The sequence below is a fragment of the Papio anubis genome, chromosome 16 (genome assembly GCF_008728515.1).
Source record: "Papio anubis isolate 15944 chromosome 16, Panubis1.0, whole genome shotgun sequence".
NCBI lineage: Eukaryota > Metazoa > Chordata > Mammalia > Primates > Cercopithecidae > Papio > Papio anubis.
In genome coordinates, this window is record NC_044991.1 from 91,050,361 (window position 1) to 91,119,706 (window position 69,346).

At 55.2% G+C, this 69,346-nt stretch overlaps 2 protein-coding genes, 1 long non-coding RNA gene, 1 other non-coding gene and 1 pseudogene across 19 annotated transcripts; 2 read left to right on the forward strand and 3 right to left on the reverse strand.

The window, feature by feature from the left end:
* Positions 1-2,469: 2,469 nt before the first annotated feature.
* LOC116270916 lies at positions 2,470-2,634 on the reverse strand. Its single transcript, XR_004179219.1, has one exon. It is a non-coding gene; the product is annotated as a U1 spliceosomal RNA (small nuclear RNA).
* A 17,760-nt stretch (positions 2,635-20,394) lies between these two features.
* On the reverse strand, positions 20,395-43,281 carry TPD52L2 (TPD52 like 2). 16 transcript variants are annotated; one of them, XM_003904473.5, is made up of 9 exons: positions 43,130-43,281; positions 40,215-40,360; positions 36,071-36,219; positions 34,050-34,109; positions 27,947-28,048; positions 24,695-24,721; positions 23,643-23,684; positions 22,615-22,663; positions 20,395-22,080 (listed from the first exon to the last, which is right to left on the reverse strand). In XM_003904473.5, exons 1-9 carry the CDS (start codon positions 43,146-43,148, stop codon positions 21,985-21,987), a joined length of 690 nt encoding a protein of 229 aa, XP_003904522.4. In that variant the 5' UTR covers positions 43,149-43,281; the 3' UTR covers positions 20,395-21,984. The 16 variants fall into 16 exon arrangements, with proteins under 16 accessions (XP_003904522.4, XP_009213987.1, XP_031512797.1 ...); XM_009215723.4 differs by having other exon boundaries at positions 42,879-43,178; XM_031656937.1 differs by having other exon boundaries at positions 20,395-22,524; positions 42,879-43,178.
* Positions 43,282-43,286: 5 nt separating this feature from the next.
* LOC116270840 lies at positions 43,287-44,205 on the forward strand. Its single transcript, XR_004179150.1, has 2 exons — positions 43,287-43,473; positions 44,091-44,205. It is a non-coding gene; the product is annotated as an uncharacterized LOC116270840 (long non-coding RNA).
* Positions 44,206-45,476: 1,271 nt separating this feature from the next.
* ABHD16B (abhydrolase domain containing 16B) lies at positions 45,477-47,241 on the reverse strand. Its single transcript, XM_003904478.5, has one exon. It carries the CDS (start codon positions 46,922-46,924, stop codon positions 45,515-45,517), a length of 1,410 nt encoding a protein of 469 aa, XP_003904527.1. The 5' UTR covers positions 46,925-47,241; the 3' UTR covers positions 45,477-45,514.
* Positions 47,242-59,807: 12,566 nt separating this feature from the next.
* On the forward strand, positions 59,808-65,467 carry LOC108580797 (annotated as a pseudogene).
* The last annotated feature ends 3,879 nt before the right edge of the window (positions 65,468-69,346 follow it).

The window sequence follows — 69,346 nt, forward strand, 5'->3', positions numbered from 1 at the left end:
CCTGAATGACAGAGCAAGACCCTGTCTCGAAAAAAAAAAAAAAAAAGAATTCCTAAAGTCACTGGAAACGCAGAAATCCCCAAAAGATTTCACCTTTTTCCTCCTTAATTCTAAAACTAAAAAGCAACAGTGATGCTTACAGTAACGCGAGAACAGCAAGAGTAAATAAAACTGCTTCCACCATCGTCATCATCCTCCTTCATTCTAAAACTAAAAAGCAACAGTGATGCTTAAAGTAACGTGAGAACAGCAAGAGTAAATAAAACTGCTTCCACCATCGTCATCAAACATCCAAGTACGAGAGGAAGCAAATCTGAGCTGGAGCCACGGGAGCGGCCCGGCCGAGCCAGGGAAGAACGACAGGCAGGGCAGCCAGCCCTCCTCACACAGTAACAAGCCCCGTGCTTGCTCACACAAAAAACGAACACCTGCCCTCGTGAGTCACAAAGTTAATGTCAGGAAGCAACAGGACCGGCGGCCACACCTGAGGAAGGCTGGAACTGCCTCAACCCAGAGCTGCCACCCTGCCCAGAACCACGGTTTCCCGAAACTATAAAACCATTCCAAGGGTATGATTAGCTACAGAGAAACAAAACCAAACCCCACATGCTGAAGCCCTTTGAATTCATAAACTGAGCTACTGCCCCAGGTCTAACAAAGCATTCAGTAAATGTTTGCTGCATTAATTTTATCTGTATTGACTTGGGTCTGGAAACCTAACAAAGATTTTTTCTTTTTTTTGGTAACCTGGTACTTAGAACACAGTAATTCCAAAGGAAAAGCAGATCGGAAGTGGAACGAAGTAACTCCAGACACACATTTAAACAGTGCTGGGCACAGGGCTCAGGCCTGGAATCCCAGCACTTTGGGAGGCCGAGGCAGGCGGATCACTTGAGATCAGGAGTTCAAGACCAGCCTGGCCAACATGGTGAACCCCTGTCTCTACTAAAAACATAAAAATTAGCCGGGCATGGTGGTACATGTCTGTAATCCCAGCTACTCGGGAGGCTGAGGCAGGAGAATCGCTTGAACCCAGGAGGCAGAGGTTGCACTGAGCTGAGATCACACCACTGCACTCCAGCCTGGGAAACAGAGTGAGACTGTGTCTCAAAAAAAAAAAAAGAATCAAACATTCTCAAATCCCTATTACTCGGAGAGCAGGTTATCCAACATGACACTGCTGCCCTCCTGGGCGCCGGGCACCAAGCACCCCGGGCCTCACCCTCCCAGTCCTAAGCGCACGTCACTTTCTTTTTCCTTTTTGAGACGGAGTCTCGCTCTGTCGCCCAGGCTGGAGTGCAATGGGGCAATCTCGGCTCACTGCAATCTCCGCCCCCCAGGTTCCCGCCATTCTCTTGCCTCAGCCTCCCGAGTAGCTGAGACTACAGGCACCACCACCACGCCCAGCTAATTTTTTGTATTTTTAGTAGAGACGGGGTTTCACTCTGTTAGCCGGGATGGTCTCGATCTCCTGACCTCGTGATCCACCCGCCTCAGCCTCCCAAAGTGCTGGGATTCCAGGTGTGAGCCACCGTGCCCGGCCAGAGCACATCACTTTTGATGGCGCAAACAGCGGAGAAAAAGTCCAGGTGACACCAATGAGGCCACAGGTTACGACACCTGGGCAGTGACTATTCAATCAAGGTTTGAACCTCCCCATATAAAGGGTAGGGGCCTAGACCAAGCATCCCCAGGAACAGAACGAGTCTGAAGACACAAGTCAGTCTTCCATTATCACAGCTGCTGTTCAAATCGATCATCTCTGTACAATGCTAGAGAATAAAGGTCCTAGAGCAAAATCGCCACCATGCCCAAAAATATTCCAGAAAACCTTCACACAGTCCCAAACATGAAAGACAAAGTATTCTTCATAAAATTAGTAACCATGAGGGCGCTCTGGTTGCTGGAGTTCTACGCTCTCAGCACCTAAAGCCGCAGGATTCTGGGCTGGTTCGCCCTGGCCCAGGCGGGCCTCTGCTGCCCCCCGCAGGCTCTCCTGAGGATCCCCAGCCAGATGGGTCCCGACGGACTTCGTATCACGGAAGAAAGGGCATAAAACCAGCTATCGATTCCGTAGAAATCTACTCTCATGGGGAAGAATGTATTTTTTTCCCTTTTCTTTTTTTTTTTTTTTTTTGAGACGCAGTCTTGCTCTGTCGCCAGGCTGGAGTGCAGTGGCGCAATCTCGGCTCGCTGCAGCCTCCACCTCCCAGGCGCGAACCATTCTCCTGCCTCAGCCTCCACAGTAGTTGGGACTACAGGCACACTTCACCGCTCCCGACTAATTTTTGTATTTTTAGTAAAGATGGGGCTTCACCATGTTGGCCAGGCTGGTCTCAAACTCCTGACCTCAGGTGATCCACCCACCCCGGCTTCCCAAAGTGCTGGAATGACAGGCGAGAGCCACTGCATCCGAATGATTTTTGTATTTTTATTTATTTATTTATTTATTTATTTATTTATTTATTTGGGGGGACAGTGCGAACACAGTCCCCTCACTACCACAAATTATGCAGTCGAGTTTCCCACATTTGGGGAAATCGCAGGGGTCAGCACACCCGGAGTGCAATGGCTAAGCCTCGCCCTGGGAAAACCACCTTTGTGATCATGGTGTCTCCCCTGCCACGTAAGTATGATTTTTGTATTTTTAATAGAGATGGGGTTTCACCATGTTGGCCAGGCTGGTCTTGGACTTCTGACTTCAAGTGATCCGCCTGCCTCAGCCTCCCAAAGTGTTTGGATTACAGGCGTGAGCCACAGCTCCCAGCCTCTTCTCTTTTCTTTTTGAGATGGGGTCTCACTCTGTCGCCCAGGCTGCGGTGCAGTGGTGGGATCACGGCTCCCTATAGCCTGGAAATCCTGAGCTCAAGCTCTCCTCCCACTTCAAGTGGCTGGGACCACAGGCCTGCACCGCGCCAGGCTCAAACTGTATCTGGACATAACCATCACAACATTCAAATCTTCAACTTCACATAACATGTGCATTCATAAAAACACCTATACCCACAATCCCACCTGCAGTATCACATTGACTCAGGGACCTCTGCCCTGTTCATTCTGTGACCGATCACCGGCACACCCACCCCGGCAGCGGCTCCACCCACCGTACAGTGGACTGACAGGTGCTTCCACTCAGCAGACTGCAGAGCAGAAGCTCAAGACACAGACAGCGGATCCGCCACAGTTCATAAAACGCTACAGACGGCATCCAGGTATGGCCAGCACTTCCAGGGAGAACCCGCTTTGAAACGGAACTGATGGAAATGGTCCTGACTTTCCTGCACTCGACCCCTGGCCTAGGGCTGCTCTTAGAGAAATTCACCCAGGAGAGATGGCGGGCCACCACCTCCCACGCGTGGGGCTGTCCCTGGTGGAGCACACACACACAGCTTCAGAATGCCTTGGCAACTGTGACGAAAGCAAAATGATTCCAGTGAGTCTACTATGCAACCAAGTATCAGGTGCACCTTCAACCCTGACGAGCCAACCATAAAACATGCTAAATTTCAGAGCTGAGTGCGGTGGCTCACGCCTGTAATCACAGCACTTTGGGAGGCCGAGGTGGGGTGGGGGCTGATATCACGAGGTCAGGAGTTTGAGACCAGCCTTGCCAACATGGTGAAACCCCATCTCCACTAAAAATACAAAAATTAGCCAGGCGTGATGGTACACGTGCCTGTAGTCCCAGCTACTGGGGACGCTGAGGCAGGAGAATCACTTGAAGCCGGGAGACGTAGGTTGCAGTGAGCTGAGATCGCGCCACTGCACTCCAGCCTGTCGACAGAGCAAGACTCTGTCTCAAAACAACAACAACAAAAAACTAAACTTCAGAGGTAGTTAAGTGGTAAAACACATGCATGCACCTCAAAATTGAGACAGTGGCCGGGCGCGGTGGCTCAAGCCTGTAATCCCAGCACTTCAGGAGGCCAAGACGGGCGGATCACGAGGTCAGGAGATCGAGACCATCCTGGCTAACACCGTGAAACCCCGTCTCTACTAAAAAATACAAAAAACTAGCCGGGCGAGGTGGCGGGCGCCTGTAGTCCCAGCTACTCGGGAGGCTGAGGCAGGAGAATGGCGTGAACCCGGGAGGCGGAGCTTGCAGTGAGCTGAGATCCGGCCACTGCACGACAGCCTGGGCGACAGAGCAAGACTCCGTCTCAAAAAAAGAAAAAAAAAAAAACTGAGACAGTAGTATGATTGAGACAGTATGATCTGACAGAACCTGTGATATCTGCTGTGAGTTATATCTACACGGCAGCTGCAGCTTAGGAAACACTCAGCCCGAGCCTGCCGTCTGCGAAAAGAGTCCTTCCTAAGAGGCCTATGAGACAGGCCTGTCAGAGGGTGGGAGGGCAGCTCTGGGGCCACCTGTCTGGGCTGCCATTTAGAGGCACTCAGTGACCAGGCAAGTTACTCAGCACCTCCCCATCTCAATCTCCTCTTTGTCAAATGGGGATTAAACAGTCCAGCAAGGTATGTCGGGGAGCTGGCTTGAATGAAGCGGTCGGATCCTGCGCCAGGCACACAGTTAATGTTAGCTACTGCGATGATGACCTGTGCTTTTCGGCTAAGAAGACTGAGACTCAGGAGGGTGGAGTCGCCTATTTTCAGTCACCTGCTAAGGATCAGCAGGGCTGTAATTCGAACGCACGTCAGCCTCACCAGCACTGTACGTCGTGACTGATTCCCAGCATCCATTTCACAGAAGACAGTAATTCTTCTCTGTCCTGATCACAAGTAACTTATTTTCTTCTACATCAAGCCTTTTCTGAATAAGGTACTGTATGGACCACTGTCATTTATTTTATTTTAGAGACAGAGTCTCCCGGGATCATCCAGGCAGGAGTGCAGTGGCTCAATCACAACTCACTGCAGCCGTGACCTCCTGGACTCCTGCGATCCTCCCATCAGCCACCAAAGTAGTTGGGGCTACAGGTGTGCAACCACCCCACCTGGATAATTGTTTACTTTTTGGAGAGGCAGGCTCTCCCTAAGGTTCCCAGGCTAGGCAAACTCCTGGGCTCAAGTGACCCTCCAACCTTAGTCTCCCAATGTGCTGGGATTACAGGTGTGAGCGACGGCACCCAGGCCACCGTCATATTTTTATTGATTAATTAATTATTTTTTGAGATGGAGTCTTGCTCAGTCACCCAGGCTGGAGTGTAGTGGAGCAATCTCAGCTCACTGCAAGCTCCGCCTCCCGGGTTCACACCATTCTCCTGCCTCAGCCTCCTGAGTAGCTGGGACTACAGGCGCCCACCACTACGCCTGGCTAATTTTTTTGTATTTTTAGTCTTTCTCAGCTTGAAGACACATTAATTATTTTCTCAGCTAGAAGACATACTAATTATCGTTGCATAGAATTTTAGATGTAAAAAGTAGTTTCCTTAACTAAAAAAATATCCTGGGCCGGGCACAGTGGCTCATGCCTGTAATCCCAGCACTTTGGGAGGCCAAGCCGGGCAGATCACTTGAGGTCAGGAGATTAAGATCAGCTTGGCCAACAAAACACGCTGAAACCCCATCTTTATCAAAACTACAAAAACTAGCCGGGAGTGGTGGTGCGCACCTGTAGTTTTTTCCAGCTAGTCCGGAGGCTGAGGCAGGAGAATCACCTGAACCCGGGAAGCAGAGGCTGCAGAGAGTCGAGATCGTGCCATGGCACTCCAGCCTGGGGGACAAGAGCAAGACTTTGTCTCAAGAAAAAAAAAAAACCCACAGTTTATTAATCTGCCTTATTGTCCTCTGCCTCTTAAAAATGTAAGAGAAGTCTGTCTGAGGCTTTAGGGGGAGGTAGCTGTCAGTCAGCTGGACACCTAGCTGTTCTGGAGTGAGTCCAGGGCAAAGGCCACCAGCCCATGCGAGGAACAGCATTAGTAAAATTTTGCCTATTTATCCTAAACCAGAGCAGGTTTCCAAGGATGTCTAGACCGTGAACACCTGTGCGCATCTCCATCCGCCCACCTGGAGGCCAGACACACTAAGAGGCAGCTGGACCCGTTGCCTATTCAAAGCCACTTCAGATTCTGTACAAGTTACAGGGCCCTTGTCTTAAAGTATTTTCACACACGTTGAATTAAGCAGTGCTCACACCAGGGAGAAGGATGCTGTGAGACCGTCTGTTGGTGACAATCAGTTAGGGTTACTCAACCCGGCAGGATGATGCAAGAGAAAACAGTACCAACAGAAATCGCATCGTAAGAGGTAATTTTGGGGGGAAAAGGCAATTTTGTAAATTCTGTGTTGTCATTTTAACATGTACAACAGCATTATTTGTGCTTATTCCTCAATATTATACCTTTATACTCAAGAATCTAAAAAACTGTTTAAGACCCTCCTGCATGGCTGTCCTGGGGATTATGGCTAATGCATATTGGGTAACCTTGTCCCAGAATGCCTGTTCAACAAACCAGTTTGTCTCATTTCAGAGTGTTTTGCTATTTGGACATGGGGTATTCTTTTTCATCCCCCACTGCAAGCTCCACTTCCCAGGCACAAAGGATCCTCCCACCTCAGCCCCTCAGCCTCTCGAGTAGCTGGGACTACGGGCATGTAACACCATGCCCAGCTAACTTTTGTATTTTCTGCAGAGATAGGTTTTCCTCATGTTACCCAGGCTGGTCTCAAATTCCTGAACTCAAGAGATCCATCCACCTCAGCCTCCCAAAGTGTTGGGATTACAGGCATCAGCCACCGCACCTGCCCAAATTTTTGTATTTTTAGTAGAGACAGGGTTTCACCATGTTGGCCAGGCTAGTCTCGAACTCCTGGCCTCATGTAATCTGCTTGCCTTGGCCTCCCAAAGGGCTGGGATTACAGGCTTAAGCCACTAAGCCTGGCCAAAAATTTTTTAATTTTTTAAATATTTCTATGCAAAGAGCTTTATTAAAAGTCTTGCGATGGGCCGGGTGCAGTGGCTCACGCCCTGTAATCCCAGCACTTTGGGAGGCCGAGGCGGGCGGATCACGAGGTCAGGAGATCAAGACCATCCTGGCTAACACTGTGAAACCCCGTCTCTACTAAAACTACAAAAAAAATTAGCCGGGCGTGGTGGCGGGTGCCTATAGTCCCAGCTGCTCGGGAGGCTGAGGCAGGAGAATGGCGTAAACCCAGAAGGTAGAGCTTGTAGTGAGCCGAGATCGAGCCACGGCACTCCAACATGGGCGACAGAGCGAGACTCCGTCTCAAACAAAAAAACACACACAAAAAAAGTTTGAGATGGGCCAAGCACAGTGGCTCACACCTGTAATCCCAGCACTTTGGGAGGCCAAGGTGGGTAGACCACGAGGTCAAGAGATCGAGACCATCCTGGCCAACATGGGGAAGCCCCATCTCTACCAAAAATACAAAAATTAGCTGGGCGTGATGGCGCATGCCTGTAGTCCCAGCTACTAGGGAGGCTGAGGCAGGAGAATCGCTTGAACCCGGGAGGCAGAGAACCTGGGAGGCGGAGATTGCAGTGAGCCAAGATCGCGCCACTGCACTCCAGCCTGGGCGATAGAGCGAGACTCCATCTCAAAAAAAAAAAAAGAAAAAAAAAAGATGAATACAGCCCAGGTAAAAGCTTTACAGGAATATAGCTTCCTTCTCAGTTAATTTAAAAAACATATGTTGACTGGTTTTGTGCATTTTTAAAAGTCCATTTATAATAAGACATTTATTATTTTTTAAGAGAGAAGGCCTTGCTATGTTGCCCAGCATGGACTCAAACAATCCTCCAGCCTTTGCCTCCCAAGCAGCTGAGACTACTGATGCATGCCACCACACTGGACTCACAATCTTATTTAAAGATCAAGAGAGAACTAACGAAATTTATTGCAATTTGCAAAAATTTAAAATCTCAGATTTTAATAGCAAGCCCTATTGCAGTAGCTAAAAGAACACCAAAATACTGTGTTAAAATGCCCTGAAAGCAAAGGGGAAAGACAGGCACTGCGTGAGGGCTACAAACTTGGCAACAGACGACAGAAATTACAGTCTGTACTCTTGGACCCAGAATTTCCTTCATTATTTGTCTTAGGGAAACCCTCTTACAAGAAAACACAATCCTGTTTAACAAAGAAACGTCCAATGGAACTGCACAGCAAAAACCCAAACATTTGCTCTGCTGCTAACCCTCCCGATAACAGGAGGAGGAAAATGAAAGCCAGGCAGGGTGCACACCCCCCCTGTTGAGCTGCAGCCACTCTTCCCGCCAGGCACCTGCAGCCTAGTCAGAGGTAGAGGCCTCTGACCTGCGCTCGCCTCCACCCCGAGACTGATGTGGAGCATGTGGACTGGGCCTCAAGCACCTGAATTCAGCTCCTGCTTCTTCAAGAGTTAGAATAAGACGGGATATTTTGGTTCTGCAGTTTCACTAGAACACATTTCCACTCTACCTGGTGAAAAAGAGGAGGCACAGGGCAGGGAGAGCTCTCCCAGAAGTCAGCCACGCTCTAGAGACAGCAAGGAGGGCAGGGCACAGCCGACGGGGCTGGCAAGTCCATCCCATCTTCCGACCTGCCAGCATCATGATTTCATAACAGGCACAGAACTCCTCCGAACACAGGCTGAGCACAGTGGCTCATGTCTATAATCCCAGCACCTTGGGAGGTCAAGGTGGGCTGATCACTTGAGGTCAGGAGTTCGAGACCAGCCCAGGCAACATAGTGAAACCCCATCTCTTCTGAAAATACAAAAATTAGCTGGGAGTGGTGGCACGTGCCTGTAATTCCAGTTATTCAGGAGGCTGAGGCAGAAGAATCACTTGAACCCAGGAGGTGGAGGCTGCAATGAGCCACGATCACGCCACTGCACTCCAGCCTGGATGACAGGGCGAGACTCCATCTCAAACAAAGAATGCCCAGGACACAGCAATGCAGACACTACATGGTTCCGGACACCATCTCGTAATGATCGTTCCTGCTGGTGACACATGTTCAATGCAGAATACTTAAAGGGACAATAAAATTATAAATCCAAGAAAAATAAGGTTCATTCATATCCATATTCAAGGACTATTCACTAAGCACTCACAACACATCACAAAAATTTAAAAATATCACTCAGGTTTAATATGTCAAGAATAAATGACAACGTTCTCTGCCACAGAAATAAGTTTTTTGAAACCATTCATGTAAAATGTAGAATGATGTTGGAACAAAGTTAAATTCTGGCATATGCAGGTCTGTCCTGAAGAGGAAATTACTGATCAAGACAGAACTTCCCTTTTTCGTTGTTGTTTTTGAGACAGCGTATTTCTCTGCCACCCAGGCTGGAGTGCAGTGGCACAGTCCTGGTTTGCTGCAGCCTCAACCTCCCAGGCTCAGGTGATCCCACCTCAGCCTCCGAGTAGCGGGGACTACAGCCGCACGTCACCGCGTCCGGCTAACTGTTTCTATTTTTCGTACAGATGGGGTTGTGCAGTGTTGCCCAGGCTGGTCTTCACTCCCGGACTCTGGCAATCCGCCTGCCTTGCTTCTCAAAGTGCTGGGATTAGAGGCACGAGCAACTGCACCAGCCCAGAATTTTCAGAGACATGTCCCAAACCTGGTCTAAGCACTTGTTTCCTTAGAAAATGAGAAATTGGGGCCAGGCGCAGTGGCTCAAGCCTGTAATCCCAGCACTTTGGGAGGCCGAGACGGGCGGATCACGAGGTCAGGAGATCGAGACCATCCTGGCTAACACGGTGAAACCCCGTCTCTACTAAAAAATACAAAAAACTAGCCAGGAGAGGCGCTGGAGTCCAGGAGCTCAAGACCAACCTGGGGCTGGGTGGGGTGGCTCAAGCCTGTAATCCCACACCTTGGGGGCCAAAGTGGGTGGATCACCTGAGGTCAGGAGTTCAAGACCAGCCTGGCCAACATGGCAAAACCCCATCTCTACTAAAAATACAAAAATTAGCCAGGCGTCATGGCAGGTGCCTGTAATCCCAGCTACTTGGGAGGCTGAGGCATAAGAATCACTTGAACCCGCGAGGCAGAGATTGCAGTGAGCTGAGGTCACGCCACAGGACTCCAGCCTGGGTGACAGAGCGAGACTTCATCCCAAAACAAAGAAAATGAGATGCTGTCCTAATTTCTGCAATTTCAATGTGAAATATCAATGTCTGCAAAACTCATAAAAGTTAAAACAATTTTTATTTCTTTTTTTTGTTGTTGTTGAGACGGAGTCTCGCTCTGTCACCCAGGCTGGAGTGCAGTGACCGGATCTCAGCTCACTGCAAGCTCCGCCTCCCGGGTTCACACCATTCTCCTGGCTCAGCCTCCCGAGTAGCTGGGACTACAGGTGCCCGCCACCTCGCCCGGCTAGTTTTTTGTATTTTTTAGTAGAGACGGGGTTTCACCGTGGTAGCCAGGATGGTCTCAATCTCCTGACCTCGTGATCTGCCCGTCTCGGCCTCCCAAAGTGCTGGGATTACAGGCATGAGCCACCGCGCCCAGCCAACAATTTTTATTTCTAATGACCTATATCTATTGTCTGTCACGTACCAAGAATAAAGCAGAACAAACTTCCTCATTAATACACAATGCACCCAAAATTAACGCAAAGGGTGATGAGAGACAAAATCTACACTCAAGGTTGTTGGGTAATCTAATCCTTAAATCTTCTGGGTTGAACTGCTTGTGACTGATAACAGACTAGCTGCTAATCCTCTTCAGGGATGTCATTATCTGAGGGCTCCTGGCATGGCAGTCCCAGTTCCTAGATTAGGGGTAGCACTTTCATAAAACAAGACTATTACTGTTTTTCAGCATCTCTGTCACTTCTATTCAGGAACGAGGTGATAAGACACCTTTCATTTATTGCCTCCTTTTCTCTCCCAGCAGGCACGCAGGGGAGGCACCACTACCCTCATTTTACAGAATGCAGAGGCTCAGAGACAGAGCAGCTCCAATCCAGCCCCAGTCACGTGAGCCTTGATCTTGTCCTCTTTCATGAAGGTCTAGCACAGATTCTGCTGCCACAGTGGGAAAGCCTACGGCGGGCAGGAGGCGCGTCTGACAGAAGACTGTGCTCCCTGGATCCATCTCAGGACTTTGTGGCATGAGAATGTTCTAATCAGAACATCACAATGAGTCTCATTTTAGAAGCACTACTTTGTGGGTTTTGAGACGGAGCCTCGCTCTGTTGCCAGGCTGGAGTGCAGTGGCACGATCTTGGCTCACTGCAGCCTCTGCCTTCCAGGTTCAAGCAATTCTCCTGCCTCAGCCTCCCGAGTAGCTGGGACTACACGCATGTGCCACCATGCCCAGCTAATTTTTGTATTTTTACTAGAGACAGGGTTTCACCATGTTGACCAGGATGGTCTCAATATCTTGACCTCGAGATCCACCCGCCTCGGCCTCCCAGAGTGCTGGGATTACAGGCATGAGGCGCCAGGCCGGCCTGGCAGCACTCATTTTAACGGCCGCTTGGAGATAATCGGAGAGTTAGGGGTCTCTTCTCCACCTCTCGTGCAGGACTAGTCATCAAGTTTCATTTCTCTACAAATGGCTTCTTCTCACCCAGCCCAGTGACCCAGGGGCTGTCTCCGCGCTGGAGAAAAACTGCTTTCGTTTGCTGATACAGTTTACCTGCGACATTACGTGCTCCTAACTGGGTATAACATTCACCTTCCTGCCTGATTTCAGAAGCAAACTCCACCTTAGATAAAATTCCACCTTATCATGACTCCTCGCCCCACTGCATTTTAGTGATTCATTCAACAAACACCTACGGAACTGCTAACCCCAAGCATACACGTGAGCACCTCGCATCTGGGCTCTAAGGATAACAAAACCAGCACCTTGTACGGGGCTCTTCCTGGTGATGCCAGATACTTAGAAGAAACCTGGTCTAGCAAAGACTTGAGTTCAAGTTCCGGTTCTGACGATGATTAACAGGGAGACCCTGGGCAAAGCTGCTGGTCACAGGGGCAGCTGTACAACCGGGCTCAGCAGCATCCACCCTCCAGGCGAGGGGAACTGAGGAACAAAAATGACTGAGAAACGTGCAGCATCTGTTCAATCTCTGAACCACGTTAATACCACCATCTTTGGGGATGCAGGAAAGCCCTGAAGCCCACTCGCTCTGAGTTAATGTGGGCATGAGGTGGAGGTTGTGGAAAGGACGCCAAAATCCTCAAGTCACCAAGCAGCCTCTGTTGCTGTCACAGCACCACAGCTGAAGGGCCTCGTGCTAAGGAGATCAACCACAGTCACTCTCCTGAATTAAATTCCACCTCACTCTACTTGATGACCAAATGTCACGACAGAGTATAAGAACTAGCACGTAGGGTTTTTCCTGGTAATCAAAGACAAAACTTCTAAAAGCATTATTACCAGTGGCAGATCTGACTTTTTATTTTTTTATTTTTATTTATTTGAGACTGAGTCTTGCTGTATCAGCCAGGCTGGAGTGCAGGGGTGTGACCTTGGCTCACTGCAACCTCCACCTCCCAGGTTCAAGGGATTCTCCTGCCTCAGCCTCCTGAGTAGCTGGGATTATGTATGCCCACAACCATGACCGGCTAATTTTTGTTGTTGTTGTTATTGTTGTTGTTGTTGAGACGGAATTTCGCTCTTTTTGCCCAGGCTGGAGTGCAGAGGCGTGATCTTGGCTCACTGCAACCTCTGCCTCCTGGGTTCAAGTGATTCTCCTGCCTCAGCCTCCCAAGTAGCTGGGATTACAGGCACATGCCACCACACCCAGCTAATTTTGTATTTTTAGTAGTGACGGGGTTCCACCATGTTGGCCAGGCTAGTCTCGAACTCCTGACTTCAAGTGATTAGCCCACCTCGGCCTCCCAAAATGCTGAGATTATGGGTGTGAGCCACCGCGCCCAAACAGATCTGACTTTTTAGAAACGTTTTAACTTTGAAATAATTATAGATTCAAAGTTGCAAAAAGATTTACAAGGGTCCCATGCACCCTTCCGAGCCACCCCCTACCTGGCTCTTTCCCCAGTGGGCAGGTGACAGCTGGTGGCTCTCTGTCCTGAGGGCCAACGTTCCAGGAACCCTTACCTCTACGTGCTTAGACCTCACCCACAAGGACTTCCGGGTGACAAGGCCAGCCCCAGGCACAGCTGCTGCTAACCTCCTCACGTTCATTCACTGAACAAACATTTACTGGGCCCAGATCACGTGCCAGCAACTGGTCTTTTCACAAAAGTCTCTCCAGAACCTTACTAACTCACAGTAAAATATTAAGTACGATAAATGCATTAAGCAGGACACTAGGAGGATTCAGCACTGTGGGAAAATGAAGTGAGGAAGGGAGACAGGGAATTGGGTGGCACGGTAGGCAGGCAGTCGCCAGGCCAGGAGGTTAAGGCACCAGGCATTCCAGGAAGATCCAAGGACAGAGCATGTGGGTCTGTTCAGAACCAGCAAGGAGGCTGATACGGCAGGTGCAGAGTGAGTCAGGGGCCAGTCAGAGGGTGGGTGGACTCAGACGATGCAGGCTCATTAACACCCTCGCCAGGGGCGTCCATCAGAGGCCACACAGCCAGCAACCAGAGCGGGCCCCTACAGCTCTCTGCTGGGCCAGACTCCAGCTGGAGCCAGCCCGAGTCCTACAGCACCGACACAAGTGAAAGGGGAACCATGAACTCAACCGAAACTTCCCCACAGCCCTTAGATCCAGGCTTCTAATTTCATCTCCTGTTTGACAGATCACTCATTCCTGAAACTCAGCTGACATTTTTTAAAAAGAGAAGCAAATAAACGAACACAAAATCTCAGAAGCTTTGGGTAAAGTTTTGCCTTCAAGTAACCATGACAATAGATGGAGCAATATAACTGTTTTTGCCATTAGGTTTTTCTAAACAGATAAATAAGAGCAGAAGTGTCTAACCACCACCAAATTTTCCCAACCAAGCCTAAGCCGGAAAACAAAAATGAAGCTGAAATTTTTGCTTCCTTTTCCTGTATGACACAACTGAATGAATTTGAGAAATCATGGCTTCGGCACACGAAAAAGAGAGTCTTTAATCCAGACACTTAAAACCAACAAGTTAGAACCTGAACGGATGAGTTCCTAATACTCTCTCCTTAAGAGTTCAATATAAAGCATGGCTTCAAATCTTTTTATAAGGCGGCTAAGGCAGGTTTTTTCTTACAAACCAAATGCTTTTTGGAATTTAAAACGTCTGAAAGATTAATTTAAGGTGCGCTAAAGAACAATTTTCAATTCCCCGAGCTATAAACACAACGACCCAGGGACTAAATTATCTGCCACCCTAAAACCAGCGATGCTCCAGCTTCTCCGGTCCTCCCGCAGAAGGGGGAGGACCCCGGGGGGTCGGGGGCGGCCGCGGGGACCTGGGGAAGCGGAGGCGGCGTCCCCGGCCCGGAGAGACCCGCGGAGAGCGCGGCCCCAGTTCCCACCGCGGGACGCGGCACTCAGACCCCCGGCCCGGCCCGACTCCCGCAGGCCCCGGCACCGACCTTCCCGCGCCCCCGGCCCGGCCCAGGCCGCGGCGTCGCAGCAGCTCCGGCCCCGAGCGCCCGCGCGGCCCCGGCCCGGGGGTCGCCGCCATTTCCGGCTTTGGCGCACCGCCCCCGCCCCCACCCGCGCCCGCGCCCCCGCCCCCGCCCGCCCGACCGCCCCGGCCTGACGTGGGCCGACCCGCCCGCCCGGCCCGCAGCGAGCTCACCTGCCCGTCCGCCCGCCCGCCCGCCCTCCCGCCGGCTCCGCGGCTCCGCTCCCCGCTCCGCGGCGCTGCTGGGCAGCGGCCGACGCACTCCTCAGCCTGGAGACCCCGGGCGGCGGCGGCGGCGGCGGCGGCGGCAGAGGGCGCGGGTGCAGCACCGGCAGCGGCAGCGGCAGCGGAGACGCGCACGCTCACGCACGCACCCGCACCGGCGCGCGCGCTCCCGGAAGGACGTGGGCTCCGGCGGGTCGGAGCCGCGGGCGGGACTGGCTGCGCATGCGCTCTGAGCGCCGAGCGGAGGCTCCGCCCACCGGGGGCGGAGTCCCGAGTGACAGCCCGGGGCAGAGGCGCCCGGCGGAGGCTCCGCCCATGAGTGGGCGGGGCCCGTCGTGCCGGTTGGGGCGGGGGCGGAGCCAGCCCTCCCAGTCTTCAGGTGGCCGCAGGTGGATCCCGAGTCCCGAGTGGGCCGGCATGTGCGCGGGGAACCGCGCAGAAAGAGAGGCGCAGGGCTTGCTGGTCTTGCAGGTAAGTTTACTCAGCACTTTAGGTAAGATTGAGAAAACGTAATCGTTCTCATCAAAGAACTGAACAGGGAGCTGGTGGGAGATGGCTGCGGACCGTCGCCCCCGCCCCCCTCCCGAGCCACTGTCCTGGGACTGACATTTGCGCATCCCTGGAGCGCCGAGATGGGACTTCCTTCCTTCCTGTCCAACCACTGAAATGCTGAGGCCAGCACCCTCCCACCCTCCCGGAATCATCTCCAAACAACGGCGTGGAGGGGCAGGACGACGAACGTCCACTCCACTTCCCTCTGCCTTTGTCCGTCCCGTCGGCCCGCTGAGGGCGTGGAGACCCGCCGGCCACCCTTCCCTGTCCCTGTGACTGCAGGCGCTCCGCCACTCACTGACGGCCTGCCCTGCATAGGCGGCCTGTGCCACTTCCCATCCTAGAAGCTCCCAGACCTCTGCGGCCGGTGCTCCTGCCTCCTCGCTTCCACCCTTGCCCGTTTACCTGAGTTCAGTGAGGTCATCTTTTTAAAACAAATCCAGTGGCATCCAAGGCTTCCAGTGACATACTGCGTGAAACCCAAATTCTCTCTCAATACGTTCTGGCCTCCTCCTTCCTCTGCCCTCATAACTCACTGCCATAATGCCGGTCTTGAATTGCCAAGCTTGTTGCAGTCTCGGAGCCTGGAAGTGTCAGAGAGCTTGGGAAGCCTCCTAGCAGTCATTAAACTGTGCAACATCAAGCAAGCAGGAAGACAAGGCTTATGGAACCCAAGAAGCAGAAAGGCCAGGTTCATATCTACAACTATAGATTCAAGAGAATGAATGATTTCAGGCCAGAATTGGAGGGATGAGAGAATGAAATGGGCCTGGTACCGATCTCAGGTTGAAGCTGTATTCCACTTGTGCTGGGAGCTGCAAGAATGAACGAACCAGGCCTTAAGTGAGTCCCTCTGAGACCTAGTAGTTACACTTTACGGACATTCTTTCAAAGAAAATATTCACAAATACAGAAAAAGGTATATGCGCTGAAATGTCCATGAAGGCACTATTTTTAATAGAATGGAAACCTGCCCAACTGCACAAGTGAGCACTCAAATGGAATATTATAGTTACTGAAACGTATACAACGGGACACCATGGCTCACGCCTGGAATCTCAGCACTTTGGTAGACCAAGGCAGGAGGATCACTGGAGCCCAGGAGTTTGAGACCTGCCTGGACGACAGAGTGAGACCCCCATCTCTACGAAAAAAAAAAAAAAAAAACTTTTTTGAGACAGAGTCTCGCTCTGTCACCCAGGCTGGAGTGCAGTGGCGCAATCTCCGCTCACTGCAAGCTCCGCCTCCCGGGTTCACGCCATTCTCCTGCCTCAGCCTCCCAAGTAGCTGGGACTACAGGTGCCTGCCACCACGCCCGGCTAATTTTTTTGTATTTTTAGTAGAGACGGGGTTTCACCGTGTTCGCCAGGATGGTCTCAATCGCCTCACCTCGTGATCCACCCGCTTCGGCCTCCCAAAGTGCTGGGATTCCAGGCGTGAGCCACTGCGCCCGGCCAAAAAAAATTTTTTTTTAATTGGCCGGGCCACAGTGGCATGCATGCCCCTGTAGTCCCAGCTACTCAGGAGGCTGGATCGGGTGGGAGGTCAAGGCTGCAGTGAGCTATGACTGTGTCCCTGCATTCCTGCCTGCGTAACAGAGCAAGACCCCATCTCTTATTTAAAAAGAAGAAAAAAAAAGAAAGATAATGTATAGAAAGGCTACACAGGAGCAAAGAACTCCTGAAACTAAAATGAGCACGATGCACGATACATAAAAAGTATCACACATATATCGATCCATGAACACGCCAGCCTGCTTGGAGAAAATAAGACAGGATGGTAGGGCCAGGTACACTGGCTCACGCCTGGAATCCCAGCACTTTGGGAAGCCGAGGTGGGCAGATCACCTGAGGTCAGGAGTTCAAGACCAGCCTGGCCAACATGGCAAAACCCTGTCTCGACTAAAAATACAAGAATTAGCTGGGCGTGGTGGTGTACGCCCCTGTAAATCCCATCTGCTCACGAGGCTGAGGCAGGAGAATTGCTTGCGCCCGGGAGGTGGAGGTTGCAGTGAGCTAAGATTGCACCACTGCACTCCAGCCTGGGCGACAGAGCAAGACCCTGTCTCAAAAAAAACAAAAAATAAAAAAAGACGACAGGAAGGTCTCAAAAGAAATAAAAAATAAAAAAAGAAGAAGACAAGAAGAGATTGATTGTGGCTACAGTTGGGAAGAGTGTCATGTTTACCTCTGATACATCAGGCCCTGTGCTAAGTGCTGTATAAGCTTAAGCCCTTCAATATGATGAGGCAGATGCCATTATCCGCACTCTGAGAAGAGGGGACTGAGCCTTCAGGCATTGCTGCCCGCTCCTCAGGTCCACTTACTCCACTTGCTCCGTCCTCGAAGCTCTCCAAGCGTCTCACCTCGTCAAACATGAGCCAGGTACACAGGGGAATATGTCTTCCCCAACAGATGGTTTGCAAAGTCCTCGAGCACTGGGTCCACGTCGGACTCACCCTTGGACCACACAAAACCTAGCAGACTCTTACCCGCAGGGCAGTTACAGTATCTGTTCAATAAATGAAGACCACGTAAATTAGGGTAAATCCTGACTGCAGGCGGCAACAGCGCATTTCACCCTTTATTGGTGCCAGCTGCCTGCTGTACTGGGGCTTATGTACCATACAATTCAAGGCCACCTAACTTTCCCTGCTCTTCCATCTGGGGTCAGCCTGGCTGCCTCTGACCTCCGAAGTCTGGTGCTCCCACTAAAGGAGTCTTCCAATAGGAACGCCAAAGACTAAGAACGGACACATGCAAAGTGCCAAACCAGGGCAGAGTGGAGGTGCCCCTCAAGTTTTGTTTTCTTTTTTTAAGACAGAGTCTCGCTTTATCGCCCAGGCTGGAGTGCAATGGCATGATCTCGGCTCACTGCCACCTCTGCCTCCCATGTTCAAGTGATTCTCCTGCCTCAGCCTCTTGAGCAGCTAGGATTACAGGCACGTGCCACCACGCCTGGCTAATTTTTGTATTTTCGTATTTTTAGTATTTTTTCACCATGTTGGCCAGGCTGGTCTCAAACTCCTGACCTCAGGTGATCCGCCTGCCTCGGCCTCTCAAAGTGCTGGGACTGCAGGCGTGCACCACCGCGCCTGGCCGCCCCTCAGGGTCTGTACAGATGACGCAGTGAGCACTCTGGAGCGTGTCAGTGGGAAGGAGGGGCAAAGTGCAGAACAGTGTATGCCATTGTTTGACCGAGGAAAGGAAGGGAATGAGAGCATCTTCATAGGTGCTTACTTTTGCGTGAAACACACTGGGAGGATGAGCAGTAAGTCATGACAGAGGGTGGGTGGGGAGCAGAGCCTGTTTCTGAGCATGGCTTTGTATCCAGTTTTGACTTTAGAATCCTGTAAATTACGTTAAAACCCCTAACAAGGCCAGGCGCAGTGGCTCACGCCCGTAATCCCAGCACTTTGGGAGGCCGAGGCGGGCGGATCACGAGGTCAGGAGATCGAGACCATCCTGGCGAACATGGTGAAACCCCATCTCTACCAAAAATACAAAAAATTAGCCGGGTGTAGTGGTGGGCACCTGTAGTCTCAGCTACTCGGGAGGCTGAGGCAGGAGAATGGCGTGGACCCGGGAGGCGGAGCTTGCAGTGAGCTGAGATCCGTCACTGCACTCCAGCCTGGGTGACAGAGCGAGACTCCGTATAAAAAAAATAAAATAAAAAAACCCCTAACAACAAAGCAGCCCTTGCACCACCATGGGACATCCCGGAGCCACAGGTGCACTCGTCTAACCCGCAGAAGCAAACGTTCTGTGCAGCGGCAGGTGGATCCTTCCCGCAGCAGCTGCTGTGGGAGCCCGCCCCGAGGGAGGACCCTGCGTCATTTTCATTTCATCGGTGCCGTCTTGGCTGTCTTCTGACCTGAGCCAAACAGTCCAAACTTGCCCTGTTCATTCAGCACATGAGAGGCTTCAGGTACTATTACTCCAAGTGGTCCCTCGTCCCCAGAACGAGGCCAAGCCTTTGAAGGCCGTTGAGCATGGAGTAACATGAACCCCTGACAGCCATCACGTGCTCGCCCAGGTAGTGGGGCCCTGCCCACTTCCACCCACCTCCGCCCAGCGGGCTCCTGGCACGTGTGTCTGATGCAGCCTAGCTCTTCACCAGAGGCAAGATGGCCAGCACGTGGCTTTTCGAATGCACAGCACTCTATACTACAACTTTGTTTTTTTTTGAGACGGAGTCTCACTCTCGTCACCCAGGCTGGAGTGCAATGGCTCGATCTCGGCTTGCTGCAACCTCTGCCTCCCGGGTTCCAGCGCTTCTCCTGCCTCAGCCTCCCGAGTAGCTGGGAATACAGGCGCCCACCACCGCTGGCTAATTTTTGTATTTTTAGTAGACAGGGTTTCACCATCTTGGCCAGGCTGGTCTCAAATTCCTGATCTTGTGATCCATCCACCTCAGTCTCTCAAAGTGCTGGGATTACAGGCGTGAGCCACGGCACGTGGCCTACAACTATTACTATTTTTTTGAGACAGGGTCTCAATCTCTCGCCCAGACTGGAGTGTAGTGGCGTGATCATGGCTCACTGCAATCTCAACCTTCTGGACTCAAGGGTCAGCTTCCTGAGCAGCTGGGACTAATTATTTCACTTTTTTTGTAGAGTCAGGGCCTGGCTACGTTGCTCAAGCTGGTATCAAACTCCCAGGCTCAAGTGATCCTCCCATCTTGGCCTCCCAAAGTCCTGAGCTTATAGACGTGAGCCACCACATCCGGCCTACTTAGTTGAGCTGGAATCCCAATATGTTGCCCAGGCTGGTCTTGAACTCCTGGGCTCAGGTGATCTGCCTCACCCTCCAGAATGACTGGGACTACAGGTGTGCCCAGCAGCAGCTCAGTGCTTGCAGGGGCAGCTGGCGAAGCCTCTGGAGCTCCTGGCCCAACCTGGAGCCTGGTGAGCTCCTCCTCGCCCTCCCAGGGCTGTTTCCTCTTCCCAAGACTCTGGGTCTGACTTCACAGGGTGGCCAGATACCATTCTCCCCTCACAGCTGGCTCCGCTTGTAGTCCCAGCATTGAGGACCTGCCCGTCGTCTTTGGTACTGTCCCCTGCCTGCCTCTCCCAAAACTGCGGACTCATTAGGGCAGGTGCCGCGTGTCGGTTCATTTACCACTCCTCACGGTCCTGTCCTGAACGACACATCACACAAGCCACGGGAGACTTTCCCCCAAAGGAATGCTTTATTGACAAATTACCCATTATTATAATAACCTTAAGGAAAAGATACATCAGTTAACACCCGCGCAACCTGCCTTCACACCACACCCCACAGGCCAATTTTAACCCTGGACAAAGGGCACCAAGCACTGGGGTTCCCTGGCCCCTGCATCTTTGTCGTGTGTGGAGTGCCATCCCCAGGGGTGTCTGAACTGTCTGGGGACAGAGTTGTCAGAGGACACTTGCTCTACCGACCAGGACACTTTGAGCTGAGCAGCCCTTCCCCTCCTGGGAGTGGCAGAGCCAGGCACACCACAGGCAGGCCCTCAGTGTCCTGCCAAGAGCCACTAAGGCACAGAGCTACCCCTGCAGACCATGCCATCTGACATGCAGGGCCCTGGTGTGAGAGAGAAGCTGCTGGGGTGTGATCACTTAGTAACAGGAAGAGATCTTTGTAGCTCCTGAGAAAAAGGCAACAGCAATCCTGGCTGATGCCCATGCCCCACCCTCCACCTGACCTGTGGGGTCGTTTCATCCCAAATGCAGCAAGCAGGCGGGTTGGAGTCACTGACGAGTGCCAGCCGGGCCAGGCCCATGCAAAGGCAGCACTGAGAACGGGGGCACAGCTCTTTTAAAGGGTGCTAAAGACAGGCTTTTCCTTCTCTTGGCTCCCCCACTCCCAGAGGCTCAAGAGCCCTTTGGGGCAGAGCAGGGGAGCCAGTGGGAGCTGCCACGGTTGAGAAGAGAAGCAGGTTTTGTACACTGGGATGGAGTGTGCATGAAATCAAACACCCCAACTGGAACAGGCTGCCACGCAGACCAGGTGTAAAATTCCACACAGTGCTCACCACCATTAAGGAACTCTCATCTATATACACATAAAAATTATAAAGAAATAAAGCATAAGGCAATGTAAGGCTTGTATTTCAGCTTGAGTCCAAAGACATACTATTCTCTATGAGGCTAAAGCTGCTTTGCCTAATTTAAACTTTTTGAAAAGTCCACTGCATTTAAAAAAGAATGAATTTGCTTCCGTTAAAGCTAGATTAGCGTGACAATTAGGCAGCTGCTGATGATCGGTTTCCTTTCTGGGGGTCTCAGAAAACTGACAGTTTTCTTGTTCGGCATTTTGAGATAAAAGATTGTGTAACAGGTAGGACTTGCTGGGTGATTGTGTTCCTTCTGTGAGTCAGGGAAGGGGGAGGAGGAAGTCAGAAAATGCCACTTATTTGATGCTTAGAACTCTTCAATCCTTCAACATTCTGATGGGCTAACATGATTCCCAAAGGGAGCCTGGGCTTTGGCTCAATATTCTTTCAAATCCTCCACCCTGTCCACTTCCTGCACCCCTGGGAAGGACAGCACAGTGATCTGTTTCATCTACAAACTTGAGTGTAAAACATCTGTGTACGAGACTGTGTTCTCTAAATTCATGCGAACGCGGCAGCCACATCTCCATGTGGATGGGCAGGACTGTCCTCAAAGCCGGCTCTGCTCATCCGCCTGGTTGGCTGCTCCGCTGAACAGAGCTGCGGCGGGATGCTGAGGGCGCGCTGCGTGTGCTCTGCAGCGGGGCGAAGCGACCACAGGCTTAGAAAGGTGCGGGATCCGACAGGGGCTTGTCACCACTCCCCGCTGAGGAAGGGAGGTTGTCACTGCCATTCTCTCGGTCACCCACAACCTTAGACTACGGGAGAGAAAAGACGACAGAAAAACCTGAGACAGAGCACACAGCACAAGGCAGACCCCAGGCCCGTGCTCAGTGCTCTACAAAAGCTTATGTGACATGAACCCTGCTCAGCAGCAACAGGGAGCAGATCACAGACGGGCACCAGCTGGACAGTCTCCAGAGGATGATGCCAAATGAAGACAGGGAATGCCAAACAGCTGCACACTGTATCGCTCCATTTACGTGACATTCTTGAAATGACACAACGATACAAAGGGAGAGTGGACTAGGGGTTGCCGGGGGTAGGGCAGGAGGAAGGTCGGCGCGGCCAAGAAGGTACCAGGAAGGGCAGTGGGGACCGGGAAGGGCAGTGTGGAGACGTTCTGTGTCCTGAGTCAGTGCCAACGTCCTGGTGGGGAGGCTGCACTACAGGATTTTCCGAGATGTTGTCACGGGAGAGAACTGTGTAAAAGGCACAAGGAACCTCTCTGCATTACTTTCTACAACGGCATGTGAGTCTACGATGACTAGTAACAGTCCAGGTACAATTACCTTTATGGTCCCAACTCGGTCCTCAAATGACTTGAAGGTTGCAGAGTTCCTTTCAAGAGAGAGGGAAGAGTGTTGGTGTCAAGAGAAAAGGGTTGTGCTGCCCTCTAACTCAGAAGGGCCTCAGGGCGAGGGCCAGCCTCCAAAGGACCCTAACAAAATCCCAAGATCTCATGGCAAAAATGTGAGACAGCCAGGTCATTCCAGAGACCCCCCAGGTCAGAAGTGAGGTCGGTCATGCCCAACAGTCCCAGGGACAGGTCCAGACATCACACAAGGCAACTGGAAACTCCCTGACTGTGCAGCCGGGGGGATGTCGGCCCCCCTCTGCTGTACCCTACGGGGACACCCTGGGCTCCTGTACTGAGGTTATGAGAAGTCTGGAGTTCACGCACATCTCTCAGAGAAGCGAAGGGAAGACCAAGGACACTTCTGGGACAGCAGAGTGATAAGGAGACAGAGGAGGAGAAAGCAGGCCAGCTCCATCCCACTCAGTCCCTCCCACAGAACCAGATACCCCTCCCAGGCCCGGGGCCTCTAGAGACCAGCACGTCTGTGACACCCAGCCGGAGTCCCCACAAGGAGAACAGGACTCTCCTGAGAATCAGGGCAGTGCCTGAAGGCACAGGCACGAAATAGGGACCACAGCTCTGGGTGTTCCCACGAAGGCTGAGACCCATAAAGTGTCCTGACTGACAGCCCACCAGGGCGAGTGCCAGGATCTGGGTGCCAGCCTCTCCAACCCCACCCCAGCTTGACGCTGCAGGCAGCCAGGGACAACTGGGAAAGGACACGGCCGAGTTTGACCCAAGGATCTCCTCTGGAGGCTGCAGGTCGAGAGCCTGACCCCTACCAGCTTCCTCGTCAGCCTAGAGGGGGTCTTTACCAGCCCTTAGCCATCAGGAGATTGCCAAGGGAATGGCGTCCTTAATTAATCCAGGGATATGGGAAGGGCAAGGTGTGACCGGCGGGAGCCGCCCCAACCCCCACCAGAGACATCCAGCTCTGGAGCTGCAGCGAGCATACGTTACCTCATGGCCGGCATACTTATTGAGTGGCGGATGGAGTAGCTGCTGCTTGGAAGCATGGCGGAAGCAGAGAAGGAAGCAAGAGTTAACACCGAGATCCACACACAACCCCAACTGGGCGGGGATGGGCAGAGCTGGGATTGCCCCACTCCCAGCAGTCGGATCAAGCTGCTGCCTCCACACCACGCCCCGAAGGAAACTCAACCCAGGGTCCTCCCTCGGCCTCACGGGGGGCACCCCAAGTCTGCCCCTCCACACCACGCCCCTGAAGGAAACTCAACCCAGGGTCCGCCCTCGGTCTCACGGGGGGCGCCCCAAGTTGCCCAGCACATAGCACTGGGGGAGGAGGGCACTGCCATAGGAAGTGTGAGGAGACCAGGCCTGGGCTTTTGAAAAGTATTTGGGACCAGCAGCCTTCAGATGTCCTTACTTGACTTCGGCAAGTTTAAGGACCTTTTGGCAAAAAAGAAACAACCAGGTCAGGTAAAAACACATGAAATCACAGATTGCTCTGGGCCTGGCTCTAGACCTCCCGGTTCCAGCCAGAAGTGCAGGTGCGGGCGGCGCCCCGGGCTGGCCTAGAGGAGCCTGCTCTGGCCCACAGGAGGGCCCTGTGGGAGGCACAGGTAGTAAGACAAAACTCCATCTGAAGGAAAACAAGGAAACAGGACCGATGTCGAACAGGAAGGTGGTGAGAGTCGGCACAGCCCTCCCCCATGAAAAGGCTCCTTCTCAGAAGTAAACTCAGGCGTGGACGCCAGGCCAGTTATTCACTGACCCGGGAGCAGGCAGCCCGTGAGCCTGGGTGGGAATGGGAAGCACGAGGAGGGACACAGAAGGGCCGGGGGATTCCGGGGGGGCCTCTGCGTCGATCCCACGCTGCTGCTTTGTTCCCCGAGATGCAGCAACTGCCTGGCTGGGACTGCTGTCCTGGAAGGGGTGATCCCCCTTTCACCAGCCCTCTACCAGCATAGCTGCCCACGGGCCCTGCCAGAGTCCACCCTGCCCCAATTCAGAGAACAGTCTTCCACAGGTGTGTCCAGGCTCAGCCTTACCTAAAGGAGTGTGAAAATGGATGAGCCCTGGAAGGTGGCAGCAGGAGAGAAGAGGAAACGAAGTGTAAGCAAGGCAGGCCAGCACCCACTCACAGCCCTCCTCAGGGAGCCCCAGGCCCCCTGCTCATGCTCAGCCAGGCCCAGCAGGGGAAGACCCTCCAGGACAGCTCCTCCATCCGCATACCACCGGCGAGAGCAGCCCTGTCTCCAGTCTCCTCAAGTCCTGACTCAACAGGAGGCTCTCGCAAGCTCACGACTAGCAACTGCTTAGGCTCACGGCTGTGCACAGGAGGCCCCTGGGTCCAAGCCCTGTCCACGCCTTATGCCCCAAGGCACACCTATTTGAAGAAGCCACAGCACCTGGAGCGCAACTGGCCCCATCCAGTAGCACAAAGGTATGAAACGTGCCACAGCGTGACAGCTGGGTTTGCCCAGCTCCACAGAACGAGAGCGGCCCCTGTTCCCCAAAGCGCGTCAGCTGAGGAGGCACACACACTGTGGGAGCATGTGGGACACCCTTGGCGCCGAGCACTTCTGCTCTGAGCTCTGTCCATGCACGCAGACACCAACCTGGAAACCTGTGTGTCCAAGGGCAGCTGCCGCCACTCACTGCAGCCAGGCCCACTCCGACACGGAGGCAGCCACTGAAGAACTGATAAACGCTCAGCTCGCCCGCGGTCCTGAGACCACGGAGTCGGATGGTGACCTGACCCTGGTGTAAACGCCCCCCTCTGACCTAAATCCAGTTCCCTTTCCCCCATCCCCATCACCTATGCCCCAGGGCACACCAAAGGCCTCACAGTCCGGGGCTGCCCTGAGACGGGCCCATCATAGACGTGGGTGTTGGGCAGCTGTCCCGAGGGGCTTCCACGCAAGAGTAAGCTGGGTCCATGGGGTTCATCGGCCCTAAACTCGATATAAACCTCCTGGAACCCAATTTTCACTTTCAGGAAGCAGTGAGCTCCCAACCTCGGTCTCTAGGTCAAGAGGTGGATGGGCCCAGACCTCAGAAACCACCTGTGACTGCCTGGGGAGATGATGGGGATACACCAGGGGCTCCAGACGTCAGAGGTCACACCACCACTACAAACATAAATGGAGGAGCAAGCAGGGCAAGACACACCAGCAAACAGGGCCTCTCCACGGGCACCGTGAACACGGCCGGCCAACTGCAGCGAGCTGGCTCGTCCCAGGTCAGCCTGAGGCCCCGCTCACCCAGCTGGCCCCACATACCAGGGCACACGTGCAAACACGTGGCACAGTGTGGCCAGGCACACTGACAGCTGTGCCAGAGTCACTGCAACAGGAGATCTGCTCACTGCCAGCCATGCCCTGAGGCTACACGGCACAGGGGTCAGCTGCCAACCCCAGGACTGAGCAAAGCGCGAGAGCCCTCCTCCCCATCAGAGGAGCAGCAGACAGAGAACTGGGACCGTGTCCCTGTGCTTCCAGAGAAAAACAGGCCACACAAACAAACGCCCAGATCAAAACCCCAGGACTGGCCTGTGCACGGCTATGTCAATCAGTGCCGAGGGCTCCGCCTGACCCTTGGATTTCCACCACGATGCTCTGAACAAACTCAAAAGGGAGTATGGACACTATGAGTGGGCAAACGCCCCCGATGGCTGGCATAAATTTAGGCACAACAGACACCCGTTGCTTCCTGAAGATGCTCTGTGGTGAGACCGGCATTTTCGGGAAGAAAACAGCCCTGCAAGGCTGAGTGCAGCTGGAGCTCAGGGTGTCCCTCCTGGGTCCAAAGCACAGCAGCAGTGGGGAAGACCTGCATTTGGAGGGTGCCCCACAAGGACCCCCCAAGTCCCAGCTGCTGGGGAGTGTGGAGCCCTGGGCGTGCGAGGGTGCACAGAGGAAACACACATGTTGTGTACTGATGACTGCAGCTTCTCCAGAGGTTTAAAACTCTCAAAATAGAAGTCGCCGCGATCGGAGAGTAGATTACCTCAAACAAACAAAAATACAAGTGGGCACAGCTCCTGGGCAGTGGCCATCCCCTCTGCTTGGCAGGGTGGGTCCCTGGGTGTGTGGCCGTCTGTGTCCTGGCCTGTGGCTCAGTGGTCAGGGGAGAGCGCTGGCAACCACAGGCTGGGAGGCAGGACATACCTAACCTAAGCCAGGCAGGCAGGCAGGCAGGCAGGCAGGCAGGGAGCCGGCCCAGCAGGAGATGTACGTATCTCTGAATCCTGCAGGGGCCATGAGAGGGGAAGAGGGGAGGGCTAGGTGGGGTCAGCACGGTGCCCCACTCACCGGTCCTCTAGGAACCCTGCACCCATCTTTGCCAGAATTGGGTCAGAACTGCAGGGAGGCACTCCCTGAGATCCCAAAGCCAGAAGACCAGTTCTGAGAATGGAAAGGAGTCAGGCAGGGTGGGCAGCAGCACCCAGAAGTTGGGCCAGGATGCTGGTGATGGTGACAACCTCCATCATCCGCTCCTACAGCCCGTGTGAAAGAGGCCCACCCGAGGCCCAGCCGGGGCCCAGCCGGGAGGTAGTCCGGCCAAGCATCATATCCAGGCTTCTGGCTCAATCCCCTCATCACCGTGCTGTGGTCAGGGAGCCTAGAGCAGGGAAGGGAGAGGAAACGTGCCAGCCACAAAGTGCCGGCCCTGCTCACTGACCTTGGTCCCTGGAGGCTGGAGGAGCGACTGATGGTCCCGCCGGCTGTCACCTGTCTCTGGAGGTGGAGGAGGACTGCCGTCCCGCCCTGACCTGTCCTGGAGATGGTGGACTGCCGTCCCGCCCTGACCTGTCCTGGAAGTGGAGGAGGACTGTGGTCCCGCCCTGACCTGTCCTGGAGGTGGAGGAGGACTGCGGTCCCGCCCTGACCTGTCCTGGAGGTGGAGGAGGACTGTGGTCCCGCCCTGACCTGTCCTGGAGGTGGTGGTGGACTGCCGTCCCGCCCTGAACTGACTCTGACCCCCAGGCTGGAGTCGCTGCCTCTCAGTGAAGCTTCGAGGTGCAGACTCGTCCCTCACCAACCCTGAGCACCACAAGTTACCCAAAGCACTGGCGGCCAACCCTCCTTGAAGAACACAAAAATGACAGAAAAGCAGCCGACAGGGATGGACGAACCTCCCAGGCGAGGGTCCCACACAGACTGGTCAGGGCCATGATGGCCACATCCTCGAGCCAGGGTCTGAGGCCTGATCTCCAGGCAGGCTTCCTGTAGTGCCTCCAACACCTCACCTCACTCCTGGCCAGGTCTCAGGGCAGCAGGGTCAGGGCTGGGTCTCACCTCATGTCTCCAAGCTTCCTGCTGATGGCAGAGCCCACTGTGGACAGGGCAGCGGAGGTCTTCTGTCCGGCCTGTGAGAGAGTTTCCTGAGTCTTCTTGTAGCTGGAAGAAGACATACCAGTTAAATCAACCAGACAGCATGGACGGGTCACCACCCTCAGCCAAGCAAACAAAGCACTGGGAGCACGCCCGAGGAAAACTGAGGAAAGGAGCCGGGGCAAGGGGTGGACACTTGCCAGGTGTCTATGGAGCGGGTGCAGGCGCAGAGCCCCTCGGCCCCCAGAGGCCCCTGCAGCGAGGAGCAGCCTGTGTGTTGCTCACTGAGCTCTCAGCGACCCTGCTGACTTTCAGCCCCCCAGCCCCGTGATGATGCTGCTTTCTCATCTCACAATCCAACTCCACCCCCTCACCTGACACCTCCTAAGCCCGCTTTCCTGTCTTCTCACAGCCCCTCTGACTACAGAGAAGATGCCCCATTTGCCTGCTAAAGAGCGGACGGGCCCCCTGAGGTGCACGCCTGGCAGGCAATGCCAGAGCAGAAAGGCCTCTCAGTGCCCTGACCGGCCCATGCGTGCAAGGTTCCCTTTCCTCTTCCCAATGAGACTGTGCTGAGGGGAGAAAATGCTCAACCACGGCTGTGGGAATGAGCTTCAGAGTGGCCATGCAGCCCGCAAGGTGCCCCTCCTCCAGACAGGGGAGCCCGTGTGCCTTCAGAGCATCGGACAGTTCCATTCCCAGGCCTCTTTTCACAGTGCAAGGGTCTGTCCCGGCTCCTAGTGAAGGCCCCGCTTCTATCCTCTCCAGCTCCCTCCAGTGTCCACCCACATGGGTACATCCCACCAAAGCAAAGCTCTGGGGCCTCGGCGTCCACAGGACGGGCAAAGGGCAGCAGGCAGGATGCTGTGGCTGCAGGGATACTGTTGGGCCCACCATGACAGTCAACACCTAAAGTCGCAGGCCCTCATCCAGCTGCCACCGTAAACACAAAACCCGGCAGCCTCCAACATAACCAAGTCCAAAATGCGAACCCATGACCACCTTCCCCACAGCTCCTCCCTCAGCGAAGCCAGGAACTCAAGGCTGAATGGAGACAGGCTCCCAGGGCCATCTTGGCATTACCAGTGCCAACCTGGAGAGCTGGCAAACCCAGCCAAGCCCTGACTGAGTGGCATCTGGGATGACTGGTGCCAGAGAAGGTGCAGGCTCTGCCCGCTCCCACTGGCGACACCAGGTCCCAATGATGGGCCTTCCGGAGCACTTACTCACAGGCCCTCCACACCACCCCCTGCAGGAGGCCTGTGTGAGCTGAGCGCCACCACTCTCCAGCCCCTAGTTGACAAGTGTGTGTGACCCACCAAGTGTGCCCCGGCAGCACATCCCAGCACAGCTCTCTCGTGCCCACCCCCAGCCAAGGCCCAGAGGACGCACTTTCTTTTCTTTTTATTTTTTGAGACAAAGTCTTGCTGTCGCCCAGGCTGGAGTGCAGTGGTGCAATCTCAACTCACTACAACCTTCGCCTCCAGGTTCAAGAGATTCTTTTGCCTCAGCATCCCAAGTAGTTGGGATTACAGACACCCACCACCACGCCCTGCTAATTTTGTTTTTAGTACAGATAGGGTTTCACCATGTTGGCCAGGCTGGTCTCCATCTCCTGATCTCAGGTGATCCACCCGCCTCGGCCTCCGAAAGTGCTGGGATTACAGGTGCGAGCCACCGTGCCCGGCCTATTATTTTATTTTATTTTAGAGACAAGGTTTCACCATGTTGAGGCTGGTCTCCTGACCTCAGGTGATCCGCCCGCCTCGGATGTCATCCAAAGCACTGGATGACAGAGTACAGGTGTGAGCCACCGCACCCAGCCCAGAGGATACACTTCCCATCCAGACTCCGTGCAGCTGGAACCACAGCTGTTTTTATCTTTTTTCTTTTTTTATTAATAAAACATCAGGTATAAGTAACTAATGACCTGCTACATTTAGTTTTAAAAATACAAATTCTTTTTTGTTGAGATGGAGTCTTGCTCTGTAGCCCAGGCTGGAGTGCAGCGGCGCCATCTTGGCTCACTGCAAGCTCCGCCTCCCGGGTTCACACCATTCTCCTGCCTCAGCCTCCTGAGTAGCTGGGACTACAGGCGCCGCCACCACCACGCCTGGCTAATTGTTTTGTATATTTAGTAGAGACGGAGTTTCACCATGTTAGCCAGGATGGTCTCCATCTCCTGACCTCGTGATCAGCCCACCTCGGCCTCCCAAAGTGTTGGGATTACAGGCGTGAGCCACCATGCCTGGCCCCAAAATGCAAATTCTGAAGACATCTTTAACTTTGATTTTCCCTGAAATAACAAATGCATAAAACCATGTGAACGTCCTATGGTTCGCTGAAGCAAAGTCACCTGCAGCAGAGGATTCTAAAGTCCTCACAGCACCTGCATTTGTGCCTAAAGAGTGGGGATGGGGAAGCTGCACCTGCATTTGTGCCCTAAGAGTGGAGATGGTGAAACAGAAGTTGGAGAGAAAACCGCCGCCTGTGCCCAGCCTTTGGAATGAGATGCGGGTCTTGAGTGTGACCTGTGGGTGGGTAAGTACCACCCACACGAGAAGGAGGGTCCTGAGGGTCCCTCAGGACCCAATGACCACTGAACACTGACACGATGTGCCACTGTGGTCAGTCCCTGCCGTGCCATAAACCACACTCAAGCCCCTGGGGGTCCCTCAGCCCTCAGCATTGCTTGGGTGTGGAAACGAGGGGTCACAAGGGAACCTCCTCTGGAAACGGGAACCTCCAAACTGGGATGGCCCTGGAAACAATGGGCATCACCTGCACCGCCTGAGGCCACCACCAGAGGCCACCACCAGCTCCTCTCCCGCCTTCTCTTCCTACAGCAGGTCCCTGCCCAACAGCTGTGGCTCTGACCTCTCCCTTCCCCTTCTCAGTCCCATCCTGGGCCTCCAAGGTAGCAGCAACAGCTGCGAGGTCCCCTTCCAAGGCTCACAGTGCTGCAGGCCTGTTCTGAGAGCCTCAAACACGCAGGCACACACATTCCTCAGAGGACCAGAAGGCTGGGGAAGCTAAGCCAGGAGGAAGGGGCAGGGGTCAGAGCCAGCATCTGCACCCAGTAACTAGTTTCAGCTCTACTTGAGGGCACCAGGCCGGGCAACCGCAGCCAGCACCCATTTGGGAGTTCCTAAGACCTTCCAGGAAGAGAGCCCTGGACAGACAGCAGTTTTGTCCCATGCCAGGAGCTGCCCCCTGGGCAGCACAGGGCATCTGGTGGACATCCTTGCACTCCCCCTCTCCGGAGTCTTCCTCTGGGGGCTACCCCCACTCCCACTCAGGGTGGACAAGTGATCCAGGCCTGGCCAGAGCACACCACCTCCCCGGCCACAGCCATTAGTCCAGGGAGACCCACACGGGACCAGACTGTCGGGCTGCAGCAGTGGGGGCAGGGACTTCTCTGCCAGGTGAGTGCTCCCACCTCCCTGTTTGGTTGATGCTACCTTGAGTCGTGCTTTCTGTCACCTGCAACCAAAACAACTCCAAGTGAACCAGCTTGTAACTGCAGGATCGATACAATGCCCCTCTCAGCACTGAGGTTTTTAGTTAGCTCTGCCTATAAATAGAATGCAACAGGCAATCATTTTACCACTCACAGAACACAGCTGCTCTTGCCTTCAGACACGACCCACTGAGGAGAATGTGGCCACATTGCAGCCTCATGGGGCCAAGCATCAGCGCTATCCTCCACCCGCCGGCCACATTCTTCCCGTCCCTCCTCCGGGTACCACTGGCTGAAAGGATCTACAGACATGTGGGTCAGGAAGCAGGAAGCTCTTACTGCCTTCCTCTGCAAGAGCTCTGGGCAGTGGAGGCACACCCACGGCCCACCTCCTGAAGCTGACTAGGAGGGGCACCAGCCAGGAGGAGCACGCGCAGTGGCCACATCCTCAGGCCCCACCTCCTGAGCCATATCCCTTCCGCCTGGGCCGTCTGGGCAGAAACCACCACCCTCGGCCTGGGCCGTCTGGGCAGAACCACCTTCTACTCTGGAACTGTCCGTCTGACAGCTCTCCCCACAGAACTCAGGGGAATGGCCTCTGCCAGGTGACGCACTGGCCGTATGCTTCCATGCTGAGCCACATGCTTCCCCAGAGGGGTCAGGATGCTAAGTGTTGCACTAAGCTCTCTGAAACACTATTTATTTGAAATAGGATCCCGGCAGCTTTATGTCAGTTGGTTTTACAAAACAGCACTGAAGTCTCCTGAGACTTATTTTCAGATTGAGTCTGCACCGTGCGTCTGCCTGATGCCCAAACTGCAAGGATGACCAGATGACCAGATGACCGTCACTGACCGTCACTGACCCAACCTAGGGAACACCCACTACCCAGCAAGGTCACTGTCCGTCACTGTCCCAACCTAGGGAACACCCGCTGCCCAGCAAAGTTACTGTCCATCACTGTCCATCACTGACTGTCACTGTCCCAACCTAGGGAACACCCGCTGCCCAGCAAGATCACTGTTCAACGCAGCCCGAAAGACACAGTCCACCAGGGTCCCTAGAACACCCAGGTCAACGTGCCATGAACCGCCTGAGTTTCTGACACCAGCTTCCCACTGTGACACCAGACGCAAAGGCCCACGTGCAGAGTGCCGGCCTGGTACCCCAGGACCTTCAAGACAAGCTCGGCAGCAACCACTTCCTTCCAGCCCAACACGGGAGGACGTTCTGCCCATGTTCTGCGGCAACCATTACAGTGCTACCTTCTAAATAACAGACGGAAAAATCCCACAGAGACTATTTTAGAATATTCCCCTTCTCAGCTTAAAGACATTATACTCAGATCAGAACACAAGTAAATGAGGATCCATATCCAGCTGAAGGATCTCCAAATATTAGGAGTCACTCTGAACCACGCCGCTGACACACACATATCAAACTACCCACAGTGAATCCACACTGGCCAACGCTCTGACAATGTGGTGCCTCCCAGACCACGAGGACTTCACATTTCCACCCGCACGTCCTCCACCACGCCCTCCCCCAAAGGAGGAAAGGAATTCTGAGAACCCAACAGCTGGAGCCAAGCAGGGAAAAGGGTTAGGGTTGGAACACACAAAAATTCGCCACCAACAGAATCAGGCCAAGTGGTGTCGTCCAGCTTGTGCACTGCTGGAAGCCAAGGAGCTCTATTAGTCAGAAATGCAGCCAGGACCAGCGCAGGCCTCTTATATAAGGGATGCATATATCAGGCAGAGGGGAGTTTTAAGTGTGGTCAGGTGGCTGAGTGAGTTTCTTTCAGCTACTATTCCCTGTTCCTCAATAGTCTAAAGGATAGTTTTACCTGGGAGAAAAGTTATGATAGAGAAAAATATGGCAGTACAAAAGAGAGCTTTGTGCCAAGTGTGCACAGCTAATTCCTGGCCAGGTGTCAGGGAGGCAGAGAAAGGAGGAAGGAGGAGGTGCTGATGGTACAGGCACTCAGGAGGGAGGAGGAGGAAGGAGGAGGTGCTGATGGTACAGGCACTCAGGGCGGAGAGGAGGAGGAAGGAGGAGGTGCTGATGGTACAGGCACTCAGGGAAGTGAAGGAAGGAAGGCGGAAGGTCATCCGGAAAATAGGCTCTGAAGGAACATGTCATTAAACAAAGTCGGAAAAGTCACCAATCATTAAACAAACTCAGGCGGAAGTCTGTTAAACAAAAAGTCACCAGAAACCGACAAATAGGCAATTTTCCGAAGCGTTAAACAAAATAAAAAAAGGCGGAAAATCCTGTCATCGCGCTCCGGAAAATGAGCTATCGGAAAAAAGTTTCAATCTGTCGATATTCCGGAAGAATCTAATCATTAAGCTCGAAGTCGGCGTCTAATCAAATAAACAAAATAAGGAAAAAATCATTATCAAAATAAGGAACAATCGTCTTCAAAACAAAAAGATGCTGTGAGCCTCCCAGGAGGCCGGGAGGAGAAGGGAGGAGGAAAGGAGGAGTGCTGATGGTACAGGCACTCGGGAGGCGGAGAGCAGGAGGAGGACGTGCTGATGGTACAGGCACTCAGGAGGTGGAGAGGAGGAGGAAGGAGGAGGTGCTGATGACACAGGCACTCACAGGTCTGACTGGGTCACTTTCTCATTCCACTCTCCAAGTTTCTCAGAAGTTTTCACATAGCTAAAAACAGAAAGTCTACAGTGAATTATTTAGAAGAACAATTTTAAGTCAGGCATCAAACTGCAGGTGAGGTTCCAGGGAAGACAGAGGAGGACCAGCTGGCAGGGACATCAACTCTACAGACGGCCCAAAAACAGGGTCCACTGCCTCAACCAGGCCCTGTGCAGGCTCCAGGCCGCCAGGCGAGCTGTGGGTATGGCGGAACTGATCGTCCCCTTTTCCGTCACCCGGCAGTAGCCCCTGGTCTCTCACTAGGAGATTCTTGGGGAACAGCACTGCTGTGGGGGACTGGAAGGGCACAGCCCACAGCTCCAAAACACCACTGGGATTCAAAACTTACGATGTCCTAGGATAAAAAAATGAGTTTCTCGTATGTGAGATTTATGAAATGGGACTTGATCTGTCATTCTGTAGGGACGTGGCTCCTGGGAAACATTCCACGCCCACACACACACAAATGCGGGTATGTTTCAAGAGAAGCCACGTGGACAGGGCCAAGTGAGAAAGCAGCATTCCCCAAATTCAGAGAGCTGAGTGACATCTGGGTTGGCGTCAGGGATTCTGTTTCCATACAGTCATGGAGGGTCAGAGGCCCTAGGGTTGTGGGACCATACGGTCATATACGGTTTTTTTTTTTGGTTTTTTTTGAGACAGAGTCTCGCTGTGTCGCCCAGGCTAGAGGGCAGTGGCATAATTTTGGCTCACCGCAACCTCTGCCTCCTGTGTTCAAGAGATTCTCCTGCCTCAGCCTCCCCAGTAGCTGGGATCACAGGTGCACACCACCACACCCAGCTAAACTTTTGTATTTTTCAGTAGAGACAGGGTTTCTCCATGTTGACCAGGTTGGTCTTGAATTCCTAACCTCAGGTGATCCACCCGCCTCAGCCTCCGAAGTGCTGGGATTACAGGCGTGAGCTACTGCGCCAGGCCCATGTGGCCGTATCTGGGTCAGAGGCTGTGACCATGCCACACCCACAATAAGGACCACAGAAAAACCATTCTTGCTCAAGTCCTGATCAGTGCTCCCTTGAGTCTGGACACTGAAACACAAGTCTTCCTATCAATTTCCACCCGGACAACTAGCCAGTGTGTCTGCCTTTTTAAAACACATAGAAGCCGGGTGTGGTGGCTCACACATGTAATCCCAAGCATTTTAGGAGGTCAAAACAAGAGGATTGCTTGAGCCCAGAAATTTGAGACCAGCCTAGGCAACAAAGCAAGATCCTGTCTCTATAAAATGTGAAAAAATTAGCCAGGCACAGTGGCGCACGCCTGTAGTCCCAGCTACGAGGGGGCTGAGTTGGGGGATCGCTTGAACCCAGGAGGTCGAGGTTGCAGTGAACGACTGCGCCGCTGCACTCCAGCCTGGGTGACAGAGCAAGAACATCTCAAAAAAGAATTTAAAAAAAAAAGGCCAGTGTGGCAGCTCATGCCTGTAATCCCAGCACTTTGGGAGGTCAAGGTGGGTGGATCACAAGGTCAGGAGTCCAAGACCAGCCTGGCCAAGACGGTGAAACCCCATCTCTACGAAAAATACAAAAAATAAAATAAAAAATTAGCCGGGTGTGGTGGCAGACGCCTGTAATCCCAGCTACCTGGGAGGCTGAGGAAGGAGAATCACTTGAACTCGGTGGGCAGAGGTTGCAGTGAGCCAAGATTGCGCCAGTGCACTCCAGCCTGGGTGACAGAGTGAGACTCTGTCTCAAAAATAATAATAATAACCGAAGTACACAAAAATTTAAAAATAAACAAGACACACGCAGACACCAAGCTCTTTGAAAAAACAAGGCACAGTCCCTGGGCCTAGGGCTCAGAGCCTCTCACTGGCTCCTTCCAAACAGGCCACTCAACTCCATGGCTGCAACTTGTCCCTGGGTATGACGATGCCCCTCACATGCCAGGGGCGTGTGTGGTGCACGTTCTTTTCAGCCCCCGGGGGTGCGCCTGGGGCAGGTACCTACGCGTTAGAGACCTGTACATCGTGCCAGCTCCTGGACAGGTTCTGTTTCAGCCCCCCCAGGGTGGAGAGGCCCAGCCTCCTCTTGAGCTCTCCACAGTGCCTCTCCTTGGCTGCCAGGACCTGGCGCAGAGTGACAATTTCCTCTTCCACCTGCAAAGCATGCAGTCGACATGATGAGCCATCACTACTGCAGGAAGTGACTAACATCCTCATGCACAGTGCCATGAGTTACACAAGAACATTCCGCTTACTGAAGCATTAACTCGTCCTAGGAATAATAGCGTCTACAGCAGACATCTGATTTTTGGGTTTTGTTTTTTTTTTTTGAGACGGGATTTCACTCTTGTTGCCCAGGCTGGAGTGCAACGGCGCGATCTCGGCTCACCGCAACCTCTGCCTTCCAGGTTCAAGCGATTCTCCTGCCTCAGCCTCCTCAGTGGCTGGGATCACAGGCGTGCGCCACCACGCCCAGCTAATTTTGTATTTTCAGTAGAGAAAGGTTTCTCCATGTTGGTCAGGCTGGTCTCAAACTCCCAACCTCAGGCAATCCACCCACCTCAACCTCCCAAAGTGCTGGGAGTACAGGCGTGAGCCACCGCGCCCAGTCAGCAGCCATCTGTTTTTATCTGGTACTAGGAACTTGACTCCAGAGAACTGTCCCATGCGCCGGAGCTAAATGGTTCTGGGAGAGCTACCAATCACTATGTCCATTTGTGGTCATGAGGAATGGCCCAGGATGACCATGCCAGGCTTGTTTCATGCCAGGCTCTTTCCTGGGACTGGGCATGGTATTAAAAAGGTGAAGACCCTGGCCGGGCACGGTGGCTCATGCCTGTAATCCCAGCACTCTGGGAGGCCAAGGCAGGTGGATCACGAGGTCAGAAGATCAAGACCATCCTGGTTAACACAGTGAAACCCTGTCTCTACTAAAAAATACAAAAAAATTAGCCGGGCATGGTGGCAGGCACCTGTAGTCCCAGCTACTCGGGAGGCTGAGGCAGGAGAATGGCGTGCAGCTGGGAGGCGGAGCTTGCAGTGAGCCGAGATCGCACAACTGCACTCCAGCCTGGGCGACAAAGCGAGACTTGGTCTCAAAAAAAAAAAAAAAAAAAAAAAAGTGAAGTCCCTGGCCGGGTACAGAGGCTCACACCTGTAATCCTAGCACTGTGTGAGGCCAAGGCAGGCAGATTACCTGAGGTCAGGAGTTTGAGACCAGCCTGGCCAACACATGATGAAACCCCGTCTCTACTAAAAATACAAAAATTAGCCAGGCATGGTGGTGCGCTCCTGTAATCCCAGCTACTCGGGAGGCTGAGGTAAGAAAATTGCTTGAACCTAGGAGACAGAGGTTGCAGTGAGCCGAGACCGTGCCACTGCACTCCAGCCTAGGTGACGGACCGAGACTCCGTCTCAAAAACAAACAAACAAAAACAGTGAGGATCCCTTTCCCTCAGGGCTCTCAGTCTGGGCTTGGACGATAGAAGCTGAAACTGTTGGCAGCCAGGCACCGTCTGCACTCATCGAATTCCATATGCAGGGAGGAGGAGGCAAATGGCCAGAGACCCGGGTGACAGAGAAAAAGCCCTTAGGAAAACACTTGTGTACCTGAGATCAGTTCCAAACCTTGGCAAGAGTCAGTTACACGAACCTAAAGGTAAATTATCTTCTGTGCTTCAGGTAGTTAGAACTGAGTAACAGCAAGATGCCTGAAAATGAAAACTTGACCTTTCTCAGGTCTTTTAAAAAAAAAAAAAAAAAAAAGACCTCTGAAAGGGGCATCATTCGGCGTTTTGCCACTTTAGAATGAGTTCTTAGTATCTTCAGCTCATATATGACTAGCTTCTCTTTAAAAATTCTCTTTCTTGGCTGGGCACGATGGCTCACACCTGTAATCCCAGCACTTTGGGAGGCCGAGGGGGGCAGATCACCTGAGGTCAGGAGTTCAAGACCAGCCTGACCAAAATGATGAAACACCGCCTCTACCAAAAATACAAAAATTAGCCAGGCGTGGTGGTGGGCTCCCATAACCCCAGGTACTTGGGAGGCTGAGACAGGAGAATCGCTTGAACCTGGGAAGCGGAGGATGCAGTGAGCCAAGATCGTGCCATTCCACTCCAACCTGGGCAACAAGAGCGAAACGACTAAAAAAAAAATCTTTCTTCCGTATAATCCCAGCACTATGGGAGGCTGAGGCAGGCGGATTACCTGAGGTCTGGAGTTCAAGACCAACCTGGCCAACATGGTGAAACTCTGTCTACTACAAATACAAAAATTAGCCAGCCGTGGTGTTGTGCGCCTGTAATCCCAGCTACTCGGGAGGTTGAGGCAAGAGAATCACTTCAACTCAGGAGGTGGAGGCCGCAGGGAGCCGAGATCACACCACTGCACTCCAGCCTGGGTGACAGAGTGAGACTCCATCTTTAAAAAAAAAAAAAAAAAAAATCTTTCTTTGGCTGGGCACAGTGGCTCGCACTTGTAATCCTAGCACTTTGGGAGGCTGAGCCAGGCAGAACTCTTGAGGCTGGGAGTTCAGGACCAGCCTGGCCAACATGGTGAAACACTTGTCTCTACTAAAAATATAAAACTTAGCCAGGTGTGGTGGTGGGCATCTGTAATCCCACCTACATGGGAGGCTGAGGCATGAGAAGCACTTGATCCAGGGAGGCAGAGGCTCCAGTGAGCTGAGATCATGCCACTGCACTCCAGCCTGGGCGACAAAGAAGAGACTCTGACTCAAGAAAACGACTTTAAAAAAAAAAAAAAAAACTTCATCTTGTAATTCAACTCTGAAAAAAACCTTGTGGGTTTAGTTTCTAAAGTCGCATACTCTGAAATAAAATGGAAAGCAAAGTCTCCTTGGACTTCCTGCTACTCTCCTTTAATCTTCTAGGCTAGAAATAACTGCGTGATGTCCTCAGGATCTGAAACCTGGTCCTCAGGCCCAGCAGCACAACCATCCTTACTCAGACCTAGGCCTGGACCCAGATTCTGGAATTAAACCGTATCACAGGGTGATTCACAGGGTGAAAAGAAAACTCTTGGCAGTTGCTTTGACTAAAAATTATGGTTGGAGGCTTTTGTTCTTTTTTTTTTTTTTTGAGACGGAGTCTCGCTCTGTCGCCCAGGCTGGAATGTGGTGGCCCGATCTCGGCTCACTGCAAGCTCCGCCTCCCGGGTTTACGCCATTCTCCTGCCTCAGCCTCCCAAGTAGCTGGGACTACAGGCGCCCGCCACCTCACCCGGCTAGTTTTTTGTATTTTTTAGTAGAGACGGGGTTTCACCGTGTTAACCAGGATGGTCTCGATCTCCTGACCTCGTGATCCACCCGTCTCGGCCTCCCAAAGTGCTGGGATTACAGGCGTGAGCCACCGCATCCAGCTAAGGCTTTTGTTCTTAATTCCTATATTACTCTTAAGGGACTCTCACTTAAAGAATATCACATAAATACTTTTTACAAAAGAAGTTTCTGTTTTGTTTTTGAGACAGGGTCTCGCTCTGTCGCCAGGCTGGAATGCAGGGCACAATCACAGCTCACTGAAGTCTTGACCTCCTGGCTTCAAGCATCCTCCCGCCTCAGCCTCCTGAGTAGCTGGGACTACAAGCAACTGCCACCACACCCGGCTAGTTTTTGGGGGTGGAGACAAGGTCTCACTGTGTTGCCCAGGCTGCTCTCAAACTCCTGGGCTCAAGCGATCTTCCCATTTTACCACCTTGTCCTACCAAAGCACTGGAATTACAGGCATGAGCCACTGCATCCAGTCAAAATAAATATTTTTAAAAGAAAACTTAAGATCCAGGGCAGAGAGATTCACGGGGTTTTACAAATGATTCTCAAGTGTTAATTCCAACAGAGACACTCTCAGTAGATGACCACTCAGAGGCGGTTCGTGTCTGAACGCTACCAATGGAGTACTTCGGAAGGGCCAGGCACAGAGGTGTGGGAAGGAAGTCACGCCCATCTCCACGGCCACGTGGCTCTGAGTCCAGTGCACGGAGCTGGGCACATACAAAGAGAACCCCTTTATCAGCGGGAACACAGAGCAGGGTAGGTGATCACCCAAGCGTGGCCAGTACCCTGGCCTCTCACTAATCCAAGAGGGTCTTAACTCCAATTCACCCCAGGACACACAGCCAAGCCACAGCACCTTGGTAAGCTCGGCCCTGAGCTCCTCCTCCTCAGCCTCTGTCAGACCCTCAATAGCAGGAGTCCGGGCAGCCACACCTGTGTCGACAGGGACATCCGTCATGGAGTCAGACAGCAGACCTTTGTTAGGAGAATTCAGGTTGATATCTGCCAGAGACAAAATGAGGCCACAAAGTGTCAAGTAAGTTATTTACTTCCAAGTAAATATGGTAGAGGTCTCTAGCAGGACAAAAGCAAAGGTGGGAGTGGGTGAGACCCTGGAGACGAACACCTCTTCTCTGAAAGGTCTGTGAGGACAGCGTGGGCAGTAGACGAGGGCGGCCACACCTCAGGCCACCTGAGATGAAAAGCCAATGCCACCTGTGCTGCTTCAGGGCACGAGAAATGCCAGCCCAAGACAGCCAGACCCTAACCAGTGAGAATACTATCTTCAGAGGCAGGAAACCCTTGCTACAAAGAAAGCAGATCAATCTAACAGAGCTTTCACTTTTTTTTTTTTTTTTTTGTGATGGAGTCTCACTCTGTTGCCCAGGCTGGAGTGCAATGGTCTGATCTCAGCTCACTGCAACCTCCGTCTCCCAGGTTCAAATGATTCTCCTGCCTCAGCCTCTGAGTAGCTGGGATCACAGGTGCGCGTCACCACGTCGGCTAATTTTTGTATTTTCAGTAGAGATGGGGTTTCACCATGTTGGCCAGGCTGGTCTCCAACTCCCGAACTTGGGTGATCCGCCCGCTTTGGCCTCCCAAAGTGCTGGGATTACAGGTGTGAGCCACCGCACCCAGCCACATCTTCCACTTTTTTTAAAAAAGGAACTTAATATGGTTAATACACACAATAAGCATCACTTTCCACTCAACACATCTGACAGGGCACATGCTAAAACTACATATTAGGAGCACATGCTGGTCATTCAGCTCCTTCTGGGAGTCGGCAAAACAAAATTCCCTTTCCTTACCTCCCGCTTCTCATCCCACAGTCAGGAAGCCACCACAGGCGGAGAGCTGCAGAGCGGTGTGCTGCCGCCACACACCTCAGCTACACCCAGATCACATTCAAATTCCTGTAGCCACTGTTTTTTCTTCACATCAAACGCATCTTCCTGACTGCACTAAAAGTCTACAAGATTTCACATAAGGAAAAATAGTCTATTTTGATTCTCTCTAAATCCAAGCACATGATTATTGTAACATTTTCCCTGTTGAACACAACATTCTGAAAAGAAACAGGCTTACTGTCAGGCGTGGTGGCTCACCTGAGGTCAGGAGTTCGAGACCAGCTTGACCAACATGGTGAAACTCCGCCTCTACTAAAAATACAGAATTAGCTGGCGTGGTGGCACGTGCCTGTAGTCCCAGCTACTTGGGAGGCTGAGGCGGGAGAATCACTTGAACCCAGGAGATTACAGGCGTGAGCCACCATACCCGGCCAAAAAATATTTTTTTTTTTTTTAAACTAAAAGAAAAACTGGCCGGGCGTGGTGGTTCAAGCCTGTAATCCCAGGCCTTTGGGAGGCTGAGGCAGGCGGATCACCTGAGGTCAGGAATTCAAGACCAGCCTGGCTAATACGGTGAAACCCCGTTTCTACTAAAAATACAAAAAATTAGCCCGGAGTGGTGGCGGGCGCCTGTAGTCCCAGCTACTCCGGAGGCTGAGGCAGGAGAATGGCGTCAACCTGGGAGGCGGAGCTTGCAGTGAGCCCAGATGGCGCCACAGCACTCCAGCCTGGGCAACAGTGCGAGACTCCAACTCAAAAAAACAAAAACAAACAAAAACAAACAAAAAACACCCTCCAGAATAATGCAGCACCCAGGAATTATAAAGTTTAATATGTGGCCGGGCGCGGTGGCTCACACCTGTAATCGCAGCACTTTGGGACGCCGAGGCGGGTGGATCACAAGGTCAAGATATCGAGACCACCCTGGGCAACATGGTGAAACCTCGTCTCTAGTAAAAATACAAAAATTAGCTGAGCGTGGTGGCGGGCGCCTGTAGTCCCAGCTACTCATGAGGCTGAGGCAGAAGAATGGCTTGAACCCGGGAGGTGGAGGTTGCCATGAGCTGAGATCGCGCCACTGCACTCCAGCCTGGCGTCAGGACAAGACTCCGTAGGAAAGGAAAGGAAAAAGGGGAAAGGGGAAAGGGGACGAGATGGAAGGGGGGGGGGGGGGGGGGGGGGGGGCAGGGGGAGGGGGAAAGAAATTTAACATCCCTCTCTTCAGCCCCAAAATGGAAGACAAACTTGTATCATATTCTCAAGATTTTAATCTCCTGGGCTGGCTCCATGCCCCTCAGGGGCCATCTCCTACTGCTCCGGGGTGACTGTTCTGGAAACAGGCCTGGTAAGCTGGGTGTGCCCCTGACTCACTCCGCCCCTCTCCATGAGGCAACCCCTAAGTAGGCTGAGCTCCGAGCAGAGCTGCTTACCCAAGGGGAGCTCTGCTGAACGCGAAGACTGTTTCACCATCCCTTCTCTGCTCGGGAGCCGCCCTCCACACCTCGGACTGGGTCCAGGGCCAGAGAGCGTGAACCCGAGGGCCCCGCGCAGGGACCGGGGGGTGGCAGAGCAAGCAAGAGCCGGGCGCGGGGTGGGCGGCATAAACGAGAGCTGCTTGGAGCGAGGGAACCCCAACTACGGGAGCCACGGCGGACGCCAGGGAACCACACCTCGGAGCCGTCCCAGGGGAGACCGGGAGGGCGGCTGGAGAGAGCCCAGGAAGCGGTCTGGGCCGCGGGCAAAAGACACACACACCGCAACCATCATAAGCTTCGAGGTCAGGGGCCCGGGAGCTGAAGAGGGGCCGCGGGGTGGGTGAGCAGAGACTGAGAGGACCGAGAGTCGCAAACGACCCCGGGAGACGGGGAACACCGGACGGCCTGGGCCCATCTGCTGCGGAGGCGCCGGGCCCGGCAGGTACCTTGGCCGGCGGAGTCCATCTTCAGACGGCGTCCTGGCCGCTGTCGCGGGCGCTGTGGGAGCCGAGCGGGCGGCGCCGGGAGTACCTGGCCGCGTACACACTGGCCAGCGGAACTGCCTCGGCCCCGCGGTGTTACGTAATCAGCGACGCGACGGCTACTTCCGCCCGGGCACATGCTCCGCCTTCGTCCCGCCTCCACCAGTGATGTCCAATGAGAACGTCGTTTGGCCAGTCCCGGTTTATCCGACTCAATCTGATAGGCCGAAACTGTGGGCGAAGCAGGACAGGGAGGCGTGGTTCGAAGGGAATCCATTCCAGGTTGGCTCCACCAGCGAGAGTCACAGGTAGAACGGTCGGAGTAGCGGGAGGACGAGGAAGGTGGGAAGTGGGAGGACTGTCCAACATGGCGCTGTGGAAAGCCAGCGCAGGGCCCCGGGGGATCTTCCGGGTCGGAGGCAGCTGCCCCCGAGTGCTGGGGCTCGCGCTTTTCGGCGGCTCAAACTCTGACCCCGTGAGATCCTTTCCAGCCCGACCCCTTACTTTAGGGGTCAGCCTCCCCCCGTAAGTCCTGTATTTATATTATTTTTTTTAGTTGGTCTTTTTTTTTTTTTTTTGAGACGGAGTTTCCCTCTTGTTGCCGAGGCTGGAGTGCAAAAGCGCGATATCGGCTCACTCTGGGTTCAAGCGATTCTCCTGCCTCAGCCTCCCGAGTAGCTGGGATTACAGGCGCGCGCCAACACGTCCGGCTAGTTTTCGTATTTTTAGTAGAGACAGGAGTTTTGCCACGTTGGCCAGGCTGGTCTCGAACTCCTGACCTTAGGTGATCCACCCGCCTCAGCCTCCTAAAGTGCTAGGATTACAGCTACCCCTCACGCCTGGCTAGTTTGTCCTTTTGGTGGGGACTTTTTATTGTATGCGGGTTGCGCTGAAAAAGACCGCGATTCGTCCCCTCGCCCTGCAGGCGCCGCTGCCGCCTCGCCTCGGGTGTGGACCCTGCGGCCTGAGCGCGTGCACCCCGAGGTTGTCTCACTTCCTGTTCAGGTCGACCAAGCCGGCACTGCGCCCTCCCCACTCCACAGACGAGGAAGCTGAGGTTAAAGTCACTTGCCCTAGGTCACTCCGCAAGTTGAAGCGCTACCAGGATACTCTGGAACAGGATGCCTGACCTCAGAGGAGAGGCGTGTAACCACCAGGCAACTGGCCCCACGAAACAAGTCCCACAACTTCCTTTCTTTGACTCCTACTTGCTCCTGGAAGAAAAGCCTTAAATGGTATTCAAGCCCTTTAGGATCAGATGTCCTAGGACTGCACTCCGGGCTTCCAGCCTGGGGTGGTACTGGTCCCTAGGCATGGAAGCTCCTCCCACTGCCCCTTCATTCACCCGGCCACCTCCTCCCACAGGTGTCTTCCGGGTACTCTTGCACAGGCCTGAGTCCCTTACCACCACTGCCTATCCTGCTCTGGTGCTCTCAGTAATGTTTTCTCCATTTGCTGCCTTTCATTCTTTCCAGAGATCCTTGCTCAACCCAACCAGGCCAGCCCAGGGACTAGGGACGTATACAGACACCTGCTTCAGGCAGTTCAGGGCAGACCACAGAGATGTGACATTACAGACTGTGTTGAGCAGAGGCCTGGTCTCATTCTGTGTTGCATCCCTAAGCCAGGAACAAAGTCCAGCCCAGGCCTGGCTCTGGGGGACACCCAGTAGTGTCCTCTGGCCCGTGCAGGTGTATCCGTAGCCTCACATGCCACCATGTGAGTCTGAAGTCTGTCTGTGAATGCCCTGGTGTAGAAGCCAGGAGTTTGGAGGTGAGAGGGAGCCCTACAGAATAATAGCCAGTGTGAACTCCTGGGAATGCCCAGCCGCTAAGATCTGCCCACAGCCCTGCGATGCCAATGTCCTCCTTTCACAGGAGGAGTTTGCACAGACTTTAAGCGCACAGCTGGCGTCATTTTCCCAGGAGCCATCCTGTAACCCAGGCCAGGTGAAGGGCTTCTTCCTGGGACCCCACAGTCCCTGTTCCCATCATCCTTTTGTGGTGATGAAGGCACTCATGACAGAGTATTGCCATAAACCGGGTCAGGTTAACCTTTCATTCCCTTTAGGAGCTGGGTGGGGGCATCCAAAACTATTTGTGGGAGGAAGAGAGAAAGGAGGGGATGGAGCAAGGAAGAACGGGGCGGGGTTGGGGGGTAAGGTCAGAACGCCCCTGTGAAGGAAAGAAAGCACTAAGTCCCCGTGTTCTGCCTACCCTCCCTGAGACAGCAGATCGGGAGTGCCCCCTTCCCCCCGCCCCACCCCCGCAGTGGTTGGGGGTATGGGGAGGTGAACCAAGAAGGCCAGGAAGGTGTTCAAGTGCGTGATCCCCCACTGGGGCGTATAGGTTACAGCCCCCAGGGCAACTGAAACTCCTCAGGCTCCAGAGGGCTGAAGTGAGTCGCCTCCACGTTCTTGAGGTGCTTCCGAGCCAGGAACAGTGCGAGCCGCCGGCGCCGCCGCGAGCTCAGGCCCTGGCCCACCAGCCATGGGAAGGCGGGTCCGTGTGGCCCCTGGGCCTCCTCGCCCTCCAGCTCCTCTTCGCAGCGTGCACGGTAGGAGCGCAGCAGCGCCAGGCACCACTCCTCGTCCACGCGGTAGCGTGCATAGAAGGCGGCCTCTTGCGCCAAGCTGCCAGCGCGCAGCCAGCGGATGACGACTGCACGGCCCTCCGGCGCCATCACGGCGGGGTAGCGGTGCTCCAGCAGGCGCAGCAGCAGCTCGTTGCCCCGGTTGCCCTCCACGCCGCCGGGTGACAGGGGGCGCAGGCGGCCCGAGGTGCTGACCACGTCGTCCTGCGTGCGTCGGAGCAGCAGCACCGGCCCCGGGTAGCAGCACAGCTGCTCGGCCACGTTAAGGTTGAAGTGCTCGCGCACGGTGCGCACCACCAGCCCCTTCCAGCTGTGGGGCATGACCTTCAGCGCCAGCGGCACGAGGTCGTCGAAGGTGGCGTCCAGCACCAGTGCACCCAGCCCCGGGTAGGTCATGGTGGCCCAGGTGGCCGTGAAGCCACCAACAGACCAGCCGTAGACCACCACGTGCGCGGGCGAGAAGTGCAGGCGGTGCAGCGCGTACTGGACCACCACGTCCATGGCGTTGGCGTCGTGCTGAGGGAAGGGCACGCCAGTGCTGCCGCCGAAGCCGGGGTGGTTCCAGCCCAGCACGGAGTAGCCGGCCTCGAGCGGTGCAGACAGACAGCCCATCTCATAGAAGCCGGCGTTGCCTTCGCAGCAGATGACGAGGCGCAGCCCGTGCCCGTGGCTGCCCGGGTCCTGGCGGCGGTCCATGAACATGGTGTCGATCTCGTTGCCGTCACAGGCCACCAGCTTGGCGCGCCGGCCATGGTAGCGCTCCACGAGGCGCTCTTGGCCCTGCTGCAGCAGCGGCAGCAGCGCGCGCGTCATCAGGGACACCGAGCCGGGGTACACGAGCCAGCGGCCCAGCGAGTGGGCCAGCGCGTAACTAGCGAGCTGGCCGGGCAGCTCGCGGAGCTGCTGCAAGAGGCACTGCGCCTGGCTGCGCACCCCACGTGGAGGCCGCCCCAGCGCGTCCCCGCCCAGCGCCTCGTCCCGCAGCAGCCACACGCCCGCCGCGGCGGCCGCGCAGGTCAGCGCCCGGTGGCTGCTGCTCCCGCCCGCGGCGCGCACGTCATCCCAGCGGAAGGCCACGGGCCAGCCGCGGAATGTGTAGGTGTAGCTGGCGGTCAGGTAGATCTTGAACACGTGCACCAGCGCCTTCACGAAGCAGATGACGCACATGGGTGGTGGTCCCAACGCCCAGCCACTGGGCCGGGGTCGCCGCGAGAGGTTCAGGGCAGTCTTAGGGGATACCGGCTCCCAGCCAGGCCCTGATGGCCTTTGTGACCTGGCCTTCCGGGGCCGAGGGAAGGCTGCATCCTGTTGCTAGGTGATGGGGCACAAAGGGTTCCCAGAGATGATGGGCCCAAGGTTCTGCCCCTCCCCCACCTTCGCCAAGACCCCACCGGCCAAACGCTCCCAGGCCCAGCTTTCCCACCCGTGATTTGAGCAGCTACTGTCTCCCTCTTTCTTATTTATTTATTAAATTGAGATGCGGTCTCGCTATGCTGCCCAGGCTGGTCTTGAACTCCTGGGCTCAAGCGATCCTCCCACCTCCACCTCCCACAGTGCTGGGATTACAGGTGTGAGTCCCTGCGCCCAGCCTCCCTCTTCCTTAAATTTAAGGTGGACAACCCCACAGGCCAGAAAGGGACAGCAAGGCCTCCTCCGCGTGTACCGGGCTTGCTATGGGTCCCCGCCCCCACCCCTTCAGGGTCCGCTGGTTTAAACCTCATCTCCCCAGGAGGGCGGGGTCAGAGCAGGGCTGCTGCCGCACCAGAAAGGTATTTGCTCCCGGCCTGCTGGTTCCTCCCCTCCACACCTTCCTTCTTCGGTGCAGACCAGAAACAAGCCCCCTTCTTTTCTGGATCCTCTTTTCGCTGGCTGCCAGCAACAGCAGTGACCTTTTCGGGCGGGTCCTGCCTGGCTGGGGTTCCTCTTTCTCACTCCCGGGTTGAGCCCCCACTCCCAGGCGGCGCCTCCCCCTTTTCTGGAGGGGTAGGGTGGGTTCCCCTTTTTCCCCTGCCCTGGAAAGGGGCAGCCCACCTGAGGGCAGGGTCGCAGGCCGCCCGCCAGGGGGAGCCCCAGGGAAGGGGGCAGCTCTGGGGACTCAACAGCTCCCCAGACCAGAAACAGAAATGCACAATCAGGGACTTTGGCAAATCCAGCCAGAGCCTCTGAGCCCAGGTGCCAGGCCTGCCTGAGACCCCAGCCTTCTGGGGAAGGGGTGGTTTCAGGCTGAAGCACCCTCTTGGTGCTCTCCTGCTCAGTATCTGGGTTAGAGGCACTACCTGACCCAAACAGGCCCCGCCCCTGGTTCAGGAGTCCGCTGAGGACTGCTGCTGTCTTTAGGGGTTGGGGGACAGAAGGACAGGGACCAATTAACAAAGGGAGCGATTTGGGGGGCTATTACCCCCATTGTAGGTTGCCAGATAAAATACAGAATAATATGCCAGTTAAATTGGAATTACAAGTAAATACTTTTTGGGTGTCAGTATGTACCAACTACCGCTTGAGACATACTTATATTTTAAAATTGTTTATCTGAAATTCCAACTTAACTGGATATCCTGTTTTTTGTTTGTCTGTTTGTTTGTTTTTGAGACGGAGTCTCACTCTTGTCGCCCAGACTGGAGTGCAATGGTGCAATCTCGGCTCACTGCAACCTCTGCCTCCCGGGTGTTCAAGCGATTCTCCTGCCCAGCCTCCCAAGTAGCTGAGATTACAGGCGCCTGCCGCCACACCCGGCTACTTTTTGTACTTTTAGTAGAGACGGGGTTTCACCATGTTGGTCAGGCTGATCTCTAACTCCTGACCTCAGGTGATCCACCTGCCTCGGCCTCCCAAAGTGCTGGGATTACAGGCATGAGCCACCACGCTGGCCTAGATATATCCTGTTTTTAAATTTGTTTTTGTTTTGCTAAATCTGGCAGTCCTACCCCCAGGCACACACACAGTTGAGATCCAGATGTTCCTGGTTATCCAGCTTTGATCTCGGATTGGCTGCTGTGCTCACTGGTTGAGGCCTGAGGACAAAGAGGGTGTCTCAGGGTCCACTGGTGCACCTGTCACACCATCCTTTCCACTGGGTCCTGGGCAGCAACAGGAGCCCTGCCTCAGGAGCAAACCCACAGGATACTGCCCCTGGGGCCAAGGGATGGGCAAGGCTTCCCTGGGGATTGGTGGTTCTGGTCCTGCTCAAGTGTCCGCCCCTGACCCTGTGGGGAAAGGAGCCTATTGTGGTTAGGGGTGGGGATGGAAACTTCTGCAGCGGGGGGAGATGGTGCCCTTCCCAGGAGCCTCTTTCATAAACTCAGCAGCTGCTTACTGTAGGCGAGTTGGGGCTGTGGGCCCAAAGGCTCTTGGCCCATTTTGTGTGAGACCACAGGAGTGAACCCAGCAACAGAGCCGAGGATCCGACGGGGATCCCTGCCTCCTCAGTTCAGATCCTGGCAGCGGCAGGAGTCCTGGAGGACTGTACACGTGGGATGTTGGATGCACTAAACTTACTTTGATTCCCCTGAACAGGTCCTGCTTGGAGGAGCCTCGTCCTCCTGGGGGCAGTCTCCCAGCTTGATCTGCTCAGGGACTTGTTTGGAAATGGAGGCTTTTCTTTAGCCAGGCCCACCTGCCCTTAGCTGCCCCCACAACAACCCACCCACACACACACACACAGAGAGAGCAGGAAGTTCTTGAGAGGAGGAGGGGAGAGCCTGGGACCGGATTCTGAGGGGCAAAGGTCAGCAGGCTGGAGCCGCTGGCCCCCAGGGGTTCCATGCCTTATCCTGTGTCTGGCCCAGCCCCTGACCCCACCAGCCCACGGGAGTCCAAGTGCCCCAGAACCCCCAGCTCTGTTGAGACAGGAAAGCATGTGACAGGAAGGGAGCTGTCCCCTCTCTAGAAGAGCCCCCAGACTGGACCAGCTGCAGCAGCCGTGACCTCTTGTGCCCCCACCCCCATCAGCTCAGGGAAGTGTCCACAAGGTGGTGGGGGGGCTGTGTCCCTGTTAATCCGTGTGTGGAGGCAACCCCACCCCGCACCCCAGTGCCCTCCAGGTAGACATCTGAGCGTGCACCCCACCCCCACAGGGCCTGCCAGTCTCTGAGCCCTCCACCCCTTGGTTCCTACCCTCCTGCACTGGGGCAGGGCTCTCCCGCTGGCCAGTTCTGCTAGGCCTCCCTGGAGGCCCTTGATTTATGCCGCTGGAGCCTGCAGAGCCAACCTTGGAGAAGGAAGGAGAGGAGAGAGAGAAAACCAGTCCCAGAGGCCGGAGGGGTAGGAACTAGGATCAGAGCCCCTGGCAGAGGGCATCCATCAGGGAGTGAGCTGACCTCAGCAGCTCCAGACGCAGGGAGCAGTGCCCAGGCCTTGGGAAAACTGAAGCTACCCGGGTGGGTGCGGGAGCTGAGTCTGCACAAACGCCTCTGCTCAGGAAATGGGGTGCAGGGAAGGTGGGGGTGGCTTGGAGCCCAAGGACAGGAGGGGATGCTTCCTGGAGGATGCAGGGTCAGGAGAAGGGGCGGAAATGGCCAAGACAGCTGCTGAACATCTGGAGTCACAGAGAATTAATTACTCAGCGCCCTCAGGACGGTGGGGTTGGTGGGGGAGTGGCGCACACTGGAGCCTTCTCCATCCTGGCTCCCTGCAGGGCCTGTATTCTGGGCCTCTCTCCTGCCCAGGATGAAGGACACTGGTGAGCAGCGCTCCCCAGAGTGCCCCCCAACACCCATCTCACCCCTGGGTGGCCATGCTGTGTATGTGTGGAGGGCTCACCGTCCTCCCTGCCTACGAGCACTGCCACTGGAGCCTCCGGCACCCCCACACTGGCATTCGGCTCCTCCCCAGGCCTGCTCCCCGTCTCCTTTGAGAATGAGCCAGGGTCTCTCCAGTATCCTTGACAGAACCCCCTGCACTGTCAGGGGAGGGAGTGGGGACAGCTGCCCACATCAAGGTAAAGTCTGGGTTGGGGTCAAGAGTCCTGCAGGGGCCAGGCATGGTGGGTCAAGCCTACAGTTCCAGCCACTTGGGTGGCTGAAGTGGGAGGATTGCTTGAGGCCAGGAGTTCAAGGCTGTAGTGAGCTATGATGGCACTGCTGCACACACACACAAAAGTCCTGCTGGCCTGCGTGACGTCGGCTGAATTCTTCAGGGGCAGTCTGCACCATTGCTGCAGAAATGGTAGATCGTCCACTGGGCTCCATACACACACTTTGAAGGGTATGTTCAGGGCCCAGGTTCACCCTGGCTTAGAAGACCCTAGAGCAGGGCCCTTTCTCTCACTGCAATAACCAGTTTTTGATATGAGTGCTTATTTTTGTTATTCGAAATGTAACATTCTCATTGCATCCAGTGGCACAGGGATATAAGACGATTAACTGTTCTTTCCACACTCCCTCCTAGATGTCCAGAGTTGCTATTCTGGACCGTGTCTTTCACACCCTCCTCTATTTGCCTACAAACATAGACATACATAGAGTCTTTTGTTTTTTGAGATGGAATCTCGCTCTGTCACCCAGGCTGGAGTGCAGTGGCGCGATCTCGGCTCACTGCAAGCTCCGCCTCCTGGTTTCACTCATTCTCCTGCCTCAGCCTCCCGCATAGCGCATAGCTGGGACTACAGGCACCCACCACCACGCCTGGCTAATTTTTTTGTATTTTTAGTAGAGACAGAGTTTCACCGTGTTAGCCAGGATAGTCTCAATCTCCTGACCTCGTGATCTGCCTGCCTCGGCCTCCCAAAGTGCTGGGATTGCAGGCGTGAGCCACCGTGGTGCTGGGATGACAGGTGTGAGCCACCACGGCCGGCCCACACAGAATCTTATCTAGGGGTCTTCTGTCACTTTCTCGTACGGAAACAGACCTGGTGTTCACGTCACTCTGCAGCAGGCTTGCTCTTCTCCGAGGTGCGTCCTGAGCGTCCTGCAGTCTCACAGCACAGGCCTGCAAATGCCCCCTGGAGTTCCTGCCCTGGCACCACTGTGTCCACTTCTGTTGTTGGACACACGGGCTCCAGACCTCTCCCCACTGCAGACGTGGGGCATCGCGCACCTTTGTTCAAGGACCCTGGCCTCTAGGGGGTTTTCTTTTTCTTTTTTCTTTCTTGGTTTTTTTTTTTTTTTTGAGACGGAGTCTCACTCTGTCGCCCAGGCTGGAGTGCAGTGGCGTGATCTCGGCTCACTGCAAACTCCGCCTCCCGGGTTCACGCCATTCTCCTGCCTCAGCCTCCCGAGTAGCTGGGACTACAGGCGCCCTCCACCAGGCCCTGCTAATTTTTTGTATTTTCAGTAGAGACGGGGTTTCACCGTGTTAGCCAGGATGGTCTCGATCTCCTGACCTCGTGATCCACCCGTCTCGGCCTCCCAAAGTGCTGGGATGACAGGCTCGAGCCACCACGGCGCCGGGGTGACAGGCGTGGGCCACCGCGGCACCGGGGTGACAGGCGTGGGCCACTGCACCCGGCCGGGCTTTTCTTACTGGCCAGATTTCTAGCAGCGCGATGCTCAATCTGAGGGGGTATTCTTAAAGCCAAGAGCTTTGCCCCAGTTGCTTTTCCACAGGGTGTGACTGTGTCACCTGTGAGTCTTTGAGGGAGCTTCTCTGCAGGCTTCTTCTGTCACACTGGCGGCTCCACGCTTTTATCTGCGTTTTTAGTGGTCCCTCTGTGTTGTGTATTCAGCGAATACTGATCCCCGCCTCTGACCAGGCTGGCACCAGCAGCCATTCCGCCCCGTGAGGCAATCCGCTCCAGCTTTTCACTCCTTGCCCCTCGGAGACCCTCACCTGGGGGGTGTGTGGTGACCGGATGGAAACCACGGCCTGGATCTCGGACAGTCAGCCCTGGGTGTGGGCGAGGAGGGGAGATGACGCTGAGCCCGGATTGGGGGATGAATGGAAAGGGCAGGGGTCCCTTGGCTCTTGGCTTAAGCTTAGCCGGTTCGGTGCTTCCTGGCCCCTGGGTTTGGCCTCGCCAGCCTGCATCCCAGCCCAGAGGGCCCAAACAGGAGTCTCTGGTGGGGACTCCGACTCCACCAGGGGCACCAAGTCCGCAGGAGGCCACAGAGGTTGCCCCTTTTTCCTGGTTTCCCCAAGTCGTGGAACCATCAAAAATCCCTCATGGTGACGGCCCGTGTGCCCCTGCACCTTCTCCCCTCCCCGCCTCCACCGCACCTGCAGGGTGGTGGGTGGTGGATGGTGGGGACGGGCCCTAAGCAGGCGCAGGCCAGCGGAGTGGTCAGAGGGACTGGAGACCCAGCCCTCCCTCCCTCCCTACGCCCAGAGACCGAGGGAGGCACACCCAGCTTGTGTCAGCAGGGGTGGGGTGGTCACTGACAGCCAAGTCAAGGTCCTGGTGGGGACCCCGGCGAGCTGGATGCGCGGCCCAACCCCAGGCCTTCCTTCCTGGGGTGCGTGGCTCCCACCTGCCGGGTGGGTGGGCTGAAAGCCAGCGTCCGCTAGGGCCCGGGCGTCTGTGCTGTGAGCTCAGGGACCGGGGCTCCTTCAAAGCCCTAGATCTGGGGGAGCCTCCATCCCGGCAGCCAGGCTGGGCAGCGGTCCCTGGACCTGAGAGTGGAGGAGGAGTCGGGGGTGCAGGGAGGGGAGAGCCAGTCCAGGGCGGGATGGACAGACCTCGGACATGCAAGGTCACCAGGAACCCAGGTTCTGGCTGGCAGGCGAGGAGGAAGCTTCGTCCGGGGCCCCCACTGCCCTGTGGCCACAGCTCGGGGGGGCCAGTTCTTGGGCCGCACCTCCCGCACTTCCCGAGCTCGCTCTGAGCGGATCTAGGTTGCAGCCCTGGCGGCTCCTTCTAAATCACTTGTGCAGATTAAAAACAGCAACTGTCCCAGAGCTGACCCCAGGGGACCCTGAAAGCTGCCCCCCCACCCCCCAGGCACTCTCTGTTCTCAGCGTCTGCTGGACTCTGGGGCGGCTGCTTCGAGGTCCCCGCCTCCAATACCTCCGCCCAGGCCGTCCCTGGGGAGCTGGCGCCAGGTCAAGCCCACCACAGCCCGGAGGCCTGGACAGGGAGCCCCTTCTTCTTTATGGCCCCTCCCCTCCTGCCCCCCTTCCAGTTGAAGAGTGGGGAGGGAGGAAGAGAGGAAAGGAGGAAGAAAGAGAGGCTGTCCTGAGGGGTCTTGAAGCGGTGCCCCCACCATGGTTCCTGTGGCTTCTCTAACTGGGACTGACTCCATGGCCAGGCCACTGAAACCCACAGGCACCAAGCAGATACGCAGGTACCTCTAAAGGTGGCCCTGCCTCAAGACAGGATCTGGGGGCCAGGAAGGTACCTGGGCCTTTGCCCCAAGCCAACCCAGGAAGGCAGTGGGATGGGGAGCATAGGAGCAGAGGAGGCTCTGCCAGGGCCTCCATTACCGCCTTGTGTCTCCTGTCCCAGCCCTGGGATCCGTGCGAACCACGGGTCTGCCCACCCGTGCTGCTTTGAAGCTGCCCTGAGGGGAGGGGGGGCCAGCTGCCAGAGGTGCGTGTGCCCGCCCAGCCCCTCCAGCTGCGTGGGAGCCTGGATTAACCGCAGGGCTGCCAGCAGCCTTTGAAGTGCTGGGGTGCGGCCACAGGAAGTGGGCGGCAGCCCACCCAGGCCCTAAGTCCCACCTCCCCAGGGTAAGCGCCTGGTCCACCAACTGGGCTGGGAGCCCAGCCTGCAGCGTCCCCTCTGCACCCCAGGTGTGCCTGGGCTGGGGACTGTAGCCTCTCCCCCAACCCCTAGGCCCAACCCCAGCCCCAGTTTAGTCCAGGCTCTTTCAGGGCGGCAATGGGGCCAGGAACTGGTCCCTCTCCCTCAGCTAAAAATAGCAGACCTCAGGCTTTGCGGAAAGCCCCTGGCAGGACCAGGAGGAGTGAGGGAGGCAGGACCAGGAGGGTGAGGGAGGCTGACCTGAGTGGAGGCAGGACCAGGAGGGTGATGGTGGCAGGACCAGGCAGAGGCTGAGGGTCAGCTGCTCAGGACCAGGAGGGTGAGGGAGGCTGACCTGAATGGAGGCAGGACCAGGAGGGTGAGGGAGGCAGGACCAGGAGGGTGAGGGTGGCAGGACCAGGAGGGTGAGGGAGGCAGGACCAGGAGGGTGAGGGAGGCAGGACCAGGAGGGTGAGGGAGGCTGACCTGAATGGAAGCAGGACCAGGAGGGTGAGGGTGGCAGGACCAGGAGGGTGACGGTGGCTGGAGCCCGTCACATTCCAGGTGGGCTTCCCCTTCCACCAGCTGATGTCCTTCTGGGCCTGGGTGGTCTCCTGCCATGGATACCAGGAGGGCAGGACGAAGGCAGTTCTCCCTGCCTCCGTCGTTCTCTGCATCTGGTGATGACCTGATCTCCCCACTCTCTCCACCTTCCCCATTTCCCATCCTTAACAGGAATCATTCATTCAGTGGACATGTATCGAGGGCCTGCTGGCTGGGTGAAGCACTGGCTGGTCCCATCCTTGCCCTCAGAGTGCTTGCTGTGCGCAAGTAGGGATTTAACCCAAAGAGGGATTTTGTTTTATTTTTATTGTGTATTTATTTATTTGAGATGGAATCTCACTGTGTCGCCCAGACTGGAGTGCAGTGGCATGGTCTCAGCTCACTGCAACCTCTGCCTCCCGGTTTCAAGCGATTCTCCTGCCTCAGCCTCCCGAGTAGCTGGGACTACAGGTGCCCACCACCTCGCCTGGCTAACTTTTGTATTTTTATTAGAGATGGGGTTTCACCATGTTGGCCAGGCTGGTCTCAACTCCTGACCTCAGGTGATCTGCCCACCTCAGCCTCCCAAAGTGCTGGGATTACAGGCATGAGCCACTGAGCCTGGCCTATTTTATGTTTTAATTTTATTTATTTATTTATTTTGAGACAGAGTTTGTTCTGTTGCCCAGGCTGGAGTACAGTGGCGTGATCTCCGCTCATTGCAACCTCTGCTTCCTGGATTCAAGCAATTCTCCTGCCTCAGCCTCCCGAGTAGTTGAGATTACAGACTCGTGCCACCAACTCCTGACCTCAGGTGATTCTCCCACCTCAGCCTCCCAAAGTATTGGGATTACAGCCATGAGCCACCATGCCTGGCCTAATTTTTGTATTTTTGGTAGTGATGGGGTTTCATCATATTGGCCGTGGTTGCCCAGGCTGGTCTCAAACTCCTGACTTCAGGTGATCCACCCACCTTGGCCTCCCAAAGTGCTGGGACTACAAGTGTGAGCCATCACACCCAGCCTAATTTTTGTATTTTCAGTAGAGACGGGGTTTCACCATGTTGGCCAGGCTGGTCTTGAACTCCTGACCTCAGGTGATCCGTCCACCTCAGCCTCCCAAAGTGCTGGGGTTATAGGCGTGAGCCACCGCGCCCGGTCAAGAAAGGTTTTGCAGGAAGCAAACACCAGCAGCTGCCATTCTGGAGGGGAGGTGGATCAGGAGCTGAGACCAGAGCGATGGGTAGGAATTCGCCCTGTGAATTAGGCTGTGGATTTGGGCTGACCCTGGGAGAGGCCCTAGTGCTGAAGGAATAAGAACAGAGGCTAGAGTGGCTGGGACCTTAGGGGCCAAGAGGAATGAGGCTAGGGATGGGGAGTGGGAAGATAGGTAGGGCTTTGCAAACTGGGGCAAGGAGTTGGAAAGGAAGCCAGTTTTTTGGGGTTTGTTTGTTTGTTTGTTTTTTGAGACAGAGTCTTGCTCTGTCGCCAGGCTGGAGTACAGTGGTGCGATCTCGGCTCACTGCAACCTCTGTCTCCCTCGTTTAAGCGATTCTCCTGCCTCAGCCTCCGGAGTGGCTGGGACTACAGGCGTGTGCCACCACGCCCAGCTAATTTTTGTATTTTTAGTAGAGACAGGGTTTCACCATGTTGGCCAGGCTGGTATCAATCTCTTGACCTCGTGATCTGCCCGCCTCGGCCTCCCAAAGTGCTGGGATTACAGGGCTGAGCCACCGCGCCCGGCTGAAAGGAAGCCACTTCTAAGAAGCTCCTGAAAATTTCTCTCCTGAACATTTCTAGGCTCCTGTCTGTGTGTCAGAGATAATGGGTGGTAAATGCTGGTGGGAAGGCTGTAGGGCAGGGAATAGCTTAACATACAAGACCATCCAGAGACCAAGTCTGGAGTGCTTGGGAAAGGCCAGGGCGTGCAGTGGGTGGGGACTGAGCGGACAGACGTCTCCATTTCCCAGGCGTGGACCCCCAGGAGTGGGTGCAGCAGAGCGCCCAGACGTGGGATTCGGGTGGCCCCCATCTTCCTGGCTTGACTTTCCCTACAATGGGCAGCGGTTTAGGTGCTGGCAAGGTTGAAGTTCTCAGAAGGCACCACGAAAGGAGGCACGTAGGGAGACTTCCCACATTTTCGAGAGAGTGACTAAGAGTGGACCACAAAATCTGAACTGGATAAGAAGGAAGCCCAAGAAAGGGGAAGGCCGCCTGTTCTGGAGAAAGGAGGGTTGTCCTGGAGCGAAGCGCTTGGTGAGGTGTGACAGCCGGGGAGGGGGCAGTTGTGCCACAGACGGGGAAACTGGAAGCAGTCATTTCGGAGCGTGTGGGTTTTGGGGACAGCCGGCTCCAAGGTGTGAGTGAGCCTGGGTGCCTGAAGTGGGGGGAAGTGGAGGAACCACAAGACATCTCCCCAGGTGAGTTTAGTTTCAAGGAGGGATGAAGGAGGCATCTCCAGGCTGTGTGAGGTCTTGCCCTTTACAAACAGCCACCCACAGCTGCGTCACTGCTGCCAGCCACTGTTGCTGCCGCCTCATTGACCGCAGCCACCGTCAGCATCTTCGGTGGTACCTCCAGCCCGTCGCCACTTCCCCATTAGCCTCACTAAGACCCACTCTGGCACCGCTGCCGTTCACCCAGTGGGCGAATGTCTGTTCAGAAGTCCCTCCGGGCACGGTGTCGTGTTGAGCTCTGGTCAGCGCAGCAAGCAGCACAGGCAAGGCCCTTGCAAGGAATGCAGTCATGGGGTGACCAAAACATATAAAGAGATTCAGAGGCCGGGTGCGGTGGCTCATGCCTGTAATCCCAGCACTTCTGGAGGCCGAGGTGGGCGGATCACAAGGTCAGGAGTTCGAGACCAGCCTGACCAGTATGGTGAAGCCCTGTCTCTACTAAAAATACAAAAAAATTAGCCAGGCATGGCGGCGGGCGCCTGTAATCCCAGCTACTCGGGAGGCTGAGGCAGGAGAATTGCTTGAACCCGGCAGGAGGAGGTTGCACTGAGCCGAGATCACGCCATTGCACTGCAGCCTGGGCAACAGAGACAGACTGTCTCAAAGAAAAAAAAAAATAGGCCGGGCGTAGTGGCTCACGCCTGTAATCCCAGCACTTTGGGAGGCCGAGGCAGGCAGATCACGAGGTCAGGAGATGGAGACCATCCTGGCTAACACGGTGAAACCCCGTCTCTACTGAAAATACAAAAAACTAGCCGGGCGAGGTGGCGGGTACCTGTAGTCCCAGCTACTCAGGAGGCTGAGGCAGGAGAATGGCGGGAACCCGGGAGGCGGAGCTTGCAGTAAGCCGAGATCACACCACCACACTCCAGCCTGGGCGACAGAGTGAGACTCCGTCTCAAAAAAAAAAAAAAGGAGACGGAGCGTGACTGAGCGTCCACTCCCAGGTATTTATCCAAAAGAGATGACACACATCGCAGGAAGACTGGCCTCAAACCTTTGCAGCAGCAGCGTTTGCAAAACTGGGAAAACCAAGTATCCATCAGCTGGCGAGTGGATAAGCGGACTGTGGCTCATCCCTATGCTGGGAAGGCAAGGCTGCTGCTACAGGGTGAATCCCCAAAACAGGATGCTAAGTGAGAGAAGCCACACAAAAAAGACCACGTGCTTAGGGCCTCCTTGCAGAAATCAGATGCATGGTTGGTGGGGTGGGGACCCTGGGGCAGTGGAGGTGGTTTCCTGCTTTCCCTTTGTCCAGGCTGTTCAAGCAGGTGCTAAACATTGGTAAATATCATTGTATGTAAATTATGCTTCAATAAAACTCAATTTTTAAAAACATGTAAGGATGGCCCAGCTCGGTGGCTCACGCCTGTAATCCCAGCACTTTGGGAGGCCGAGGAGGGTGGATCACGAGGTCAGGAGATCGAGACCATCCTGGTCAACATGGTGAAACCCCGTCTCTACTAAAAACACAAAAAATTACCTGGTGGCGGGCACCTGCAGTCCCAGCTACTCAGGAGGCTAAGCCGGAGAATGGCCTGAACCCAGGAGGCGGAGCTTGCAGTGAGCCGAGATCGCACCACTGCACTCCAGCTTGGGTGACAGAGCAAGACTCTGTCTCCAAAAAAAAAAAAAAAAAAGTAAAGATTTTGAGGGGAACCACAAAAAAACACAAGGGGAGAGGTGGTGGAGGAAGGAGATGGCGTCCCTGGCAGAGGTGTGGCCTGGAGTGTGCCTCACTTTGGGGCAGGCATTCCTCTTGTTTGGACACTGGGGAGCAGAAATCCTGGGTCATATGGTGACTGCACTTACGTCATTTTAACTCCTAGGGAAACAGGCAAATTGACACTCAAGGTTTGTGCTGAGGCCATTATTTTTTTCTTTTCTCTTTTTTTTTTTTTTTTGAGACAGAGCCTTACCGTGCCACCTAGGCTGGAGTGCAGTGGTGCGATCTCAGCTCACTGCAACCTCTGCTTCCCGGGCTCAAGCGATTCTCCTGCCTCAGTCTCCTGAGTAACTGGGATTACAGGCGCTCACCACCACACCCGGCTAATTTTTTTTTTTTTTTGAGACAGAGTCTCGCTCTGTCCCCAGGCTGGAGTGCAGTGGCCGGATCTCAGCTCACTGCAAGCTCCGCCTCCCGGGTTCACGCCATTCTCCTGCCTCAGTCTCCGGAGTAGCTGGCACTCCAAGTGCTGGGATTACAGGCTTGAGCCACCGCGCCCGGCCAATTTTTTTTTTGTTTTTTTAGTTGGGACAGGGGTTTCACCATGTTGGGCAGGCTGGTCTCGAACTCCTGACCTCAGACGATCCACCATCTCAGCCTCCCGAAGTGCTGGGATTAAGGTGTGAGCCACCGCGCCCAGCCTTTGGTCATCGGTTTTAAAGTCTGCTTTTAGACGAGGAGCATCATTTGCCGCTCAGGTCCCCCGATTAGGATGGACTGGCAGAAGCGCTCGGAGATGACCAGCCAGCTGGCATGGTGGGCATGAGGCTGCAACCAAGAGACCATGTGGGAGCAGGGGTGGAACCTGCCAGGCCTCCCAGACTGGCAGGGTCTCGTGGTCCTGGCTGAACCGGTGAGGTGAGGCAGGTCTTTCTCTTTCTAATGCCTTCAGGCCCCTCCAGGGTCCCTCGTCTCCCAGCGCAGTGAGCAGGGTCCGGTTCTACTGCTGCTCAGCTCCCAGGAGCTGGGGTCCCCATGGCTGTCCTGCCAACCGACTGTCCCTGGACTTCCTGTCCTGGGCCCGAGAGGGCCAGGGCCAGCCTGAGGCCTCTCCTGCAGGTGGCGACCCCAAGATTTGCAGAGCTGAGGACAAACCCAGGCCTGCTGGCCCCTCCCATACACGTGGGACCCCTTAGGGATGGATCCCCCTGGGGGCGGGGGCGGCCACTCCACTCCGGCCTCCAGCCCCCACTGGAGGTGACCTGGACTGGCCAGGGACACTGCTGGCTGAGGTTGGAACTGGGGAGCCCCAGGCCCCAGTGACCCTTTCCCCTGTGGCCTTGCCCGGGGCTGGGAACCTCCGGACCTCCGGACTGGGCTGGACTGGGCGTCCTGTGTCCTGCCAAGAGGATGTCCTGTCCCCTCCCCCGCCCTCCACATTCCTCCAGGAGCTGCCCTGGGCCTCCTGGGGTGGAGGTGGGGTGTGAGGTGGACGGGTTGGAACGGGAAGCTAGCCCCTGCCCCTCACCCTGGCACCTGAGCCCCAATTCTCCCAGCCCCCAGCTCCCTCCTCTCGCTGGATCCGGAGGCAGTGGCCCCAGCCAGCACCTGGGGTTTTTTCCAGGACTGACTCCAATTCCCTCAGCGGGGGTCAGGGGGCAGTTGCTCCACGGAACAAAGGCTGGGGGAGGAGAGGGGAAGTGGGGAGCAGGGAAAGGAAGGGGCCGGGCTGAGCACATTCTGAGGTCAGCTCTCCACTGCCTCCCCTGCAGCCGCCCTCTCCTGGGGCTTCCTGCCCTGAGAGTGTGGGGGCGAGCACAGGGGAGAGGGAAGGCCGCAAGCCCGCCCTTCGCAGGCTTGCCCTTTGGTGGGAAGGGTGTGGAGACCCCTGGGGCTTGTCCATCCACTCAGTGGGCTTCAGGGACATTGGACTGGTGCTGGGGGAAAGGCCAGAGTGGGCAGAGTGGGCAGCTCCACCCCCAAGCTTCCCCCACCTCGGGCCTCCCCACAAGCCCCACAGCTGGTGGTCTCTGGGCATCTGTGCCTGTGTGTGTCCATGAAGGGGTGGGGCTCGCCTTCAGGGCCTGTGAGTCTCCGGGCATCTGGTGAGGTCTGCCCACAGCGTCCACACACATCTTCCTTGTGTCCTGAGGCTCCTTGAGTCTTACACACTCCTGAGCTGTCCCCAGGCAGAGTGTGTGTGTGTCAGTGTCTCTGTGTGTGTCTGTGTGTATGTCTGTGTTTGTCAGTGTCTATGTGTGTGTCTGTGTGTGTGTTAGTATCTGTGTGTGTGTCAGTGTCTGTGTGTGTGTCTATGTCTGTGCATCTCTGCGTGTGTGTGTGTGTGTCAGTGTGTGTGTCTCTGTGTGTGTCTGTGCGCGTCAGCGTCTGTGTGTCTCTCCGTGTTTGTGTCTGTGTGTGTGTGTGTCTCTGCGTGTGTGTCTGTGTGCGTCAGCGTCTATGTGTATCTCTGCGTGTTTGTGTCTGTGTGTGTCAGTGTCTGTGTGTGTGTCTCTGTGTGTGTGACCAAGTGAGCCTGGGTGTACCCCTAGGTGTGTGTTTTTGAGTTTGTGTCTCAGGCTTGTGTTTGAATCTTGGAGTGTCTGTGTGGCCTCCGAGTGTGACCATATTTGCAGGGTGGAATGGTGTTTCTCCTCTAAGGTCAAGAATGACCAGCACCCCCCACCCACCAGGGTAGAAAGCCCGAACTGTGGGAGGGGTGGGGGCAGGACAGCAGCTGCAGCTCCTCCCTCCTCCCCACTCCCTGCAGGGCTAGGTCCACCTTCAGCTCTGGCTGCGCAGCCAAGTTAAAAATAGCCCGGGGCCTCTGGAAGTTAAGGGGTGGGATGGAGGGAGGAGGGCAGGAGGCATCCTGGCTGCCCAGCCGAGGGTGGGTTCCCCAGGTCCCAAGCCACCGCTCCCCGGCCCGCCGGCCCGGCTCCAGCAGGGTGAGCCCCACAGGCTCCAGCAGGGTGAGCCCCACAGCCGCAGCCCCACCTGCGCAGCTGTAGCCACCCCCACCCGACAAGGCTCCTCCAGGCTCTTCCAAGAAAGGCAGAGCGGGCCCCGGGCGTCAGCCTGGCTGCCCCACTCTGAGCCCAGCCCCACCCACACCTCCCTCAGGCGCTGCTCTCTCCGGCTGCCTCCTCTGCGCTCCCTCCACGAAGGGAAGGGTCGGGGGCATGACCTGGCAGTCCCTCCCTGGCTTTCAGCCCAGTCCGCCCGGCGACTTCCCTGGAGGGAACGAGGCTGCCTGAGGGGCTGGACCCAGACAGGATGGGGCAGGAGGAAAGCAGGGGCCTCGGGGAACGTTCCTCCCTCCGGAGGGGTCAGGAGGGGCCTCAGGGAACGTTCCTCCCTCCGGAGGGGTCAGGAGAGGGTTTCTGCTTGTGTGCAACTTTTTTTTTTTTTTTTTTGAGACGAGTCTCACTCTGTCACCCAGACTGGAGAGCAGTGGCACAATCTCGGCTCACTGCAACCTGCACCTTCTGGGTTCAAGCAATTCTCCTGCCTCAGCCTCCCAAGTAGCTAGGACTACAGCTGTGCGCCACCACGCCCGGCTAATTTTTATGTTTTTAGTAGAGGTGGGGTTTCACCATGTCAGCCCGGCTGGTCTTGAACTCCTGACCTTGTGATCCTCCCACCTCGGCCTCCCAAAGTGCTGGGATTACAGGCGTGAGCCACTGTGCCTGGCCTGTGTGTGAAACTCTTTTTTTGTTGTTTTGTTTTGAGAGGGAGTCTCGCTGTGTCGCCCAGGCTGGAGTGCAGTGGCACGATCTCTGGCTCTCACTGCTGTAAGCTCCGCCCCTCCCCTGGGTTCACGAAACTCTTTTTTTGTTGTTTTGTTTTGAGAGGGAGTCTCGCTGTGTCGCCCAGGCTGGAGTGCAGTGGCACGATCTCAGCTCACTACAAGCTCCACCTCCCGGGTTCACGCCATTCTCCTGCCTCAACCTCCCAAGTAGCTGAGACTACAGGCGCCCGCCACCACGCCTGACTAATTTTTTGTATTTTTAGTAGAGATGGGGTTTCACTGTGTTAGCCAGGATGGTCTTGATCTCCTGACCTTGTGATCCGCCTGCCTTGGCCTCCCAAAGTGCTGAGATTACAGGCGTGAACCACTGTGCCTGGCCTGTGTGTGAAACTTTTTATTGAAGTTTCACATACAGGCAGAAAAGCATCACAGAAGTTTCACATACAGGCAGAAAAGCATACCCGTCCTAAGTATGTGGCTTCCTGAATTTCCACAGACTGAACGCCTCTTGTCACCAGCACCTGGATCAAGAAAACAGTACGTTGCCAAAACCAGGAGGCCCCTAAGGCCCTGCTGGCCAATGCCCCAGAGGCCATCATTCATGGACCCCATCCACCTGCACTAGTCCTGCCTGTTCCTGAACCTAATCCATGCTGGGCACCAGCTCTGCCTGCACGTCTGGCCTCTGCTTCCCGTTGTCTGATGCGGAGGCCGTGGAGGAAGCCCGGGTGGCTCCTCCTGGCTACAGTCACTATTCCCTGGATGACAGGCCACACCCAGCATTGATGGGCATTTGGGTTTTCCAGGTTGGGGCTATTATGAAAAGGGTCACTTGGAACATTCTTGCTTGTTTTTTGGTGAACCCAAGTATAGATTCTCACTGGGCACATCCCTAGGAGCGGAACTGCCAGTGAACTGGCCGCAAATTCCTCTGAGCCTCAGCTGGGGGAGCCAGGCACGCTCTCCCGGAGGATGCTGGCATCTGCTGTGATTTCAGGGAGTTCACACCCCACCCCAGGCCTGAGCCCTGGACCCACACCCTACCGGGTCCAGCCTTTGCAGTCTGCTTGTCTCTGGTGGGGCAGGGCCTTGGACTGGGGTCCCCCAGGAGGGATGGGCAGTGCATGTGCGCCCTCCACCAGGCTGGGCACACCCAGAGGAGGCGCCCATCCCGGAGGCCCACACCCACCCTTCCTTCCTCAGGAAAACCTGTGGTCTGATAAGGCCTCCAGTCTCTGGTTTTCAAAACCACCCCGGCACCAGGACCCCCCAAGGGAGGAGGGGCCAGAGCCCGCCCAGCCTGTGGCAGTGGAGGCTACAGAACCCAGCTCTCGGTGGTGCACACCAGCCCCTAAGCAGCAGGGCCTCCCGAAGAAGGCAGCACTGAGCACCCTGGGTCGGGGGGCCATGAGGCAGGGGCGGCCAACTCAGGTAGAGTGGCCTCTCCTTCCTGCAGCCCCACCCCTGGGCAGGGCACTCCCCACAAGGCCCTGGCCAAGGCCCCAGTCCCCCTCCAGTCCCTCGTCCTAGGTGTTCCCTTTGATGCTACCTGATCCTGTACCAGGACGGACCCTCGGGCAGGGGGCCCAGATGAGAAGCCCTCCCAATTTTTGCTCGCCACCCACATATCTGCCCAGCTCCCAGGACCAGGCAAGCCCCTTTCCTCCAACCCAGCCGTCTTGCAGGGTCCTTTAGCCCCCAGGGTTCCCAGAAGCAGCCAGGGATAAACCTGAGCCCAAATCCCAACAGGAAGGAAGTGCCCACAGGGCATCCAAGATGTGCAAGCACAGCTCACAGCCAGGGAGTGGCCCTCGGTGCCTCCTCATCATTGCCGACCCACTTAGGGTAGCGATGCCCACAAGAAAGGCAGTGCTTCTGGGCCTTCGCTCCATGAGGTGAGTGCTCCTGGTGCAGCCTGGTGCTCAGAGCAGCTGAGACCCTGCCCCACAGTGGGTGGTAACTCCAGTTCTAGCCAGGACAGCTCCAGAGCCCTCAGGACTCAGGGGCACACACAAGTGGGGCTGCAGATGTGGGGCTCACCATGCTGGAGCCAGGCTGGTTGGCCTTGGAGCACTGGCATGGGACCTGGGGAACCAGCCCTTGGCTGGGCAGCCAGAATGCCTCCTGCTCACTTCCTTCCATCCCACCCTTTTCACTTCCAGAGGCCCTGGGCTATTTTTGAGGGGAAGGGGAAGGACAGAAAGTGCAGGCAGGGCTGGGGGCTGGGCCTGTGGGATCCTAAGGCAGGAGGGGAGGGCTGTGTCATGATGGCCTGGAGCTGGGGCTGGAGGTGAAACTTCTGGGATGCTGGGATTCACCAGGTGGGCAGGAGGGTGTTCCAGGCTGATGGAAGGGCAGGTGCAAAGCCCAGAGTGGGGAAGGAGCTGGGCAGCAGTGTGGGCGGTACAGCCAGACTGGTGGGAGAGGCTGAGGCTGTGGCCAAGCGGGCCACAAACAGTGGCTAGGCTGGCCACCTCTCTCGACAGAAGCAGGGTGTGCAGGCCTGGGGTTGTCGTTTCATGAGGCATACACAGGTACAGGTCAGAGGTGGAGCCAAGGCCATCCGAGCAGGTGGGTGGGCAGCAGGGAGAGAGAGGTGGTGTTCTCCTGTGTTTTGTTATTTGAGACAGGGTCTTGCTCTGTCGCCCAGGCTGGAGCACAGTGGTGCAATCTCAGCTCACTGCAATCTCAACCACCTGGCTCAAGTGATCCTCCCACCTCAGCCTCCCAAGAAGCTGGGACCACAGGCATGTGCCACCACACCCAGCTAATTTTTATATTTTTTGTAAAGACCGGGTCTCACCATCTTGCCCAGGCTGGTTTCGTACTCCTGTGCTCAACCTCCCAAAGTGCTGGGATTGCAGGTGTGAGCCACCGCGCCCGGCCCACAGGCGTTCTATTTTCATTTCAGATGTTTGCTTCTCCCATCAGACTGTGCTAATCTGGAAGGGACCCCAGAGTCCGAGCTGTGTGGGACATCCGGGGAGGGAATATCACCTTCTTGGGGGTGGAGGCTTTAGCCAGAATTGTGCAGGAGAATGGGCTAGTCTTACCTGACTGGGGCTGCAGGTCACCTTGTTCCAGTTTGATGGGGACCCAGAATCCCAGAGCACAGATTCTGCTGTCCCAAACCCCAAACAAGGTCAGGACAGAGCCCTGGGTCAAGCTATAATCTGGACTGGGTGCTCTGTCTCTATCCTCTGGAAGCAGCTTGTAGAAGTCCACTTGGGGCCTAGGTGTCCTAAGGATGGGGCTCTGCCCCAGCCCCTGCACAAGGGACCTCTGAAACCCCAAACAGGGAAGAGGAAGCAGTGCTCTGAGGTCCCCTCACCACTGCATGGCTCCCCGACCCCAGCCTCTGTGAACCCCGGGGGTCACGGCTCTGCTCCCTCTGGCTTCCTCCAGGGACTTCCCCAGCCTCCTCCCCTCAGGATACACCTGCAGCCCTGGCCTCTCTCCTCCAGCCCGGGTACCATGTCCACACCCCTCCGCTTCCTGTGCCATGAACCATCTGCCACCACCCACATTGCCTGTGAAGAGATGTCAGCCCTCCTTTGACTTCTCTCCCATCTCCAACTTCCACACAATCCCAGGGCACATCGGCCCTACATCCTAAAAATGTATCTGACTAATCATTATTAGATCAAGTCTGTTCTCTCATTCTGAAGTCCTAAAGCAGCTGGGCGCGGTGGCTCACACCTGTAATCCCAGCACTTTGGGAGGCTGAGGCAGGCAGATCACCTGAGGTCAGAGGTTCAAGACCAGCCTGGCCAACATGGTGAAACCCTGTTTCTACCAAAAATATAAAAATCAGCCAGGCATGGTGATGTGCCCCTGTAATCCCAGCTACTCAGGAGGCTGAGGCACGAGAATCACTTTGAACCCAGGAGGTGGAGGTTACAGTGAGCTGAGGTCACGCTACTGTATTCCACCCTGGGCAACAGAGTGAGACTCTGTCTCAAAAAATAAACAAGGGGCTGGGTGTGATGGCTTACGCCTGTAATCCCAGCACTTTGGGAGGCCAAGGCAGGCATATCATGAGGTCAAGAGATCCAGACCATCCTGGCCAACACGGTGAAACCCTGTTTCCACTAAAAATACAAAAATTAGCTGGGTGTGGTGGCACGTGCCTATAGTCCCAGCTACTTGGGAGGCTGAGGCAGGAGAATCTCTTGAACCCGGAAGGCAGAGGTTGCAGTGAGCCAAGATCGCACCACCGCACTCCAATCTGGCAACAGAGCAAGACTCCGTCTCAAAAAATAAAATAAATAAATAAATAAATAAATACGCTGGGTGTGGTGGCTCACGCCTGTAATCCCAGCACTTTGAGAGGCCAAGGCGGGCAGATCACCTGAGGTCAGGAGTTTAAGACCAGCCTGGCCAACATGGTGAAACCTCATCTCTACTAAGAATACAAAAAAAAATTAGCTGAGCGTGGTGATGGGTGCCTGTAATCCCAGCTACTTGGGAGGTTGAGGCAGGAGAATCGCTTGAACCTGGGAGGTGGAGGTTGCGGTGAGCCGAGATCGTGCCATTGGCCTGAGCAACAAGAGCGAAACTCCTTCTCAAAATAAATAAATAAATAAATAAATAAATAAATAAATAAATAAATACAGTCCTAATAGCATCTTCAGCCCACAGAAAAGCCCAGAAGCCCTGGCTTGGCAGCAAATTCTTAGAAAATGGCTCATTCCCCACGGTCCCAGCAAGGCCTTTGAGCCTCATCTGTACTCCTCGTGCACCTGCTCAGGGCTTGGCCCAACCCTGTCCAGCTCAGGCTGGGCCCTCCCCATGGCCCCACATCTCCATGGCCCCAGCCCCCAGGAAGCTTCCCAGAGCCCCACCTCCCTCCAGAGGGCACCTTGCCTTCTGTCCTGAGACTTGGCACACAGCTCACCCTTGGTAGGACGGGCCCCTGAAGGGCAGGACAATATTTTGCCCAGTGTCCAGAACGGGATGCGGCTGGCAGATGATGTCAGAAGGTGCACTGCAGTGGACACGACACACTCGCAGACATGGTTAGCACCAGCAGCACACAGGCCCACCACACATGGGCGCACGCAGGCACACACAGTCAGCATCCACAGACACACGTGATCAAGCCCACGCGGGCAGCAGCACGAACACGCGGCTGAGACGCAGGCAGAAGCGTGGGACCCGGAATGAGACCCAACCCCGGACACCCGACAGCGGAAAGACGGGTTTTACTCAGACTTCGGCGTGGGGGAAGACTGCAGTATTTTTTTTTTTGAGACGGGGTCTCGCTCTGTCCCCCAGGCTGGAGTGAAGTGGTACGACCTCAGTTCACAGCGAGCTCCGCCTCCCAGGTTCAAGCAATTCTCCTGCCTCAGCCTCCCGAGTAGCTGGGACTACAGGCGCCCGCCACCTCGCCTGGCTAATTTTTGTATTTTTTAGTAGAGATGGAGTTTCACCATGTTGGCCAGGCTGATCTCAAACTCCTGACCTCATGATCTGCCTGCCTCAGCCTCCCAAAGTGCTGGGATTACAGGCGTGACCCACTGCACCGGGCCAACCCAGGTTTTTAAAGCGAGAACAGAAAAGGAAAAAAAAGGGGTATGGGGAAGTAACGAAGGGGTAACCCAAAAGGTGCTGGAGAAAAATGGAAAATCACAGAAGGGCTGAGTGGAAAATATGGAAAGTGGTTTAGCTGTGGAAAGTTTGCATTGGGATCGCGTCTGCACTTTGCATTTTGGCAGCATTTTGTCATCTTGAGCAAAGACGCAGCACAGAGCTGGAATCACCTTTAGGGATGAGGCTCCCGCAGGCCAACGCCAGGCTGAGCTTTGTGGAAGTCTCTCAGCACAGTGTTCTGGCTCCTCTGCAATGTGAGGGTTCACAGCTCGCAACACACAGGTTCACATGAACGTGGGGACCAACCTTCCTTCCTCACGGGGCGCACCCGGACTCAGCTTGGAGGTTCTGTGGTCCCCGTGGCCTGTGTGTGCTTCCAAGCTGGGCAGAACCAGGAGCACCCTGAACTCCCGAATTCTGCAGCCAAAAATGAGCATCTTGGCTGAGATAGGCCTGGAGAGGCTGCTTAACTCCCAACGCCAGGGCCAAAAGAAGGTGGTTTTCTTTGACTGTTTGGTTTTGTATTTTTTTCCTTTTTAAAAAATAAACTTTATTTTGGAATAATTTTAGATTTCAGAAAGTAGGCGACATAGTGCAGGAGGGGTGTGGTAGCTCACACCCATCACCCTGGCACTGTGGGAGACCGAGGTGGGTGGATCACTTGAGGTCAGGAGTTTGAGACCAGCCTGGCTAACATGGTGAAACTCTGTGTCTACTAAAAATAAAAAAATTGGCCAGGCACACAGTCTCACGCCTGTAATCCCAGTACTTTGGGAGGCCAAGGCGGGTGGATCATGAGGTCAGGAGTTCAGGACCAGCATGGCCAAGATGGTGAAACCTCGTCTCTACTAAAAATACAAAAATGAGCTGGGCGTGGTGGCGGGCACCTGTAATCCCAGCTACTCGGGAGGCTGAGGCAGGAGAATTGCTTGAACCCAGGAGGTGGAGGTTGCAGTGAGCTGGGATCA

What these genes read in the sequence shown, in the direction of transcription:
- TPD52L2 (XM_009215723.4), bottom strand. Translation starts at nt 43,098, where the DNA reads ATGGGCCCAGGCCGTCCGGTGTTCCCCGTCTCCCGGGGTCGTTTGCGA. An exon ending in GATGTACAGGTCTCTAACGC is followed by an intron (nt 34,110 to 36,070) that starts GTAGGTACCTGC and finishes TTCTGTTTTTAG; the next exon opens with CTATGTGAAAACTTCTGAGA. An exon ending in CCATTTTCACACTCCTTTAG is followed by an intron (nt 23,685 to 24,694) that starts GTAAGGCTGAGC and finishes GCTTCCAAGCAG; the next exon opens with CAGCTACTCCATCCGCCACT.
- ABHD16B (XM_003904478.5), bottom strand. Translation starts at nt 46,924, where the DNA reads ATGTGCGTCATCTGCTTCGTGAAGGCGCTGGTGCACGTGTTCAAGATC.